Genomic DNA, 72089 nt, shown 5'->3' on the forward strand with positions numbered 1-72089 from the left:
AGGTCGGATGTAAAAGACTGAGAACGAGGCTTTCAAATGAATTATAATCTAGTTTAGGTTTAGGGCTGATTAACAGACTAGAGTTAAAAATGGCTGCAACTCCCCCTCCTCGGCCGCTGCCTCAAGGAATGTGGGTATTATTATGACTGGGAGGAGTGGACTCATTTAGACTAACATATTCATCTTGACACAGCCAGGTTTCAGTGAGACTGAGTAAATCAATATGATTATCTGATATTAATTCATTTACTAACACTGCTTTAGATGATAGAGACCTGATATTTAACAGTCCGCATTTAATTCTCCTGTTTTGTCTTTCATTCACAGAAGAGGTTTTAATTTTTATGAGGTTGTTATGCACAACTCCTCTTTGTTTAATTTTAGATTTAAATAATTTAGGTGGTCGGGGGACAGACACCGTTTGTATAAAACTATGAAAACTATGGCTGGGTAACTGCACTAGACGCTCAGAGAGGCGTATAGGACTGCGTCTCTGAGTCCTGATCTCAATTCTGGGTTGTCAGGGATTTAAATTACTAATAAAATTTGCCAGGTTCCTAGAAATGAGAGCAGCTCCATCCAAAGTGGGATGAATGCTATCTCTCCTAATAAGACCAGGTTTTCCCCAGAAAGTTTGCCAAATATTAACGAAACCCACATCATTTGCTGGACACCACCTGGACAGCCAGCGATTAAATGATGACATGTGGCTAAACATATCATCAGTGGTCAGTTTTGGGAGGGTTCCAGAGAAAACTATGGAGTCCGACATCATTTTTGCGTATTCACACACCAAGGCAATATTAATTTTAGTGACCTCCGATTGGCGTAACCGGGTGTCATTGTTGCCGACATGAATAACAATCTTACTGAATCTACGCTTAGCTTTAGCCAGCAGTTTTAAATTTGATTCAATGTCGCCTGCTCTGGCCCCAGGGATACATTTGACTATGGCTGCTGGTGTTGCTAACTTCACGTTCCTCAGAATAGAGCTGCCAATAACCAGAGTTTTATCCTCAGCGGGTGTGTCCCTGAGTGGGGAAAAGTGGTTGGAAACGTGAACAGGCTGGTGGTGAGCGATAACCCAATTTTTAAAAGCTTCTCTGGCTTGCTGGTGGAGTTCATCCACATACTCATTCCAGCCTGGCCTGAAGCTGTACTTCTTTGCTTTTCTCTGAATGAGTGGTTTACTAACCTCATTCAGACCCTGCACAATTCTGCCATATAGTACACATAGCTCTTCTTTGTGATTTGGCATACCACAGTTGAAATTATCACACATTATAGCATCATATGGAATTTCAATGTTACCTATGGTCTTCTCAGTCAAGTCATGATAATGTAGCAGGTCGTTCTCTGAGAGTTTAGCCCACTCAATTTTCCCACCATGATTAACCTGATTATCATCCGTGGTCATTGTAGGTAGGTTTTCTACATTGAGCATAATGGAGACAGGCATGTGGTCCATTGTTGCAAACCCATACAAAATCTCAACTTTATCCACACATTCATGGGCATCAGCTGTGCTTACACAATGATCTAGCCAGGATGTTGTATTCCAAGCCTCACTGACATATGTATAGCTATCTGTTGGCAAATGGATCTTACTTGTTAACAAGAGCTTATTATCATGACAAAATTCAACTAGGTATGGGCCAAACACAGACTTCCTATCAGAGATATCTGCATTCAAATCACCCATTACATAAATACGGGTACATTCATTTTCCTCAATAAAAGAGCCAATAAAAGCAAGCTTTTGAAGATATCCGTCCTCGTTACTGGAACATTCATAAGGTGTGTAAACATTCAAAATGATAAGAACATTACCATTATAAGAAACTTTTATTGCAACACACCAGTCTACTCTCAATCTAATCACACTGATCAGAGGGTCATATTTTTTATGCCACATAATGGCCACACCTCCAGGTATTCTGCCTTGAACCAACCCCAAGCTCAAATTTGTGGTTGACTCCCCCACCCCATGGAAGTTACTATGAACAGAGTTAAGCTTGTCCAGGTCCTGTTTAGCAAGAAAAGTTTCTTGTAGACAAAGAATGTCAGTTTCCTCAAGGAGTTTGTCAACAACAAGTCGCCGTGCCTTATCCGCTGCATTGTGTCCTAGACGCAGGCCGCGTGTGTTATATGACACAATTCTCATGAGAAGTAGACCAATCTTATGCATGTCACCCAAGTAAGCAGCGATGGATGAAATGATTACTGCATGTCATTTACCCAAGCTTTCTCTTTACATCATGTTTCTCTCCACTCTCCTTTCTGCTTACATGTATAACTCCTTGTATGTTCACACAGTTGATCCTGGGTTCCAACTCCAATGTAGTTACTCAGTCTTGTTAATCATTAATGATATGGTGCAGATTTTAAGTTTAATACTATTATGGCCAGGACAGTCTGACAGACTGACAAACAGACATTGCAGGTCTCTCTCACTCTGTGAGTTTTGCTAATATTTGATGACTTCCCATCCTACAACATAAGTGAAACAAACATGATGTCAGGACATTTTTTACCCTTGAAGAGGGCGGCACATGTAGGCCTATTTTAGATTTAGTAAAATGCCACAGATTAGCCTATGTTTTTGGAACTTCACCTGGTTGAACAATATGGTAAATAGGCCTACTATCATTTTGATTTCATTTGATTTGGAAACATAAAACATTACATAACATTTTTACAGACTAGTGGTTGTTCAGGTGGGGTTAAGGAAGATAAACACAAAAAGCAATGTTGTAGGAATTGAGCAGAGAGAAAACAATGACATAGAGTACTGGGCCTATCCTATTTGTACCTAGCTAATGCATCTGGGTCTCGTTTCAATTTGGTTTTTCCGTAATTTGGTTTTGAAAGAGAAAACGGGAAAACGGAAGCACTTCCGTTATTTCGTTTTGTGTCTCAAAACGGAATAACGGGAAAACGGCCGTATTTCCGTAAATCCGTTTTATTTTGAAAACAAAATATCAAACTATCAAAAGGTACACGGACCCTCACTACCACATAATACCACTTCATGCAAATGAAGCTATTATTCATGTTTGAATAAAAAAGCCTGCATGTGCACATGTTGCTATAGTTATGTGACTTTTGAGGTCACGTGAATATATTTAGAATGGTTTGATAATTTGCCACTTAGACCATGGGGAGGAGACCAGCTGAGTAAACTGATGTGTGGATGAGAAACTTGCAACTGAAGAAGTTACCCCCACCCCCCGGCCTAGACACTGGGGAAGGTAGGGAATCTTGAGGTGACCGGATGAGGGAACTTCTGGGTTGAAGATCCAGATTAAGACAGTCTGTATCTTGATGGAGGTGGTGCAGGGGGGGAGGTGGGCTGGGAGTTTTGCTGAAATGACAGCTAGATGACAGCAGAGAGAGAAATTTGACAGCTAATGACAGGTTGGTAGAGAACAGGGAGAGGCTGGCAGACTGTGACTTGTTGAAATATGTGAAGAAGGGTGGAGCAAGAGGATAGTGGGAAAACAGAGAAGTGGCTTTGAGGTATACTTAAGGTAAACATTAAAATACCTATTGAAACTTTGAAATACGCATCAATAGGTAAAATTTCAATTTTTGTTTTGATGTTCAAATGGAGTCTCTATGTGAAAGTATACCACAAATGTTATTAGCATGTAGGCTAGCTGAAAACCTGATTTCAAGAAATGTGTGACTTGGAAAGAGTATGCATTGCTTGGAGCTTTCAGGGACAGAGTGGGGAATGTCTTGCACTACGGCAGATGAGGGTTACGGTGGGTGGTGAGGGTCACGGTGGCTGATTTGGGGCGGAATAGGTTAGAACCCGCAGATTGCCGCTCGCGGCTATATTTATTATTATTATTTTTTGTTGTCTGCCGCTTGAGCTCAAATTCCCGTGAGCTGGAATGAGCCAGAAACCTGAAACTTGGCCCAATGATTGGAAATGATGTGCATCAACTTTTATTAAAATATGAGCCCAGTCGGCCACATGGTGGCGCTGTAATTAAGGCTTAAAAATGACTTTTTTGGGAGGCCACGCCCCTCACACCATAAGTCTGATTGACTTGAAATTTGACACACAGGTCCAGCTCAATGTGCTCTACAAAAAAGCCTCTGGGACCATTAAGCTCCGCCGACTAGATTTTTTGCTAATTTGCATAATTTGAAAAACAGTAAAATGACATAAACTTTTATAATTTTGACTCCATCAACACCAAATTTGGTACACGGCTTTGGGGGATGACAAGACACATTTCTCTTACAACTAAGTCAGATTGGTCAAAAAACATGGTCGCCACGGACCAATGAATCTTTGCTGTGGGCGCAGCTTAGAATTGATTGGCCATAACTCCCACACCCTTTGACCTATCATCACCAAACTTGGTGGGTAGGTCCACAATGAGACTTGGAAGCTGCCTACCAAAGCATTTTGAGCTCAGCCTATAGCGGGCGCTATAAATGCCACACATCTGTATCTCAAAGACCATTGGATGGAATTTCACCAAATTTGGTATGCATGCTCTAGGGGTGGCTATTAACTCATATCTTGAGTGCCATGTTGATAGGTGAAAGTGGGCGTGGCCTATTCGTCATTAACCGTCATAATTTGCGTTTTATTAATTTATGACCAGCTGGAAGGACCTAGGGACATGAAACGTGGTACATGGACTATAAATGACATCCAAATACTGCTCAAAAAATTTGGTCCCAATCGGCCCTATGGGGGCACTATAACATAGAGTGTAAAGCTTGAAAGGCTCTGCCCGCCGCACCACAAGTGCTATTGACTTGAAATTTTACACACACATCCTCCTGATAGTCCTCTACAAAAAAGCCTCTTGCACCATGAATGCCACCCTTACAGAATTTTTGCTAATTTTAATAATGTTAAAAACAGTAAAATGAATAAGCTTTTGAAATATTTGTGCTATCAACACCAAACTTGGTATGAAGCATCGGGGGACCGAGACACTCATTTCTATTATAAATGAGCAAGATCGGACGAAAAACACGGCTGCTGTCAAGCAAAGTGTCCTTGGAAAGGGCGGGGCTTAGCGAATATCGGCTGTAAAATGTTAACCGTTTTTCCGATCGTCACAAAACTGGGTAAATATCATCAGAAGGGGACCAAGAACACACCCAAAAAAAGATTTTGAGATTGGCACATAGGGGGCGCCACCGCCATTCCCAGATATTCCCGTTTTTTTCCCAAACCGTTTTCCCATTGAAAATGAATTACGGAATCTTCAAAAATCACAAAATTTCAAACGGTAACTACGGATTCATACTTTCAGCTGGAAACTCCATTCAAACTGGAAAATATTCAGCAATTCCTTGACTTTTTACATATGATTCAACTTTTCAATCCCATTCAAACTTTCCAAAATATTCAGTGTTTTCTGAAACTTGGTTATAATGGAAGTCAATGAGAAAATCATTCAAACTCACTCATCTTCACCCACACTTCACGAACTCATACATTCACGTAGAAACTCCATTCCAACTCTGAAATGTTGACATTGCCATGGACTTTCAGTGACTTATTCATATTTTCCATATCTCTTTTAGTTTTTCTACACCAGCTGTTTAAAAATCATGAAATTTTCAGCCCTTCTCAGAATTTATAATGGGTGTGTATTGCGTGGAATGTTGAGAGTTCGAGTGGGTGATGTCATCGCTAGAGTGCACAGCACCTCTGAAATCATCAAGAAATTTTCTCTTAAACTCGCTGGTGCGGCCACATCGTTCACTCTGCATACACAAATTGTACACCAAATTGTAGGAAAAGCCGTTCCGGTCGCAGAGGTGCGACCACTGAAGAAAATGGATTTAGGGTTTTGGCTGCAGGTGGTCTAAAAGGACAACAAGTCCAACCAACTGCCCCATTCACTCCCATGTTAAGTGAGAGCCCAAATTTCTGGAAGAAAGCAGACCATTCCACTTATGTCCATCATGGCTCTGGCCTCATTTTTCACACCACAGAAATGAAATTTACACCTTTGTGATCCGCATCCTGTCCTCTCGCTCACGGTGTGCTTTTTGTAGCTGTAGCACTTACGGTTTTTCATTAAACAGTTGGAGTTTGAGAGGAACTTTTGGCTCAGTTTCTGCCTTTTCTTGGTGTATTTAAATTTGACTGTGCCATTGCCAACCGGTGATTGGCTGAATCAACTCCAGCCATTCGGCCAATCGTCTGTGTGTCACAGCACAGTCAAATCTGAATATTTCAGCAACCTGACTTCTTTGCAGTTAAAGCCTCATCATACAGAGGTAATTACATATGTGTCAGTCTGCCTGTCTGGGTCTGTCTGTCTCTGTCTTTCTGTGTCCATCTTGGACATTTTAGACTGCAGTCTTTTTTAGCTGTTAAGTTAAGCTGTTTTTTCTATCTGTAAGTGGACATACACACAGACAGACAAACAGACTCACACATACACAAACGCGGCGACAGCACGTGAACATACACACATTCAGGCATGCACACACACACAGACACACAGTGATACATTTACTGCTATTAATAATTAGCATATTGCTATGGGGATACTAGTTGGCAGCGAGCATCAGGCACACTCAAACTTTCATGTGAAATTTTCTAGTTCATTCATTCACTCATTCATTCATTCTTGAAAATGAAAATTTCATTCATGAAAATTTCAAATGCTCTGCAGAGATCAGATGAAGGCCACAGGATTTGTTTAAAGCCAATTTCCCAATTGCGTAACTTATATCATCAGGCCTTATGACCACATTATCATGAGATACATCGCCAACAGTAAAAACATCACTTTTAACACAGTTAAAAAGCTCCATGTAATGTCTTCTCCATAATTCCATAATATTTACACTGCCACTTACCCCCTCCATACTGGAGGACAAAGGTATTTTACTATGATTCATAATCTTGACTTTATTCCAAAAATCATTAACATCATTTTGTTGCATCTTCCGAGCCAATGCATTTGCTCTCAGAGTCAGTTCATTCCTCTTAATATAATGTACTGCATATTTGAACCTAGCAACAGCTTTCTTTTTAATTTCACTCTCAGGTCCATGCTTTGATTTACCAGCGATAACCCAGTTTTTAAAAGCTTCTCTTGCTTGCTGGTGGAGTTCATCCACATACTCATTCCAGTTTTGAAAACAAAATATCAAACTATCAAAAGGTACACGGACCCTCACTACCACATAATACCACTTCATGCAAATGAAGCTATTATGTCATGTTTGAATAAAAAAGCCTGCATGTGCACATGTTGCTATAGTTATGTGACTTTTGAGGTCACGTGAATATATTTAGAATGGTTTGATAATTTGCCACTTAGACCATGGGGAGGAGACCAGCTGAGTAAACTGATGTGTGGATGAGAAACTTGCAACTGAAGAAGTTACCCCCACCCCCCGGCCTAGACACTGGGGAAGGTAGGGAATCTTGAGGTGACCGGATGAGGGAACTTCTGGGTTGAAGATCCAGATTAAGACAGTCTGTATCTTGATGGAGGTGGTGCAGGGGTGGAGGTGGGCTGGGAGTTTTGCTGAAATGACAGCTGGATGACAGCAGAGAGAGAAATTTGACAGCTAATGACGGATTGGTAGAGAACAGGGAGAGGCTGGCAGACTGTGACTTATTGAAATATGTGAAGAAGGGTGGAGCAAAAGGATAGTGGGAAAACAGAGAAGTGGCTTTGAGGTATACTTAAGGTAAACATTAAAATACCTATTGAAACTTTGAAATACGCATCAATAGGTAAAATTTCAATTTATGTTTTGATGTTCAAATGGAGTCTCTATGTGAAAGTATACCACAAATGTTATTAGCATGTAGGCTAGCTGAAAACCCGATTTCAAGAAATGTGTGACTTGGAAATAGTATGTATTGCTTGGAGCTTTCAGGGACAGAGTGGGGAACGTCTTGCACTACGGCAGATGAGGGTCACGGTGGGTGGTGAGGGTCACGGTGGCTGGTTTGGGGCGGAACAGGTTAGAACCCGCAGATTGCCGCTCGCGGCTATATTTATTATTGGGTTCTAACCCCGAAGGGGTAGAACCCTTCTAAGATTGTACCGGTTTATTATTATTATTATTATTATTATTATTATTATTATTATTAGGGTTCTAACCCCGAAGGGGTAGAACCCTTCTAAGATTGTACCGGTTTATTATTATTATTATTATTAGGGTTCTAACCCCGAAGGGGTAGAACCCTTCTAAGATTGTACCGGTTTATTATTATTATTATTATTATTATTATTAGGGTTCTAACCCCGAAGGGGTAGAACCCTTCTAAGATTGCAGCGGTTTATTATTATTATTATTATTATTATTATTTTTTTTTTTTTTTTTTTTTGTTGTCTGCCGCTTGAGCTCAAATTCCCATGAGCTGGAATAAGCCAGAAACCTGAAACTTGGCCCAATGATTGGAAATGATGTGCATCAACTTTTATTAAAATATGAGCCCAGTCGGCCACATGGTGGCGCTGTAATTAAGGCTTAAAAATGACTTATTTGGGAGGCCACGCCCCTCACACCATAAGTCTGATTGACTTGAAATTTGACACACAGGTCCAGCTCAATGTGCTCTACAAAAAAGCCTCTGGGACCACTAAGCTCCGTCTAACTAGATTTTTTGCTAATTTGCATAATTTGAAAAACAGTAAAATGACATAAACTTTTATAATTTTGACTCCATCAACACCAAATTTGGTACACGGCTTTGGGGGATGACAAGACACATTTCTATTATAAATGAGCCAGATTGGTCAAAAAACATGGCCGCCACGGACCAATGAATCTTTGCTGTGGGCGGAGCTTAGAATTGATTGGCCATAACTCCCACACCCTTTGACCTATCATCACCAAACTTGGTGGGTAAGTCCACAATGAGACTTGGAAGCTGCCTACCAAAGCATTTTGAGCTCAGCCTATAGGGGGCGCTATAAATGCCACACATCTGTATCTCAAAGACCATTGGATGGAATTTCACCAAATTTGGTATGCATGCTCTAGGGGTGGCTATTAACTCATATCTTGAGTGCCATGTTGATAGGTGAAAGTGGGCGTGGCCTATTCGTCATTAACCGTCATAATTTGCGTTTTATCAATTTATGACCAGCTGGAAGGACCTACGGACATGAAACGTGGTACATGGACTATAAATGACATCCAAATACTGCTCAAAAAATTTGGTCCCAATCGGCCTTATGGGGGCGCTATAACATAGAGTGTAAACTTGAAAGGCTCTGCCCGCCGCACCACAAGTGCTATTGACTTGAAATTTTACACACACATCCTCCTGATAGTCCTCAAAAAAAGCCTCTTGCACCATGAATGCCACCCTTACAGAATTTTTGCTAATTTTATTGTTAAAAACAGTAAAATGAATAAGCTTTTGAAATATTTGTGCTATCAACACCAAACTTGGTATGAAGCATCGGGGGACCGAGACACTCATTTCTATTATAAATGAGCAAGATCGGACGAAAAACACGGCTGCTGTCAAGCAAAGTGTCCTTGGAAAGGGCGGGGCTTAGCGAATATCGGCTGTAAAATGTTAACCGTTTTTCCGATCGTCACAAAACTGGGTAAATATCATCAGAAGGGGACCAAGAACACACCCAAAAAAAGATTTTGAGATTGGCACATAGGGGGCGCCACCGCCAAACCGTTTTCTCCATTGAAAATGAATTACGGAATCTTCAAAAATCACAAAATTTCAAACGGTAACTACCGATTCATACTTTCAGCTAGAAACTCCATTCAAACTGGAAAATATTCAGCAATTCCTTGACTTTTTACATATGATTCAACTTTTCAATCCCATTCAAACTTTCCAAAATATTCAGCGTTTTCTGAAACTTGGTTATAATGGAAGTCAATGAGAAAATCCTTCAAACTCACTCATCTTCACCCACACTTCACGAACTCATACATTCACGTAGAAACTCCATTCCAACTCTGAAATGTTGACATTGCCATGGACTTTCAGTGACTTATTCATATTTTCCATATCTCTTTTAGTTTTTCTACACCAGCTGTTTAAAAATCATGAAATTTTCAGCCCTTCTCAGAATTTATAATGGGTGTGTATTGCGTGGAATGTTGAGAGTTAGAGTGGGTGATGTCATCGCTAGAGTGCACAGCACCTCTGAAATCATCAAGAAATTTTCTCTTAAACTCGCTAGTGCGGCCACATCGTTCACTCTACATACACAAATTGTACACCAAATTGTAGGAAAAGCCGTTCCGGTCGCAGAGGTGCGACCGCTGAAGAAAATGGATTTAGGGTTTTGGCTGCAGGTGGTCTAAAAGGACAACAAGTCCAACCAACTGCCCCATTCACTTTCAGGATATTAGGTTGTGTCTAAGTACAGCAGGTTTCACAACAGGTTGGCAGAGGATAGAAATAGGCATCATGGCAGGGTGTACAATTTCTCCATTAGCATTTACTATGGCAATGGAAGTAATCATCAGGGCTTCTAAGTGGGTAGTAGGTGGGGAGAGACGGCAGAATGGGTTGCATCTTCCACCAGTTAGGGCTTACATGGATGACATGACACTGGTGACCACAACAATGCCATGTACAAAGAGGCTACTAGAGAAGGTAAATAAGAACCTCAAGTGGGCCAGCATGAAAATCAAGCCTAGTAAATCTAGAAGCATCTCGATATGTAGAGGGAAGTTAAGTGATAGGAAGTTTGTCATAGATGATGAGGACATCCCAACAATTAGGGAAAAGTCAGTAAAGAGCTTAGGTAGGTGGTACAATGTAGAGTTGAATGATAAGGAACAGGTGGTGAAATTTAGAAAAGATGTGGCTGAAGGATTGGATAGAATAGATAAATCAGAACTTCCAGGAAAGTTGAAGTTGTGGTGTTTGCAATTTGGGCTATATCCTAGGTTAATGTGGCCATTGTCAGTTTATGAAATTCCAATATCTGTTGTGGAGAGAATGGAAAGGTCGGTTAGCTCCTACATTAGGAAGTGGTTGGGCGCTCCTAGGTGCCTAAGTAGTGTTGCATTGTATGGAAAAGGGATACTTCAGCTGCCAGTATCTAGTTTAACAGAGGAATTTAAATGTACCAAGGTCAGGACAGAGCTCTTGTTATCTGGGAGTAAGGACGTGGTAGTTAGGAGTGTGGTTCCAAATCCAACCAAGGGGAGGAAGTGGAACCCAAGATCGGCAGTTCAGGAGGCAGAGGCAGCTCTTAGACATGCAGAGATTGTAGGTAATGTTCAGTTTGGCCGGGCAGGCCTGGGGCTTGGCTCAGGTAAACCGGTATGGAATACAGCAGGCCTCAAAGATAAAAGAAAGCTGGTCGTAGAACAGATACGCAGACAGGAAAAGATAGTAAGGGGTGCAAAGGTAGTGGCCCAGGCTAATCAGGGACAGTGGTTGAATTGGGAAAGTGTAGAGAAGAGGAAGCTTAGTTGGAGGGACCTGTGGAGTATGGAGGAGAATCGTATTAGATTCCTGGTAGGGGCTACATACGATGTGTTACCAACCCCCCAGAACCTAAAACTGTGGGTAAATGAGGACCCATCATGCCCATTGTGTTCACGTACCGCAACTTTAAAGCATATTTTGTCAGGCTGTAAAGTTAGCTTGTCACAAGGCCGATATACATGGCGACATAATCAGGTGTTGAAATGTTTAGCTGCAGGCATCGAAGGGAAACGAAGACAGGTGAATTCAGAAGGTGTTAAGGATAGGGGCTTAGTAATTCAGTTTGTCCGTGAGGGAGAGAAATACAGAAGGGATAAGTTAGTGAGGAGGCAAGGGTGTGGCCGCCTAGAAGGTGCTTGTGATTGGGAAATGCAAGTAGATTTAGGGGGAAAGCTTGTTGTTCCTCAGGAAATAGTCTGTACCAGGCAGAGGCCTGACTTAGTGTTGTGGTCAGTGAGTCAACAGATAGTTTATTTCATTGAGCTGACGGTTCCTTGGGAAGACTCAGTGGAAGAAGCCTATGAAAGAAAAAAGCTCAGATATGCAGACTTAGGAGCAGAAGCTGAGCAGCGAGGATGGAAGACTAGGATTTGTCCAGTGGAAGTGGGGTGTAGGGGATTCATAGCAAGATCAACTGTCTCACTCCTGGGGGAACTCGGAGTGCGGGGACAGAATTTGAGGAAGACAGTGAGGGAAATGTCAGATGAAGCAATTAAATGCAGCCAGTTTATCTATTACAGAAGAAATAATGTCAGCTGGGGGCCAGCAGGGGGAACTACTAAGCAGGGCACATAACTCCTTGAGATCAGGTGGAGAGATCCACTTCCTGTCAGGAGAAATCCAGGAAGAGGAAGTATTTAAGTGTGGGAGTGGCCTATTGGAATCCATTTTGTTTGAGGCCGTGCGGCAAGGTGAGTGTGCTTGCTGATCCTGTAAGTCCAGTTAGCTCCTTTAACTTTAGCTTATATTGTAGTTATGCTATGTAGTGTGTGAAATAGAGTATGGTGAATGTGACAGGAAAGCTAGTATCAGCATTGCTTCTGCCTGGAGCTCGCATGGAGCCTGGGTTTGGTTGAAGATGGCAGTGCTGTTTGGGCTGAGAAAGCCATGTGTAAGTAAGAAGGAAATCCAGGAAGAGGAAGGTTATTTAAGTGTGGGAGTGGCCTATTTGAATCCATTTTGTTTGAGACCATGCTGCAAAGTGAGTGTGTTTGCTGATCCTGTGAGTTCATTTATCTCCTTTAACTTTAGTTTACATTGTAGTTATGCTATGTAGCGTGTGAAATAGAGTATGGTGAATGTGCTAGTAAAGGTAGTATCAGCATTGCTTCTGCCTGGAGCTCACATAAACGGAGCCTGGGCTTGGTTGAAGTTGGCAGTGCTGTTTGGGCTGAGATCACTGTCCAGCCTCCTGGAGGTGTCATTGTTGTGAGGGCTCGTCCTGGGGAGGTAGACTGTACAGCCTAACCCGGCGGGGGAGTGTGATAGCCTAACAAGGCTTCCTTCCCTGGGTCTACCTCCTCTGTGGTAGTATAGGTAAGATAAAGGAGGTTGTTCGGTTAGTGTGGGGAGCAGTGAGACCTGGCATTAGGGGAGTGTCTCTGGGACGCCAGAGATCACTGTCTAGCCTCCTGGAGGTGTCGTGGGACTAACTAGACGAAACACCGGTGAAAGGAGGTTCCCACCCGATGACCCCAAAGACATGTTAGTTATCACTGCTCACGGGTCTGTATAGTTAAGCCTTGCCATAATAGCTTATCGTAGGGCTTAGGAGGATTATTCACTGAGTGCTGATCCCTTTTTTTTTTTTTTTTATTAGAGCACAAACTTCTTGTGTTTATTTGAATTCCATGTTAAGTGAGAGCCCAAATTTCTGGAAGAAAGCAGACCATTCCACTTATGTCCATCATGGCTCTGGCCTCATTTTTCACACCACAGAAATGAAATTTACGCCTTTGTGATCCGCATCCTGTCCTCTTGCTCATGGTGTGCTTTTTGTAGCTGTAGCACTTACGGTTTTTCATTAAACAGTTGGAGTTTGAGAGGAACTTTTGGCTCAGTTTCTGCCTTTTCTTGGTGTATTTAAATTTGACTGTGCCATTGCCAACCGGTGATTGGCTGAATCAACTCCAGCCGTTCGGCCAATCATCTGTGTGTCACAGCACAGTCAAATTTGAATATTTCAGCAACCTGACTTCTTTGCAGTTAAAGCCTCATCATACAGAGGTAATTACATATGTGTCAGTCTGCCTGTCTGGGTCTGTCTGTCTCTGTCTTTCTGTGTCCATCTTGGACATTTTAGACTGCAGTCTTTTTTAGCTGTTAAGTTAAGCTGTTTTTTCTATCTGTAAGTGGACATACACACAGACAGACAAACAGACTCACACATACACAAACGCGGCGACAGCACGTGAACATACACACATTCAGGCATGCACACACACACAGACACACAGTGATACATTTACTGCTATTAATAATTAGCGTATTGGTATGGGCATACTAGTTGGCAGCGAGCATCAGGCACACTCAAAATTTCATGTGAAATTTTCTGGTTCATTCATTCACTCATTCATTCATTCTTGAAAATGAAAATTTCATTCATGAAAATTTCAAATGCTCTGCAGAGATCAGATGAAGGCCACAGGATTTGTTTAAAGCCAATTTCCCAATTGCATATTTGAACCTAGCAAGAGCTTTCTTTTTAATTTCACTCTCAGGTCCATGCCTTGATTTACCAGCGATAACCCAATTTTTAAAAGCTTCTCTGGCTTGCTGGTGGAGTTCATCCACATACTCATTCCAGCCTGGCCTGAAGCTGTACTTCTTTGCTTTTCTCTGAATGAGTGGTTTACTAGCCTCATTCAGACCCTGCACAATTCTGTCATATAGTACACATAGCTCTTCTTTGTGATTTGGCATACCACAGTTGAAATTATCACACATTATAGCATCATATGGAATTTCAGTGTTACCTATGGTCTTCTCAGTCAAGTCATGATAATGTAGCAGGTCGTTCTCTGAGAGTTTAGCCCACTCAATTTTCCCACCATGATTAACCTGATTATCATCCGTGGTCATTGTAGGTAGGTTTTCTACATTGAGCATAATGGAGACAGGCATGTGGTCCATTGTTGCAAACCCATACAAAATCTCAACTTTATCCACACATTCATGGGCATCAGCTGTGCCTACACAATGATCTAGCCAGGATGTTGTATTCCAAGCCTCACTGACATACAGTACAGGCCAAAAGTTTGGACACACCTTCTCACTCAATGCGTTTTCTTTATTTTCATGACTATTTACATTGTAGATTCTCACTGAAGGCATCAAAACTATGAATGAACACATGTGGAGTTATGTACTTAACAAAAAAAGGTGAAATAACTGAAAACATGTTTTATATTCTAGTTTCTTCAAAATAGCCACCCTTTGCTCTGATTACTGCTTTGCACACTCTTGGCATTCTCTCCATGAGCTTCAAGAGGTAGTCACCTGAAATGGTTTTCCAACAGTCTTGAAGGAGTTCCCAGAGGTGTTTAGCACTTGCTGGCCCCTTTGCCTTCACTCTGCGGTCCAGCTCACCCCAAACCATCTCGATTGGGTTCAGGTCCGGTGACTGTGGAGGCCAGGTCATCTGCCGCAGCACTCCATCACTCTCCTTCTTGGTCAAATAGCCCTTACACAGCCTGGAGGTGTGTTTGGGGTCATTGTCCTGTTGAAAAATAAATGATCGTCCAACTAAACACAAACCGGATGGGATGGCATGTCGCTGCAGGATGCTGTGGTAGCCATGCTGGTTCAGTGTGCCTTCAATTTTGAATAAATCCCCAACAGTGTCACCAGCAAAACACCCCCACACCATCACACCTCCTCCTCCATGCTTCACAGTGGGAACCAGGCATGTGGAATCCATCCGTTCACCTTTTCTGCGTCTCACAAAGACACGGCGGCTGGAACCAAAGATCTCAAATTTGGACTCATCAGACCAAAGCACAGATTTCCACTGGTCTAATGTCCATTCCTTGTGTTTCTTGGCCCAAACAAATCTCTTCTGCTTGTTGCCTCTCCTTAGCAGTGGTTTCCTAGCAGCTATTTGACCATGAAGGCCTGATTCACGCAGTCTCCTCTTAACAGTTGTTCTAGAGATGGGTCTGCTGCTAGAACTCTGTGTGGCATTCATCTGGTCTCTGATCTGAGCTGCTGTTAACTTGCGATTTCTGAGGCTGGTGACTCGGATGAACTTATCCTCAGAAGCAGAGGTGACTCTTGGTCTTCCTTTCCTGGGTCGGTCCTCATGTGTGCCAGTTTCGTTGTAGCGCTTGATGGTTTTTGCGACTCCACTTGGGGACACATTTAAAGTTTTTGCAATTTTCCGGACTGACTGACCTCCATTTCTTAAAGTAATGATGGCCACTGGTTTTTCTTTAGTTAGCTGATTGGTTCTTGCCATAATATGAATTTTAACAGTTGTCCAATAGGGCTGTCGGCTGTGTATTAACCTGACTTCTGCACAACACAACTGATGGTCCCAACCCCATTGATAAAGCAAGAAATTCCACTAATTAACCCTGATAAGGCACACCTGTGAAGTGGAAACCATTTCAGGTGACTACCTCTTGAAGCTCATGGAGAGAATGCCAAGAGTGTGCAAAGCAGTAATCAGAGCAAAGGTGGCTATTTTGAAGAAACTAGAATATAAAACATGTTTTCAGTTATTTCACCTTTTTTTGTTAAGTACATAGCTCCACATGTGTTCATTCATAGTTTTGATGCCTTCAGTGAGAATCTACAATGTAAATAGTCATGAAAATAAAGAAAACGCATTGAATGAGAAGGTGTGTCCAAACTTTTGGCCTGTACTGTATGTATAGCTATCTGTTGGCAAATGGATCTTACTTGTTAACAAGAGCTTATTATCATGACAAAATTCAACTAGGTATCGGCCAAACACGGACTTCCTATCAGAGATATCTGCATTCAAATCGCCCATTACATAAATACGGGTACATTCATTTTTCTCAATAAAAGAGCCAATAAAAGCAAGCTTTTGAAGATATCCGTCCTCGTTACTGGAACATTCATAAGGTGTGTAAACATTCAAAATGATAAGAACATTACCATTATAAGAAACTTTTATTGCAACACACCAGTCTACTCTCAATCTAATCACACTGATCAGAGGGTCATATTTTTTATGCCACATAATGGCCACACCTCCAGGTATTCTGCCTTGAACCAACCCCAAGCTCAAATCTGTGGTTGACTCCCCCACCCCATGGAAGTTACTATGAACAGAGTTAAGCTTGTCCAGGTCCTGTTTAGCAAGAAAAGTTTCTTGTAGACAAAGAATTTCAGTTTCCTCAAGGAGTTTGTCAACAACAAGTCGCCGTGCCTTATCCGCTGCATTGTGTCCTAGACGCAGGCCGCGTGTGTTATATGACACAATTCTCATGAGAAGTAGACAAATCTTATGCATGTCACCCAAGTAAGCAGCGATGGACGAAATGATTACTGCATGTCATTTACCCAAGCTTTCTCTTTACATCATGTTTCTCTCCACTCTCCTTTCTGCTTACATGTATAACTCCTTGTATGTTCACATAGTTGATTCTGGGTTCCAACTCCAATGTAGTTACTCAGTCTTGTTAATCATTAATGATATGGTGCAGATTTTAAGTTTAATACTATTATGGCCAGGACAGTCTGACAGACTGACAAACAGACATTGCAGGTCTCTCTCACTCTGTGAGTTTTGCTAATATTTGATGACTTCCCATCCTACAACATAAGTGAAACAAACATGATGTCAGGACATTTTTTACCCTTGAAGAGGGCGGCACATGTAGGCCTATTTTAGATTTAGTAAAATGCCACAGATTAGCCTATGTTTTTGGAACTTCACCTGGTTGAACAATATGGTAAATAGGCCTACTATCATTTTGATTTCATTTGATTTGGAAACATAAAACATTACATAACATTTTTATAGACTAGTGGTTGTTCAGGTGGGGTTAAGGAAGATAAACACAAAAAGCAATGTTGTAGGAATTGAGCAGAGAGAAAACAATGACATAGAGTACTGGGCCTATCCTATTTGTGCCTAGCTAATGCATCTGGGTCTCGTTTCAATTTGGTTTTTCCGTAATTTGGTTTTGAAAGAGAAAACGGGAAAACGGAAGCACTTCCGTTATTTCGTTTTGTGTCTCAAAACGGAATAACGGGAAAACGGCCGTATTTCCGTAAATCCGTTTTATTTTGAAAACAAAATATCAAACTATCAAAAGGTACACGGACCCTCACTACCACATAATACCACTTCATGCAAATGAAGCTATTATGTCATGTTTGAATAAAAAAAGGCTGCATGTGCACATGTTGCTATAGTTATGTGACTTTTGAGGTCACGTGAATATATTTAGAATGGTTTGATAATTTGCCACTTAGACCATGGGGAGGAGACCAGCTGAGTAAACTGATCTGTGGATGAGAAACTTGCAACTGAAGAAGTTACCCCCACCCCCGGCCTAGACACTGGGGAAGGTAGGGAATCTTGAGGTGACCGGATGAGGGAACTTCTGGGTTGAAGATCCAGATTAAGACAGTCTGTATCTTGATGGAGGTGGTGCAGGGGTGGAGGTGGGCTGGGAGTTTTGCTGAAATGACAGCTGGATGACAGCAGAGAGAGAAATTTGACAGCTAATGACTTGGTTGGATTGGTAGAGAACAGGGAGAGGCTGGCAGACTGTGACTTGTTGAAATATGTGAAGAAGGGTGGAGCAAGAGGATAGTGGGAAAACAGAGAAGTGGCTTTGAGGTATACTTACGTAAAGAGATGATCTTCCTGTCTGAACTTTCACTTACCTTCATTTAGGTAAAATCATAATAGTACACTCACATCTGTGTCTTTAGCCTTACAGAATATTTTATAGCCTCTCCCATACACATCCATTATTATCTCCAGATTTCTCCCAAAATTATCATGATCATGGAACTGTGATTGCTTAAATGGAGTCTCTATGTGAAAGTATACCACAAATGTTATTAGCATGTAGGCTAGCTGAAAACCCGATTTCAAGAAATGTGTGACTTGGAAAGAGTATGTATTGCTTGGAGCTTTCAGGGACAGAGTCTTGCACTACGGCAGATGAGGGTCACGGTGGGTGGTGAGGGTCACGGTGGCTGGTTTGGGGCGGAACAGGTTAGAACCTGCAGATTGCCGCTCGCGGCTATATTTATTATTATTTTTTATTGTCTGCCGCTTGAGCTCAAATTCCCGTGAGCTGGAATAAGCCAGAAACCTGAAACTTGGCCCAATGATTGGAAATGATGTGCATCAACTTTTATTAAAATATGAGCCCAGTCGACCACATGGTGGCGCTGTAATTAAGGCTTAAAAATGACTTTTTTGGGAGGCCACGCCCCTCACACCATAAGTCTGATTGACTTGAAATTTGACACACAGGTCCAGCTCAATGTGCTCTACAAAAAAGCCTCTGGGACCATTAAGCTCCGCCTGACTAGATTTTTTGCTAATTTGCATAATTTGAAAAACAGTAAAATGACATAAACTTTTACAATTTTGACTCCATCAACACCAAATTTGGTACACGGCTTTGGGGGATGACAAGACACATTTCTATTATAAATGAGCCAGATTGGTCAAAAAACATGGCCGCCACGGACCAATGAATATTTGCTGTGGGCGCAGCTTAGAATTGATTGGCCATAACTCCCACACCCTTTGACCTATCATCACCAAACTTGGTGGGTAGGTCCACAATGAGACTTGGAAGCTGCCTACCAAAGCATTTTGAGCTCAGCCTATAGGGGGCGCTATAAATGCCACACATCTGTATCTCAAAGACCATTGGATGGAATTTCACCAAATTTGGTATGCATGCTCTAGGGGTGGCTATTAACTCATATCTTGAGTGCCATGTTGATAGGTGAAAGTGGGCGTGGCCTATTCGTCATTAACCGTCATAATTTGCGTTTTATTAATTTATGACCAGCTGGAAGGACCTAGGGACATGAAACGTGGTACATGGACTATAAATGACATCCAAATACTGCTCAAAAAATTTGGTCCCAATCGGCCTTATGGGGGCACTATAACATAGAGTGTAAAGCTTGAAAGGCTCTGCCCGCCGCACCACAAGTGCTATTGACTTGAAATTTTACACACACATCCTCCTGATAGTCCTCAAAAAAAGCCTCTTGCACCATGAATGCCGCTCTTACAGAATTTTTGCTAATTTTAATAATGTTAAAAACAGTAAAATGAATAAGCTTTTGAAATATTTGTGCTATCAACACCAAACTTGGTATGAGGCATCGGGGGACTGAGACACTCATTTCTATTATAAATGAGCAAGATCGGACGAAAAACACGGCTGCCGTCAAGCAAAGTGTCCTTGGAAAGGGCGGGGCTTAGCGAATATCGGCTGTAAAATGTTAACCGTTTTTCCGATCGTCACAAAACTGGGTAAATATCATCAGAAGGGGACCAAGAACACACCCAAAAAAAGATTTTGAGATTGGCACATAGGGGGCGCCACTGTTTTCTCCATTGAAAATGAATTACGGAATCTTCAAAAATCACAAAATTTCAAACGGTAACTACAGATTAATACTTTCAGCTAGAAACTCCATTCAAACTGGAAAATATTCAGCAATTCCTTGACTTTTTACATATGATTCAACTTTTCAATCCCATTCAAACTTTCCAAATTATTCAGCGTTTTCTGAAACTTGGTTATAATGGAAGTCAATGAGAAAATCCTTCAAACTCACTCATCTTCACCCACACTTCACGAACTCATACATTCACGTAGAAACTCCATTTCAACTCTGAAATGTTGACATTGCCATGGACTTTCAGTGACTGATTCATATTTTCCATATCTCTTTTAGTTTTTCTACACCAGCTGTTTAAAAATCATGAAATTTTCAGCCCTTCTCAGAATTTATAATGGGTGTGTATTGCGTGGAATGTTGAGAGTTAGAGTGGGTGATGTCATCGCTAGAGTGCACAGCACCTCTGAAATCATCAAGAAATTTTCTCTTAAACTCTCTGGTGCGGCCACATCGTTCACTCTACATACACAAATTGTACACCAAATTGTAGGAAAAGCCGTTCCGGTCGCAGAGGTGCGACCGCTGAAGAAAATGGATTTAGGGTTTTGGCTGCAGGTGGTCTAAAAGGACAACAAGTCCAACCAACTGCCCCATTCACTCCCATGTTAAGTGAGAGCCCAAATTTCTGGAAGAAAGCAGACCATTCCACTTATGTCCATCATGGCTCTGGCCTCATTTTTCACACCACAGAAATGAATTTTACACCTTTGTGATCCGCATCCTGTCCTCTCGCTCACGGTGTGCTTTTTGTAGCTGTAGCACTTACGGTTTTTCATTAAACAGTTGGAGTTTGAGAGGAACTTTTGGCTCAGTTTCTGCCTTTTCTTGGTGTATTTAAATTTGACTGTGCCATTGCCAACTGGTGATTGGCTGAATCAACTCCAGCCGTTCGGCCAATCGTCTGTGTGTCACAGCACAGTCAAATTTGAATATTTCAGCAACCTGACTTCTTTGCAGTTAAAGCCTCATCATACAGAGGTAATTACATATGTGTCAGTCTGCCTGTCTGGGTCTGTCTGTCTCTGTCTTTCTGTGTCCATCTTGGACATTTTAGACTGCAGTTTTTTTTAGCTGTTAAGTTAAGCTGTTTTTTCTATCTGTAAGTGGACATACACACAGACAGACAAACAGACTCACACATACACAAACGCGGCGACAGCACGTGAACATACACACATTCAGGCATGCACACACACACAGACACACAGTGATACATTTACTGCTATTAATAATTAGCGTATTGGTATGGGGATACTAGTTGGCAGCGAGCATCAGGCACACTCAAAATTTCATGTGAGATTTTCTAGTTCATTCATTCACTCATTCATTCATTCTCGAAAATGAAAATTTCATTCATGAAAATTTCAAATGCTCTGCAGAGATCAGATGAAGGCCACAGGATTTGTTTAAAGCCAATTTCCCAATTGCATATTTGAACCTAGCAAGAGCTTTCTTTTTAATTTCACTCTCAGGTCCATGCCTTGATTTACCAGCGATAACCCAATTTTTAAAAGCTTCTCTGGCTTGCTGGTGGAGTTCATCCACATACTCATTCCAGCCTGGCCTGAAGCTGTACTTCTTTGCTTTTCTCTGAATGAGTGGTTTACTAGCCTCATTCAGACCCTGCACAATTCTGTCATATAGTACACATAGCTCTTCTTTGTGATTTGGCATACCACAGTTGAAATTATCACACATTATAGCATCATATGGAATTTCAGTGTTACCTATGGTCTTCTCAGTCAAGTCATGATAATGTAGCAGGTCGTTCTCTGAGAGTTTAGCCCACTCAATTTTCCCACCATGATTAACCTGATTATCATCCGTGGTCATTGTAGGTAGGTTTTCTACATTGAGCATAATGGAGACAGGCATGTGGTCCATTGTTGCAAACCCATACAAAATCTCAACTTTATCCACACATTCATGGGCATCAGCTGTGCTTACACAATGATCTAGCCAGGATGTTGTATTCCAAGCCTCACTGACATATGTATAGCTATCTGTTGGCAAATGGATCTTACTTGTTAACAAGAGCTTATTATCATGACAAAATTCAACTAGGTATCGGCCAAACACGGACTTCCTATCAGAGATATCTGCATTCAAATCACCCATTACATAAATACGGGTACATTCATTTTCCTCAATAAAAGAGCCAATAAAAGCAAGCTTCTGAAGATATTGGTCCTCGTTACTGGAACATTCATAAGGTGTGTAAACATTCAAAATGATAAGAACATTACCATTATAAGAAACTTTTATTGCAACACACCAGTCTACTCTCAATCTAATCACACTGATCAGAGGGTCATATTTTTTATGCCACATAATGGCCACACCTCCAGGTATTCTGCCTTGAACCAACCCCAAGCTCAAATCTGTGGTTGACTCCCCCACCCCATGGAAGTTACTATGAACAGAGTTAAGCTTGTCCAGGTCCTGTTTAGCAAGAAAAGTTTCTTGTAGACAAAGAATGTCAGTTTCCTCAAGGAGTTTGTCAACAACAAGTCGCCGTGCCTTATCCGCTGCATTGTGTCCTAGACGCAGGCCGCGTGTGTTATATGACACAATTCTCATGAAAAGTAGACAAATCTTATGCATGTCACCCAAGTAAGCAGCGATGGACGAAATGATTACTGCATGTCATTTACCCAAGCTTTCTCTTTACATCATGTTTCTCTCCACTCTCCTTTCTGCTTACATGTATAACTCCTTGTATGTTCACACAGTTGATCCTGGGTTCCAACTCCAATGTAGTTACTCAGTCTTGTTAATCATTAATGATATGGTGCAGATTTTAAGTTTAATACTATTATGGCCAGGACAGTCTGACAGACTGACAAACAGACATTGCAGGTCTCTCTCACTCTGTGAGTTTTGCTAATATTTGATGACTTCCCATCCTACAACATAAGTGAAACAAACATGATGTCAGGACATTTTTTACCCTTGAAGAGGGCGGCACATGTAGGCCTATTTTAGATTTAGTAAAATGCCACAGATTAGCCTATGTTTTTGGAACTTCACCTGGTTGAACAATATGGTAAATAGGCCTACTATCATTTTGATTTCATTTGATTTGGAAACATAAAACATTACATAACATTTTTACAGACTAGTGGTTGTTCAGGTGGGGTTAAGGAAGATAAACACAAAAAGCAATGTTGTAGGAATTGAGCAGAGAGAAAACAATGACATAGAGTACTGGGCCTATCCTATTTGTACCTAGCTAATGCATCTGGGTCTCGTTTCAATTTGGTTTTTCCGTAATTTGGTTTTGAAAGAGAAAACGGGAAAACGGAAGCACTTCCGTTATTTCGTTTTGTGTCTCAAAACGGAATAACGGGAAAACGGCCGTATTTCCGTAAATCCGTTTTATTTTGAAAACAAAATATCAAACTATCAAAAGGTACACGGACCCTCACTACCACATAATACCACTTCATGCAAATGAAGCTATTATGTCATGTTTGAATAAAAAAAGGCTGCATGTGCACATGTTGCTATAGTTATGTGACTTTTGAGGTCACGTGAATATATTTAGAATGGTTTGATAATTTGCCACTTAGACCATGGGGAGGAGACCAGCTGAGTAAACTGATCTGTGGATGAGAAACTTGCAACTGAAGAAGTTACCCCCACCCCCGGCCTAGACACTGGGGAAGGTAGGGAATCTTGAGGTGACCGGATGAGGGAACTTCTGGGTTGAAGATCCAGATTAAGACAGTCTGTATCTTGATGGAGGTGGTGCAGGGGTGGAGGTGGGCTGGGAGTTTTGCTGAAATGACAGCTGGATGACAGCAGAGAGAGAAATTTGACAGCTAATGACTTGGTTGGATTGGTAGAGAACAGGGAGAGGCTGGCAGACTGTGACTTGTTGAAATATGTGAAGAAGGGTGGAGCAAGAGGATAGTGGGAAAACAGAGAAGTGGCTTTGAGGTATACTTAAGGTAAACATTAAAATACCTATTGAAACTTTGAAATATGCATCAATAGGTAAAATTTCAATTCATGTTTTGATGTTCAAATGGAGTCTCTATGTGAAAGTATACCACAAATGTTATTAGCATGTAGGCTAGCTGAAAACCCGATTTCAAAAATGTGTGACTTGGAAAGAGTATGTATTGCTTGGAGCTTTCAGGGACAGAGTGGGGAACGTCTTGCACTACGGCAGATGAGGGTCACGGTGGGTGGTGAGGGTCACGGTGGCTGGTTTGGGGCGGAACAGGTTAGAACCCGCAGATTGCCGCTCGCGGCTATATTTATTAGTATTTATTCTATTCATCTTGGTTACTTACCAGACTGAACAGCAACCTTCTTGGCCTCCTCTTTTTGTGACATTAAGTCCTTCAATGAATTGTCAATCCATGGGGCGCCTTTGGCTTTAACTGTGAACTTCTTTAAAGGGGCGCGCCTGTTAACATTTTTCATAAAATAATCCATAAATAAATGCAGAGTCCTCAACTTCTGGCACCTCCATAGTGCCAGTGGGTTTAACTGCAAACAATGACGTAAGAAACATTACTGCTGACCAATAGCATCAACTAATAATAGCTATAATATTTTGCTGACCAGATCGATTCTTCCAGATGTGTTTTGGTACAATGTACCCATTATGGTCCCTTGTCCTCCAGGAAACATTGGAGCCTCCAGTCCCCTTCTGTTTCCTTTTCTTTGATGGCTAAAAGTAAAAAAATAAAATGATATATTTGCCTTTTCTGGGGCACACACATCCTTTTCAGGTGTGTACAAAAGTATTTTCAGAGAAATTTAGTAAGTGCAATAATAGAGAAAAAAAAATGAAAATATAACTTTTTTTGCTTCCAACTCATCTGCCAACGCTTTCCCCGCCTCCAGCCTCTGTCTGAAGGTCCCAGATGCCATTTGGAGACAGAACAAAGGAAGGAGAAAGGAAAGACGGATGGAAAAAGTTAAAGTAGAAAGACAAAGAGGAAAAGAGAGAAACACAATCAGACAAAGCAAAAGCTGTGAGAAAAAAGGAAACGAATAAAAGAAGGAATAAGAAACTGGTTCTTAAAAGAATTGTTGGATTCTATAGTAATAGACGGTTTGATGTTCAAAACACCTGAATAACAATAACAACATCAACAAAATGGATGAACTAGGATTAGTTGTGCAACCATGTCTTCTATTTGTTGCCACTGAAATGAACATTTAGCTAAATGCAAAGTGAATTATCACAAAAAGGTCTAAGGGGAATAAGTTGTGTGTACAAAAGCTAGAAGAAAAGTATCATCAAACAACCTAGACTCTGTATCAACAGGTTAGGAGCTGTCAAAGACTGGTCCTTGACCACTGATGGGGATCATGCATGTTGGCTATTAAATCAGCAATAACAAGGAACATGAACCTGATTCTGTGAACTGTAAATCTAGCCAGTGCTGCACCTGCAATGTTCTTTCATATTTTCACAATTTAAGTCAGCCAAAAAACTGTCAAAATACAGTTTGGGATACAGTAGGACAACACTGTTTCCTGCGGACAGAAATGCCTATACAGCTCACAGAATCTGCTTGGTCACAGAATTTAGTTTAACCCCATTGGCTAAAAGTAATTTCTCTTTATCATTTATTTAATCTATGTAACCTTCTTCTGCTAATAACGGGGCAGTGAAACAGTCACGTTAGTGTTTTATAGGACAAACTATTTCTGTTTTGAGCAAGGCACCTTCACCTTCTTTTGCGTGTGCAGTTATTTCAGATTCAGGGTCATTAAGGGTTTACATGTATAGATGTAAACTAACTAGCTAGGACATTAGCATGTGAGCTAACATTATCGTCTTATTGGTAAAATCATATGTCTTTAATATCATTCACAACTGATCTGTAACTAAAACCTCAAACTAAACAAACTCAGCTACATATGAATTGCAAGTAATCGATTACTTTAATATAAAACATAAGCAAATAAAATTATACAAACTTGTTGGACTTACCAATGCTACAATGTTCAATCACAAAATGATTTCAATTAAACTCCTCCCCCTCTTAGTACATCGTTTTTTGATTGGTGACGAAGGTCAAAGTTCATATGGTGACGGGTCACCTGAGACACAGGAGTGTCGATATTTACTTGACCACTAGAGGTCGCTTAGGTTTAAAATGTAACAGGCGGTCATAATACGCCGCTTGTACACACGACCTATGTGGTTGTTTTTTCAAGGACAGTCTCCCCTTTTCTTAATCTTAGCTGCCTGAATCTGGTGCAAGATCATGCTAGTATGCTCTAAACACCCTTCAAAACCTGGTATTCCTGCCTTCTGCACCACAGTATCTATTAAGCTAGGGCTGGGTGGTATACCGGTTCGTATCGAAAAACGGTATTTATTTTCGTTATGATATGAATTTTTCATATACTGCAGTACTGGTGAACAGCCCAAACAACGTCCGGAACGTACACAGCGGGAAAGTGTTTTAGCGGGGACCCATTTCACCGCTGCACAACACAGGTGTGCTACAGCAGGCAAGAGCAAGAGCATAGAGAAAAGTTTAGAGGCAAGAATGGCTGCCGGAGAGAGTCATGACAGCGAAGCAACTGTACACGATGACCCAGAAAAACTCACACCAAAAAGAGCAGTGTTTCCCCTATAAGCAACTAGCAGTGGCGCACCGCCATTTACAATTCTCCTCTGCTCTCTGTATCACTCACTGTGGAGTTTTGCCCCGATGCGCACACACACACACAGACACATGCGCACACACACACAGGTGAGCACACTAGAGCACGTCCGCGTTTTCCTGACCGAAGCCGACCCGTTCCGAGTCCGAGACAATTATAACCGAGCATGGCACTAATGGAGTGGAGCCTGTGTTGCGTTCAGGCGTTGTCACGTAAATAACAAATTCCGGCACTTGAATAGGCCATAGCCTTGGGATAATTTGTTTCTCCCAAACTATTCTTAGCTGTTTCCACAAAAATTTAAGGATATCAGGTGCACTTTTATAAACCCGGTAGGAGACTCCATTAGGCCCTGGGGCTGAAGGAGCCTTTGCACGCCTGACCACCTCATGAACTTCCTTCCACCTAGGTGGCCTAACATCCAACTCATGCTCTATCTCTCCTAATGGAGGGATATCCAGTGGAAGACCTACTATCCTATTCTTCTCTAAATCTGAATATGTATTTCTCAAATATTCTTCAACCTCTAGCCTTGCTGCTTTAAGCTGCCCTCCCTTTTCATGGCTAAACAATTCTTTAACAAACTTAAAAGGGTCCCTGAAAAAAGCTGTCCTTACATATTTCTTCCTCTTCTTTTTCCTGAGATGCTCTGCCCTTCTAAGAGCTGCTAGTCTGCTTCTCAACTCCTCTTGCAAAACATTAATTGCCTCCCTTTCTTCTTCTGTAGCTGTTTTCCACTGCTTTCTTAACTGTCTCCTTTCCTTAACTAACTTCTCTATTTCTCTTTGCTGCCTAGACTTACCTGACTGTAACCTCACACCCCTCTTTTTCTCATGCACCCCAAACCTCTCTGCACCATATGAGTAAATTATATCTCCCATCTTTTCTAACTTTTCTATCACATTTCCTTTAAGCCTCCTTAAGATTACTGACAAATCTCTATTAACTATCTCCAATTCTTTATTGTCATTTGCCCTTGGCCATTTAACTCTAACCTTTTGCTCCATGGTTCTCTCTCTGACTGGCCTGCAAACCTCAGTATGACCTGCATCCCCTCTTACAACCTTCTCCTCCTCAGTGACAGTGTTACTGATATCCTGTGAACTGTGGTTTTCTACCTGTCGCTGGACTTCATCCAACTGACTCGACTGACTTCTTAGGAAATACTGATCAATGCGGCTACTCTGCCCTTTCTTTGCCAAACACTTCTTCTTTCCCTGATGAGTTCTGAGGCCTTTTATTGATGTTACATTCTGCCTGCCACAAGGACAAACCTGAAACATCTTGTTCTCAATTGTGCTACTTTTGTCCTCTACAGATGCGCTCGCCTTGCCCTGAGTGCTGCTAACCCTAGCCCTGGTGAATAGGTCCATGCCCCAATCCTTCACTGAGTCACAGATCCAATGCATAGCCGTGTCCGTTCCAATGTCTGTTACTGTGTAATCCACCTGTGAGTCATTTTCCACCCCTGCTCTCGCTGACTCTTGAGGTATTATCCCTATGTTGGCTATAGCTCATTTTGGTTGTAGCAAGGCTACTAGGCCTAACCACTGCTGCCAAGGGTTGCTAGCCCATGCCGGCACCTTTGGGGTCTTTTCCCTCCTGTCAGCTGTGTTTCTAAGTGGTCACATGGTCTTCCTCTTGTTGTCAGCTGCCCCATTCACAGCAGTCACTAGATGGGCTAGTTCTGAGTTCAAATAAAGACAGGAAATTATAGTGTAAAAGCGCTTTGAGTGGTTGGAAGACTAGAAAAGCAATGTACAAGTGTGACGCCAAGTGTGTGCCTTTTTACCACTCACATGCTGATGTGACCAGTTTCTCCATTTACTTTTTTAAGGGGTAAAACTATTTGGTAATTATCAAGATACTTAAAGTAATTTAATGCCGCATAAATATGTTTTTCCTGCTGTCTTATCCTGTTAATCATTGATCAGATTTATTTTGAGGGCCCATGTAAGGATTCTGACCATAGTTTAAGCTACCTGATGTACCCCTAGTAAATCTTGTATTTTGAACAAATGAATACAATGAAACATGGACTAAAATGTAAGTAGGGATTCTAAACATCATAATTATGAAGGCTTATGTACAACATATCTTCATACAAAGAAAAAGTAACAGGGAATATTGTGGTATTGATTCCAAAACTCACTCAAAAAAAGTCTTGCTCCTATTCATTTATGTATTTATTGTTTGACACATGGTTAGTCTTGCTGTCCTCTCGTGGCTATTGTAAGACAGTGTTTAAGACAGTAAGACAGTGACAGTGTTTACTGATGACACTAAACCACTTTGTCTCTGAAACAGAGCTGAACAGAGTGAGGGAGGTCATTTGTAGGATGCTATGTGTCCTTGTTAAGTGCTTTGGCACTAAAAAAAAGCAACCTGGACAGACGCTTATTGAATTCATATGGAATACCCTAACTTTGTGAGAGCAGAGCATGCATTTTTTTTTCACATGATAGGACATAGCAAGATTCAGATCTCAGATTTGTTCCATTCTTCTTGTCACAAAGTTGCTTCTATTCTGCATACCATTTAGATAATATTGCACTGGGATATCTCTAGGAATAAACATGAGCATCGATAGGGATGAGATGGGAACTTAGGTGTTAGTGTTAGTGCTGAATTCGGTGTGCTCTTGTTCAGTCCAGGGATTTGGGCGGCTTATGTGGTAATCCGATTGGTGGGCTACACATGCTGGTTTTATTCCTGATCTATTTTATACGCAATGAGAAGCCCAGTGGAAAGAGAGCCAGAGCCTGTGCTTCAGCTGACAAAACCTGACACATTACAGAAAAAGAATATAATACAGGTACAAAAGGAAAAAGTAAATGAATGAGAACAGAGAAAAACAGTCAAGAGCTGGAAAGAAAGAAAAGACATGGAGAATTGTAGGCCTGCTTGAAAAAAGACAGTGAGTAGTGTTACCAGCTTCAGACCTAAGGGAACCTGGGCTAGCAGTAGGGGTGTCATGGTGTCACAGTGTCACGGTGTCACGGTTAACTACGGTGTGAAACATCACGGTTAATAAATTGTGAACGCTACCCAACACCGCGACATAAAGTATAGTAGATTAAGCCAGCAGTACCATAGACGCGCCAATATGCGCGACCCGCATGGAACGAAAACAATGTACCACCAGCCGTGCACTCCACTTGACTTTGTGCTCTACCACTGGCCTGCTGCTAGCAAACAGTACACTATGGCAGAAGAATGACTGACGCACTGTATCTGCGACAATGGGTCTTCTATGTGTAAAGCATGCCAGAGAAAAGTTGCTATGAAAGGGTCTAACACCTCCAACTTACTACAGCACCTCCGTGATCACCACACAGCTCTATACACTGAACTGAGTGTAATTGAAAACAATTGATTGATGCTTGTGGCTAGTGAATGAAAGTAGCCTAATGTTACAAGAAACGTTAACAACTGTGTCTGGTAGTACATTGATTTGGAGGGAAACAAAAGAAAACAGTACAGTAAGAAACCAAGCATGCACAAGTTTTGCAGATTAAGGAATGCAGCCTTTCGTTCGGTCACAAACACACCTTTAAATAAAACTGTGTGCATAATCAATGTTCTCAATGCTCAAGTTTGTGTGTAGAGACCCTGCCAATACTAGGCTCGTTTGAGATGAACTGCGCCTCGCCTGAAAAGTAGATGAGAGCAGTTTCAGCAGCAGACAGTTTCACAACAGTTTCCAGCAGCCTTCAGTCTGTACAAGAAGTCACAGAAAGTTACATCCTTTCTGATACAATGTCAGTTTATTAAAATGTTATCAGACTCATACATCAGTTTGTTTTCAGTCTCCAGTTGTTTTAATTATGATAGACTGAGTTATTAAAATGCTTTATAGGTGATCTGTAATTTATGTTCATGGTCCAACCTCCATTTGACATGAATTATCGTCTAAATCAGCATCATATCAGTTTGCTGCTGCAGAGCAGACCTGTCCCCTCAACTACATAGGCTAAATAAATTGTGTCTAACTATAAGGTTCATATTTTATACAAGACAACAGCTTTCATTAAAGATCAGTCAGATATAGTCAGGGCTTCACATCTGTACAGATGTTATTTTAAGAATCCTCACAACCCACTGACCACAAGTCTCTGTGATGTTAAATACTTAAATAATTAAAACAGTCCAGTCCAATAGACTCTGTGTAGTTTATGATGAATGTATTCAGTCTCTGATGACTAAACTTCACCATCAGTCACACAACATGTTTTCTGTTAACAGAATAAACCTTCAAATCAGACAAATAAAATTTAAATCTCTGAAATTCAACAAAAATTAAAAATTAATCTAAAGCGTCATAGTGTTGAGTGGACATCTAAACCAATCAGCTGTTAGATCAGGTAAGAGCCAGGCGGTGCAGTCTGTGGAGAGCAACTACAACGCCTGGCTCTAAAAACTGTGGCCACCTCGCTCTCGCGATTTTATCGCTGTCCACTTTTGTAATACATCAGAGCAAGTCGGGATGAAGTCGGACACAAAACTAACCAGCATGCAATCTGCGCAGGCCTGGCTCATCTCAAACAAGCCTACTACACTTCAGTTTATTACCCACATTCTCACAGGGGGACGAGTAAAATAATGTTCATATATCAGTAACAACGCACCTACTTCTCCTCAAATAAAATCACGGCTATGTACCAGCAGGTACGTGCAAGTTTAGAGGAGCAGCTGGCTGAGGGTGTGTGGTTTGGTGCAACTACAGACCTATGGACCAGCAGTAGTGGTGGTCTTTCTGCTGATTGGAAGCTGAAGTTCCACTGTCTGGAAACAATGTTTTTTCCAGAGGACCACACAGCAGATCAGATTGCTGAGATGATGGATACCATGCTAGAGTACTGGAAAATAGACAAAAATAGGCTGTCTGGAATAACTATAGATAATGCTAGCAACATGAGGAAGGCATTTGAATCATATCTGTGTATATGGTTCTCTTGAATTTGGCCATTGCAAAAGAAAGATAAGTGGATATAGCTGTGAAATCATGCAGAGACTTGGTGGAAGGATATTTTAGAAGAAAACACGTGATCTTATGAGGCAGCAACGACAACTTAAGATCCCTGAACATGCAGTAATACACAATGTTGTCACCAGGTGGGGCTCCACATATGAGATGATTGCCTGGTTCTTGGAGCAGCAGCAGGCTGTCTGTGCGGTACTAGCCATAGACAGAAACACCTGGCATCTCATGCCCAAACAAAAAGACATCACTGTCTTGGAGGAAGTGAGCCAAATCCTTGGTCCGCTCCATGACTTCACTGACGTCCTGGCCTCAGAAAAACAGGTGACACTGTCTGCACTGACGCCAGTCTTGGAATATATCAGCTGTGACATACTTAAGGATAAAGAGAATGATAGCAATCTCACTAAACAAATGAAGAAAACAATGAGAGAAGACCTGCTAGAGCAGCTGAGATACACAGAGGGAATGAGGAAGGTCTTGAACATATCCAGCCTTGTGGATCCCAGGTTCAGAGGAAACTTTGTTGAGAATTTGGAAAACACAGTCAAAGGATGCACCGAAGAAGCATTGGCACTTGCTTCAGATCAAGGCTTAGAGCAGCCTCCAACAGAAGCCACACAGAACACCTCCTCCACCATCACCACCACCAAAGTGAAAAAGAAGAGCCTGTGTGGGTAGCTCCAACAAATCACTGCAAAGAAGAACAGATCGGGATCAAGAAGTGCAAGTGGTTCAGTTACAGAAAGACTTGAAGCTGAGGTGAAACAGTACTGTTGGTGTCATTCTACAACTGTTCCATCCAGTCAGTGCTGAGCTACGGCATCACGCTGTGGTACGCCAGCTGCTCTGCTGCTGAGAGGAAAGCGCTCCAGAGGGCCCAGAAACTCACTGGATGCCCTCTCCCCTCTCCCCTCTCTGGAGGACATTTACAACACCCATTGTCTCAGGAGAGCCCAAAGCATCCTCAAAGACCCTTCCCACCCTGGTCACCGTCTGTTTGAACTGTTACCCTCAGGGAGACGTTACAGGACAATTAAATCAAAAACTAATAGACTGAAAAACAGCTTCTACCCCAGAGCTGTTATCGCACTGAACTATGCACAAACCTGAAATAACTTGAACATTTAATTCTGGCAACTTCTGCAGGCTGGTGCAATAAATCCTATTGTGCAATATTTATCATGTGCAATATCTATCGTGTGTGTGTGTGTGTGTGAGTGTACAGCTTTACATAGTATAGTTGTCTACTAAATAGCATAGTTTTTTTAAAAAACTTTTTCTTTTGTATTTATTTAACTTATATTGTGCCTGTTGTTTATCTTGTTTGTTCTCATTTGCTGTTTGTCTTTAGTATCCTTTAAATAGTACTGGATGTGAGAGCTCTACCTCAATTTCATTGTACTTGTGCAATGACAATAAAGATATTCTGATTCTGATTCTGACTTGTCCCTCCCCACGATTAGTGCAGACAGTGACCCACTGGCTTGATGGAGGGCACATGTGGAGGAGATGCCAATGCTGTCAGCAGTGGCTAGAAAATACCTCTGCATACCAGCAACCAGTGTGCCGTCAGAGAGGGTGTTTAGCACCAGTGGCCATATCCTGACTCCTCAGTGGTCAAGGCTGAGCACTGAGAATGTGAGAATGCTCACATTTTTGCACTTTAATATGAACTGCTAGGAACAGGAGTGTGCCACTTTTGAAAAACTCCAGATGTAGACAGGTTCTACAGCATTTCATTCCTAATTTTCTTCTTTAATTCCAAAGATTTGCACCTTGTTTCTTTTTATTTATTTACACAGTTAAAGTGCAATTTATGTTTCAAAAGAAAGACTATGTCTATTTTCCCTCTACAATTTCAGAGATTTAGATTTCAGATTATCTCTAAATCAAATGCTATCTGTCTAAGCTATGTTTCTAAGTTCCTTCTCTGGTGAAAACAAACAAAGGTAAACATACAAAAAGGGGAAATTAACAATTTTGTGATGTAGTTCATCAAATGGAGCACTACTGGTTTTCACTGTACTTGTATACAGAGCAGAGCAGAGAGGTTACTTTTATTTTATTATGAATTCTTTATTTTTGTAGCAATAAATAGCCTCTACAGATTTAAACCTTAAAAAATGTGTTTGTGTGATTATTTACATTAGTATGTTTGAGAAATTAATAAGTGCAAAGTAATGGTGGTAATCGTGAAACCGAGATTATTTCTCTGACTATATACCACCAAAATTTCTAATCGTGACATCCCTAGCTAGCAGCACGACACACTCTGCAGAGCAATGAAGAAAGGAACACTATGGAATACTGTTGTCAGCTCATGTGCGGATTTATTTTAGCATGCCACAAAAATTATACAACAGTATGTTTTTGCCAATAACATTCCTAATCAATTTTTCACTTTTATATTCTACACAGTCACTCATGCAGGTCAAATACACAAACTTACTTAGTTCCTACCACACAATATTCTAATCTGAATGTGGCTTTACATCAGGGCCATACTGCCCATGGAAGCACTGCGAATAGCCTCGAAGCGCCTCAAAGAGAAGCCAGTTTCCTTTCGACGCCCATGTTAACCGATTGTGTCATCCACGCCGGCCGCGCTGCACAGCTCCGCGGCCAGCCCTGCAGCGATCGTTTTGGTGTCTGGTCTATTTTCTGCGTGAGCCGCGAGCGAATGTGTCAAGCCGGGCAGGAAGTCAAACAAAGGAACAACAACAGCATCCGGTCAATTTTCAGAATAAAACAAATTTCAAAATAAAACACCCTGTTTGACAAATGCGATGTATATATGTGTGTGTGTTTATATACATATACTCATTACTAAGAAGTGGACATACAAGTACAGTTGTTAGGAAAACATGGCGTATAATTTTATGAGGTTATTTACTTACTCATGATGGAAAAACAGCCCCAAATGTGACAAAGACAACAGCTGGGACCAGAAGCGCTTGTCGACCGGCATGGAGAAATGCGCGTCTGATGTGAACAGAAATGCTCCAGCTCACGCAAGAATTTCGGTGTGCTGCGCTTCGCAGGTTGCACGTTGGCACGTTGGCAGTGTGGCCCTGGCGTTACTCTCCCCTTTTACTCCATATGTGGTCAAGTGCATTTTAGATTTCCCTTTACACAATACCCTTTCATACCAAATGATCAAAATAGTTATTACTCCAGAGAAGTAAACTGTTGTACTTCAGTTACAAAACTTTAATCCTGAGGCCCAAACAAAATTATGCAGACTGAACCTTTAATATGAAATACATAAACAATAAAAACACCATAACACAGCAGTAACTTCCTAGGACTGCTTATGATTGCTTTCCAGGGCCTGGATATCACAGCTGTACATTGGAATCTCTATCACATATGTCAATTTGGGTAGGCAAACTCCTAGTTGTTAACATTAACTTGGAGTGCTGAACTAGGCTAACTCTAGCCTCACTTGACAAAATATCCCTTATTAACACTCTTCTCGCATACAACTTTGAAAACATATATCACTAACACTTCTCATGAAACTAATAACCAAACAGGTTTTAGACATGTTTGTATACCTGTAGGGCAATGACAAAGGAAAAACAGGAAAACACTGATGTCAGCACATGTGCAGATTTATTCTTGGATGCGCATGGCCAGCACCTGAACTTAAATTAAACAAAATCCTGAATTCATTCTTCACTCACAGATATATCCCAAGACTCATCGGATGCATCAGCTGGTTGTGTCGTTCATATTTGTTGCTAATGTGACTGATGTTCTGACCTGGTTTTTGTCAGACCCGGCGGGCACAGTTTTTCTTAAATTGAAATCTATCAGCTACTGATTTCTTCATGAAACTCCTTCAAATAACCACATGAACCATCTTCAGCAGTACTGGTAGCTGCATTGTCTGCCAGTGTTGGGTTGTCTGGTGTGTTGGCATGCTAGGTGCTGTAAATCCTCAGATGCAGTTGAAGAAGCATCATTAACCTGTTTGGTCATGTTTGATTAGTTTAGTTATGCAACTCTGTATTCTTTATGCAAATATGTGTCAGTATCTTCAAATCATTACAGAGCATATCCCTCACATGAAGCTGGATCTTTACCTTCCTTTGTTTAGCCAGTTTGAACTCTTGAGCTCTGGGAGGCGCTATAGAGTGCCTCTGGCAACCAAAAATGTAGGATGCCATCAATATCCTTAACTCAACAAAGTGACTGATGAGCCTTAAACCACAGACAGACACTGAGCTGACTTAATGTGTTAAGTATTTCTGTAATGCAGGGGTCTCAAACTCAAATTACCCGCTGAGCATCCACTTCATGTATTCCACAAAAAATTATTGAAAAAAATTGAGTTTCGATTGGCGATCATCTCACCAACAATGTAACTTGCTTCAAGTGCTGCATCGGACTCATCCTTGTTCTCTGGAAGAAGTTTTGTTGCGTTGACAGTCCTTTCTTTAGCTGTGCAGCTCATTGTGTCCGTTCATCTCCCTGGTACGTAGCATACTGCTCTGCATGTTTAGTTGAATAATGCCGCTTTAGATTGTACTCCTTAAACACGGCAATTTTCTCATTGCAGATGAGACAGGTGGCATTCTCCTTAAACTCGACGAAGAAATAATCAGTCTCCCACTTCTCCTGAAACACTCTGTACTCAGCGTCAATGTTTCTTTTGGCCAAAGTGTTAGCAGCGTGCCAAATGTTGATCTTTAAAGGGCCATTGTGTAAAATGGGTTGAAAACAGTTACATCAGTGGTCAAATTCTAGATTGCAGGGCTCACTTGCTCACCCCTCCCGTCGGGTAAATGACGGTGGCCTCGTAGGGACAAAAAGCCCTGCACACGAGTTTTTCAGGAGTAGGTCTATCTAGTGACGAGGTGCATATTTATTTAGAAATCTAAACCATGTTACGATATTGTAATGAATACACACTGACTGACAGCATAGCCGGTAAACAGAGCTCAGCTGTTTATTTAGCCTAGCAATATCTCCGGACTATAGTAGCTGCAATGGACGACTTTGAACGCGATTTGGAAGAGTTTCTTGTAGCGGACACAGACCCAGAGCCATACCTGTTTGAGCCGGAGCATACAGATGAGGAACTCCATGTGTTTGATTCTGAGCGGGTGAGAAAAGAGGCTGAATGCACAGAATGGGATTCGGTGCTACTGCTGCCATCGTTGGGGAGATATATCATCAGGAGGAAATGTGCCGCAGAGAGTGCATCACAAGGAGTGAAGTTGCGTCTTCTTTTCCTCACAGATGACGGTTCGGGTTCATTCTATCCTGTTGCGTGGTAAGTGTGGTCCATTCGCAAACTTTATAACTAAAAAAACTTTTCACTACTCTCTATCAACGAACTACTAACACTCTCTGCTGTTTCCTCCTCCTTCTTCCTTCCTTCCGCTGTCTTCGTTGGTTTATTTATACAAGCGAATGCATTCTCTGGCTGGCTGGATTGTCCGCTCGGTCTGCCATACATACATGGCGGCGCAAAATGGCGACCTCTGCTGTTTCCTCCTCCTTCTTCCTTCCTTCCGCTGTCTTCGTTGGTTTATTTATACACGCGAATGCGTTCTCTGGCTGGCTGGATTGTCCGCTCGGTCTGCCGTACATACATGGCGGCGCAAGATGGCGACCTCTCTAAAGTAAGGCCCTTGCTGTATACAGTACAGGCCAAAAGTTTGGACACACCTTCTCATTCAATGCGTTTTCTTTATTTTCATGACTATTTACATTGTAGATTCTCACTGAAGGCATCAAAACTATGAATGAACACATGTGGAGTTATGTACTTAACAAAAAAAGGTGAAATAACTGAAAACATGTTTTATATTCTAGTTTCTTCAAAATAGCCACCCTTTGCTCTGATTACTGCTTTGCACACTCTTGGCATTCTCTCCATGAGCTTCAAGAGGTAGTCACCTGAAATGGTTTTCCAACAGTCTTGAAGGAGTTCCCAGAGGTGTTTAGCACTTGTTGGCCCCTTTGCCTTCACTCTGCGGTCCAGCTCACCCCAAACCATCTCGATTGGGTTCAGGTCCAGTGACTGTGGAGGCCAGGTCGTCTGCCGCAGCACTCCATCACTCTCCTTCTTGGTCAAATAGCCCTTACGCAGCCTGGAGGTGTGTTTGGGGTCATTGTCCTGTTGAAAAATAAATGATCGTCCAACTAAATGCAAACCGGATGGGATGGCATGTCGCTGCAGGATGCTGTGGTAGCCATGCTGGTTCAGTGTGCCTTCAATTTTGAATAAATCCCCAACAGTGTCACCAGCAAAACACCCCCACACCATCACACCTCCTCCTCCATGCTTCACAGTGGGAACCAGGCATGTGGAATCCATCCGTTCACCTTTTCTGCGTCTCACAAAGACACGGCGGTTGGAACCAAAGATCTCAAATTTGGACTCATCAGACCAAAGCACAGATTTCCACTGGTCTAATGTCCATTCCTTGTGTTTCTTGGCCCAAACAAATCTCTTCTGCTTGTTGCCTCTCCTTAGCAGTGGTTTCCTAGCAGCTATTTGACCATGAAGGCCTGATTCACGCAGTCTCCTCTTAACAGTTGTTCTAGAGATGGGTCTGCTGCTAGAACTCTGTGTGGCATTCATCTGGTCTCTGATCTGAGCTGCTGTTAACTTGCGATTTCTGAGGCTGGTGACTTGGATGAACTTATCCTTAGAAGCAGAGGTGACTCTTGGTCTTCCTTTCCTGGGTCGGTCCTCATGTGTGCCAGTTTGGTTGTAGCGCTTGATGGTTTTTGCGACTCCACTTGGGGACACATTTAAAGTTTTTGCAATTTTCCGGACTGACTGACCTTCATTTCTTAAAGTAATGATGGCCACTGGTTTTTCTTTAGTTAGCTGATTGGTTCTTGCCATAATATGAATTTTAACAGTTGTCCAATAGGGCTGTCGGCTGTGTATTAACCTGACTTCTGCACAGCACAACTGATGGTCCCAACCCCATTGATAAAGCAAGAAATTCCACTAATTAACCCTGATAAGGCACACCTGTGAAGTGGAAACCATTTCAGGTGACTACCTCTTGAAGCTCATCGAGAGAATGCCAGGAGTGTGCAAAGCAGTAATCAGAGCAAAGGGTGGCTATTTTGAAGAAACTAGAATATAAAACATGTTTTCAGTTATTTCACCTTTTTTTGTTAAGTACATAACTCCACATGTGTTCATTCATAGTTTTGATGCCTTCAGTGAGAATCTACAATGTAAATAGTCATGAAAATAAAGAAAACGCATTGAATGAGAAGGTGTGTCCAAACTTTTGGCCTGTACTGTATATATATAAAAGCATAATTATAAGGCTACGAAAACCAAACAAATTTTATTTTATAGCGATTATACACTTGTATAAACATATTAATGGGTAGAAGATCCAGATTCAGATTGACAATAAACCATGCCAAATATTACACACTGGCCCTTTAATATATACTTTCAACATATTGTACCACAGTAGCCAGAACTATAATTATAATATTATTACTTTCATTAATGTTGTTGTAAGCTACTGTCATTACCGTCTGTCCTGCATCTCTCTCTGTCTCTGTCTCTCTCTCTGTCTCATTGTGTCATATGGATTACTGTTAATTTATTATGCTGATCCGTTCCGTACGACATCTATTGCACATCTGTCCGTCCTGGAAGAGGGATCCCTCCTCAGTTGCTCTTCCTGAGGTTTCTACCGTTTTTTTCCCCCATTAAAGGGTTTTTTTGGGGGAGTTTTTCCTTATCCACTGTGAGGGTCCTAAGGACAGAGGGATGTTGTATGCTGTAAAGCCCCGTGAGGCAAATTGTGATTTGTGATATTGGAATTTTAAATAAAATTTATTGATTGATCAAAATGCTTACATAAAGATGTGATGTATGAATAAAACCACGATAACTAATATAGAGATAAACAGTGTTTACTTGAACTTAAGTTTGAGCAACTTACCTTTTATGAAGTGTTCGACAAGTGTTTGCTCTCCCCGGGGACCGAAGTGCGTTTGATAGCGCTGATCCACAGGTTTCTCCTCTCTGGGTTGTCTTTACTCGACGGAATACGATGAAAACACATCCCCGGCTTTTCTCCGCGTCGATTTGTGCACCCGACCACACAACAACTGTCCGGCATTTTGGAGTGGCAGTGTGTTTCTGTAGCTTGTCCTAAACTAGCGGGCAGCAGGCAAAATGTGTTGTTTTGCCTTCCATGGGTCAAGTGAAAACCATTCAGCTACTTGCAAACACTGCCACCTACTGACGAGGGGGGGGCGGTGCAGTGCGTTGCGTTGGGGATGGGGCGTGCTTTGTGTGAATCACGAGCTATTTGTTTGTGGATCTGTGTGGATATCAACAAGAACGTCTCAAAATTACGTCATTGAGGAAAGAGATCCGTGTGTGATCAGAGATCCACAAATGCTGAATCACACTTCACAAACAGAATTTTCAGTTTTACAATTGTTGCTTTTTTTTTTACGAATAAAAAACAGATATTTACAAATACAGATTTATTTGTAAAAACCAACACACAAGTTAAAAATACGAAATTTGTGTTTGTGGAAGGAATATTTGTATGCACAGAACAACACTGCCACCTACTGGTGAGGAGGGCGGGCCATTTGTGAATCACGAGCTAGCCTATTTGTTTGTGGATCTGTGTGGAAATTCGACAAGAACGTCTCAAAATTACATCATTGAAGAAAGCGATGCATGTGTGTGATTGGTGATCCACAAATGCTGAATCACACTTCACAAACAGTATTTTCAGTTTTACAAATGGCTTTTTTTTTTTTTTTTTTTTTTTACAAATGAAAAGAAAGAAAATGTAAAGATTAAAAAGTGTTGGACCTAAAATTGAACCTTGGGGGACCCCACAATCCATTTTATAACTTTTGGATGAACATTCATCCATTGTTGAAATTCTCTATCAGAAGGATAAGATTTAAACTTGTGAAGTCTAGCTAAAAGAATGGAGTGGTTGACTGTATCAAAGGCTGCAGTGAGATTGAGTAGTACTAGTACAGAGAGTTTTTTTCATATCCATATTTGACTTCAGGTCATTCACAACCCTGACCAGTGCCGTCTCTGTGCTGTGATTAGATCGAAGTGTGAAGATAAGTGTGGTAAATGTGTTGAACAAACTGGAATGTATATTTTCTTTAAAAGCAGAGCAAATGGCTGCATTGAAAGCTTTTATTGAAAAAAAGTCCTTCCTACGGGGTTTGGTAAAAGTTTAATTTTCCAACTGGCTCCGTTGATCGGGAAAAAGATGGGACTCAGTGAAAACCCAGTGGCTATTGTTATTTCTCCGCTAGTTGCTCTCATGGAGGAGCAGGCCAGGGAAGGGACCAAGCTGGGAACACACAGCCATGCAAGTCCACAGTGAGGAGGAAATCCGCAGACGCAAACAGATTTGTCCTTCCCTCTTTTGTCAAATACTAGAACATTGTTTGTAATAACACCTTTTACTAACATATTTTTTTGGCAAAGACGGCAACACTCTTTCCCAGACATCATCACAGCTCATCTCTGCTGCACACTGCGCTTGCTTGCTGGTCTGTTCTCTGTGGCGTTTTATATATATATATATATATATATATATATATATATATATATATATATATATATATATGTATATATATATATATATATATATATATATATATATATATTATTTTAAATCCCTAATAGGTTACATAAATCTTTCAATGGATTCTTGTTGTGGGTGACCCCCACTGCATCCTAAACAATTTTCATGCAGTTTTACTGTAGAGTTTATGAGAAATTTAAAGGTAAATTTTGCTCAAAATAAAACATGTAAGCAAAGTTTCCTAATATTAAATATTAATTAAGAAAAAACCTCAATAAGTTACATAAATCTTTCAATGGATTCTTATTGTACTTCACCCCCACTACATCCAAATCAATTTTCATGCAATTTTACTGTAGAGTTTATGAGAAATGTAATGGTAAAATCTGCTAAAAAAAAATAGTATAATCATAATTTCCTCATATTAAATATAATTTCTTTAAAAAGTCCCTAATAGGTTACATAAATCTTTCAATGGATTCTTGTTGTAGGTGACCCCCACTACATCCAGATTGATTTTCATGCAATTTTACTGTAGATTTTATGGAAAATTTAAAGGTAAAGTCTGCTCAAAATACAACATAATCTAATCAAAGTTTCCTAATATTAAATATTAATATGAAAAAAAATCCTCAATAGGTTACATAAATTTTTCAATGTATTCTTGTTGTAGGTGACCTTCACTACATCCAAAACAATTATCATGCAATTTTACTGTAGAATTTATGAGAAATTTAAAGGTAAAATCTGCTCCTGCAACTAGCAGCGGTGTACCGCCACTGCTGAAATATGACTGCCGCTGCTGATTTATTTTTATTTATATATTTTTTTTCGTCTTAGCCCTTTAGAAACTAGTGTTATATTATTTGGCGCTTCATATCCAGGTCAATTCACACACTTGTTAGTAAAGCATATGAGAGGAGAGAAGAGGGCTACTACTGGATAGTCGGACTAATGGGTAGTCGAACTATAGGGTGGTCGGACTGATGCCACGCACTCATGTATAGTGATGTCCGGTTCATTAATGAGGATTTCAGTAGCCTTTTCCTCTATTTCTGGGACAGTGGCACCTGGGAAACAATAAGTTATTGCAGAATGTGTGTGAACATTTCTGATGAAGGAGTCACCTATGACCAGTGTCGTGACCTGCCGTGGGCATTGTCTTGTGGGCTTGGAGCCGCCAGCCATCCTGGAGGTGGAGTGCCGTTGCAGGACACAGGGACATGGAGCTGCCGGTGTAGAGGCTCCATTCCCCGGGCTGGAACCCAGACCAGTTCAGGGACCGCTAGACTGTGGCTGCGGTGCAGGGAGCCGGCATTTGGTCCGATGAGAGCTGGGCCGGTTGGAGGCAGAGGAGGCGGTGGGAGATTGGAGCACTCCTGCAGCAGCGGAAACTCTGCATGTTTAGGATGACATACGTGTTGGCCAGCGGGAGGTCCTGAGGTGGAGCAGGGGGAGATGGGCGCTTTGCTTTAATTTATATTGCAGCGGTGCCTGGATAGTGTGATGTGTGTGGTTGTGCTGCTGCCGTGGTCCTGCCCTGATGCCTCCTGCTGATGTTATCATATGATACTTCTACTGTTATTATACACATATGATTATTGTCACATATGTAGCTATACTATCAGATATTAATATATACTTTCAACATATTGTACCACCGTAATTATTATAATTTTATTACTTTAATTAATGTTGTAAGCTACTGTCATCTGTCCTGCATCTCTCTCTGTCTCTAACTCTTTTTCTGTCTCATTGTGTCATGCGGATTACTGTTAATTTATCATGTTGATCTGTTCTGTACAACATCTATTGCACGTCTGTCTCTCCTGGAAGAGGGATCCCTCCTCAGTTGCTCTTCCTGAGGTTTCTAACATTTTTTTTCCCTGTTAAAGGTTTTTTTTGGGGGGGGGGGTTATTCCTTATCTGCTGCAAGGGTCCTAAGGACAGAGGGCTGTAAAGCCCTGTGAGGCAACTTGTGATTTGTGATATTGGGCTTTATAAATAAAATTTATTGATTGATTTGCACCCTGTTTGCCCTTGTGGGCAATAGTCCAGTGCTCCTGCTGACATGGGGTTGAGCTCACCAGAGCCTTATCACTCCCGCCGACAGGTGACTGAGCCACGGCTAGAGCGGGATAACAGTCCACCAGTGAGACCACTGAGATCAAGTTCAAGCTGAGCGAGGAGTTCGAGGAGACGACTGCAGACGGCCGAAAAACCAAGACTATCATCACTTTTGACATTGGATATATAGATCTTACCGCTAGTAAGACAGTAGGAAAGACAGGAAGCTGCACAAAATTATGCAGCGACACGACATGACACGCCTCTTTGAGGCGGTTCTACCAGTAGCGGTATCTACGAACTCAGAGGACTACTAGTTTCGAAAGACTGACGAAAGCAAAGATGGCTGCGCCCTTTATTTACCATAAATGGCTCTGCTCTTTACTATCATTTTTACCGTTTAGCAAATTTAAGTCTTCATTTTAAGTACTCATACACATTATAATGCCTTGTGGGAATGCTTTATGATGTGTTGTTGTACGTGGAATGTCGTGTATGTGTTGTTTATCCGTTGGTGTTGGTGAAAGCAGTGTTGCCAATAAAAAAGGCTCCACTACTGCAATAGCGACAACTGCTTTCTTGGAGGCATTCATCTTTGTTTGACATATCGCCAATTTAAACAGGAAGTTACGACATTTTACGATATCATCTTGAGTCTGACCGCTTGAGTCTCACGTAAATGGATCACAGTATTAGCCCCCAGGAGCAGGCCCGGACTGCACATAGGGAGAACTGGGACTATTCCCGAAGCGCTGGCCTGCCCGTCATTTTTTTCCCAACAGGCAGGCCAGGCCAATGCAATTTTAAGAGGGTTCAGAGGGCATGGAGGTTTCCGAGGACCTGACGTGAAAAGCCCGGAAATCCCCCTACTTCCGGAAAAAGTGCGTTCATCACCTCACATCGGACCTTGGATGTAAACAAACACAGCTCTACAAGGCTATCTTTGCTGTAGCCCAATGGAGCTGGGCTGATGTTGTTAGCCTTTTTGGCTAAATGAAGAGGTCAAAGACGTTTTGCTAGTGTATGGTGTTGGCAATGTTACTAATTCTACGTATAATTATACACGGAATGTTCAAATTACATGTAGCAGTGGAGAATTTGCTTAAAGACATCTTTGTGATGCATTTTTTTTTTATGATTATTTTTGTGGGCTTTTTGCCTTTAATGACAGGACAGTGAGTGAAATGGTTAGACAGAGAGAGAGAGAGTGGGGACTGACATGCAGCAGAGAGCTGGATTCAAACCCGTGGCTGCTGCAGCGAGGCAATGCCTCTGTACATGGGACGCTGGCACTATCCACTATGCTACCGACGCCCCGAGATGCATTTTTAACCTTTTTAAGCTAAGAAAAATTATTTGACTCACCAGTAGCGAACGGGGCTGTCATTGCTGAAATGTCATGCCACGTCAACTCGGGGTCCTCGGGTTGCTACACTTCCGATAAATAAAGGTATACACAGTCATCAATCTTTATAGTACGTATCAAAAACAGAATCAGTTAAGACCATTAATAGTAATGAAATATTGCTTCAGTTCTTGCAGAAAATGTTCAAAGCTGGGTTTGGAGTCTGTCCATTTCTTCTTGTGAATGTGAAATTCCTTGAGAAAGAAGTAGCTGTACAAAAAATAGTCTTTTTCTTTCTCATTGTCTTCAAAACAAATAAAAATATTATATTCTATACAGGGATAAAACATGTGACAGATCCTCTATTCCACAGAAAATACAAGAATATTCAATATCAATTTTAAATCTCTCCAAAGTTTTCTTTGCTGGATATTTTATGCTTTATTTTAAAAGAGACCTCTTTAACTTTATTATTCAGACAAAATTTATCTCCCACTAGCTAAATGTTCTTTCCAATCACTTTATCCATAAAGTGAGGGCCAAAAGAATTTTGCTGAGGGCACAGTTGCAGTAAGCATTAGTTAACCATTTTACTTTGAAACAATTATTTAATGTTTCAAAACTTAGTACCTCAAGACCACTATCTGTTCTTGTATATATGTTACATAAAATATTTTCTTAAATAATGACATCTGTTCCTCCAAATACAATTGAATAAAGTTTTATCTAATTTTTTTGTATATTGCAGCAGGCATTTCAAGTGATAAGGACACATAGACAGCTCGAGATATCCCCTCAGCTTTAGACAGTAAAACTCTACCATTCAGTGAGAGATCTCTCATCAACCACATATTGAACTTTTTTGTTATTTGTTCCACTATAGGGTCGAAGTTTAAGTTACCATTCATTTCTGATTGATCACATTCCTTTAGTGGTAATAACACAGATTTGTTCAAATTCATTTTTAAACGTGAAACAGCAGAGAACTCCTCAGTACAACTAACAGCTTTAATCACCTCATACCTATTAGACAAAAAAAACGGTGGTATCATCGGCCAGTTGGGCTAATTTAAATTCTCTATCTAAGGCTGTTATACCTTGAAATAATCCTTTCTTAATATGCACAGCCATAATTTGAGTTACAAGAAGGAATAAAAAAGGACTCAGGGGACATCCTTGTCTTATTCCCTGAAGGATGTCAAATCTAGGGGTAGTACTGTAGGCTAGCTTAAAGCAACACTAGGTAGTTTGGACTTATTACTACTCCCAGCTGGTTGAGAAGCGCAATTGCAGTGTCGTAAATACTGTTGCTGTATGAACATCCCTGGGGAAAATCAATACATGTGAATTTGTTGACGGAGCCGGCGAATATCGAAGCCTCTTTTGGAAACATGTCAGGTAAAGTAGCATATGTTACATTATATTTACAAAATATCATTACATTGTTTTGTTTACTGTTACAGAAAACAACAATGACACAAAGAATAGTGGTATTTTGCGTTTTGCTCACATGGGCCGCGTGGTTCAACATTGTTTACAAAGGATGCGTATATTGGAATAAAAAAACATTCATGTACTCATATAGCCATAATGTCCATAACAACCGTTCAGACGTGAAGTGCTGGAGAATTTGTTTATTTTGGGAAATGTTGACACTGACATGAAGTAGATGCACCGGAGCATTATTTTATTGATTCAAATATGATCAATTTTATTGTTATTATTATTATCATATTTCTTGATTGATACGGGGAAATGGCGAAACTGACATGAAGTAAACACGCTGTAGTATTAGTTTATTGATCTGGGGAAATGTAAACAGACATGAAGTAGACGTGCTGGAGCATTCGTTTTGGATCAGGGTAAATACCAATATGAAATACAAATCAGACATGGCACATAACGTTGTAGCCATCGTTCAAAGCTTTCATTATTTTGGCAGCTATCGAGGTTACTTATTACTTTCCATGCAGCCACAACAAATTATGTTATTACAACTTTTTCTAATCTTACTTTGTGATGGATAACAAAACACAATGTATTAGTGAGATAGTATGACATTTGGACTTCTACCAAAGCATTGTATGTTTTTCATTTTAGGAATCCACATCCACGTCTGCCTCTGCCCTTTCTGATCTTGGTCCCTCAGAAGGTCGCAAAGGAGGAAGGGGAAGTGCAGCAAGAAGGGGAAGGAGCAGAAGAGCCAGGAGGGAGGACACTGACCCTGAGAGCAGGAGGCGGCTTCAGAATCTGCAAGAGCGTCGTAACCAAGAAATGCAGGAAAAGCTCCAGGCTTTGGCAGGCCCACAGAAAGACCAGCTCCTTCAAACAATTATGATCAGGATGCCTGGACTTATGTTTGAGGGTGCGCCAGCTGCTATAGCTGAATAGTTGCAGTAAACATTGTATATAGTTATTTATTATTGTAAATAGTTTGTTTTATCATGTGACTTGATTTGCCTTTTACCCACTTTTGATTACTTGTTTATAAATGTTCAAATTTGATTACCTGTTTATTTATAAATGTTCAAAATAAATATAGTCATTTTCAAAAAGTGTACCAGCTTTTATTTACACACCTCAATAACTATTTACAGATCTACACACACTCACACACACTCAGATGTCACTTTGGGGAACACCCTCCCCACACTGTACTTTTTTTTTTCTTCGAGTCCTTTGCAGTCTCAAATGTCGTTTTGCCAGTATCTAGCGCAGGTCACAGCTGATGGGATCGGTTCAGCCAGGTCTTGGGGCCTGCACTGGGGGGCACTGTCACATTCCAGTAGATGGGACATGGTCTGTACTGCTCCACAGCTGCATTTGTCTTCTGTGTGATATTTCCATTCTTTGCACCTCCCCTGCTCCGCGTGTAGTCTGTTGATTGTCTTCCAGGTTGGCCATGCCGTGCCCGCTGGCGAGGCATTCAGTCGGTGTGATTCCTCTCTCCGTCCATTCTTGGGCTCGGGTGATGAGTCTGAACCATTCATCTTCCCAGATGTTGGTCCTTGTGGATTCCTTGGATGTCTGGAGAGGTGTGACTGTTTGCAGGAAGCTAGATCTGGATTTCAATCTGGGTGGGGGTGCTGTGTGTCTTCCTCCTGTGCTCTCCGCTCATCTTGAGCGATGATGGATTGCCTGATGTGAGGGGGTGCAATGCCAGCTAGGGCATAGAGGCATGGGACAGGGGTTGACTTTATGCATCCTGTGATGATCCGGCAAGTGTCATTAAGGGCTGTGTCGACCAGTTTGGTGGGGTGGGATCAACTCCAGCATGAGCAGGCATATTCTGCTGTGGAAAAGCAAAGGGCTAAGGCGGTTGTGCAGACAGTAGATGGGTCAGCGCCCCACTTTGAGTTCACCAGTTCACACAGAATGTTGTTGCTGTACATGAGTCCTGACAAGCTCTGCAGTGGGCGGTGGTTGTGCAGCCAGAAGTCCCAAGCGCCTGGGATCATCAGGTCTGAGGGACTTCCTCCTTGGAAGACCAGCTCCACTTCCAAGCCTCTTGGCAACAATGGCTCTCTGAAGGTCAACGATGTAGGAATAATTCTTCTTCTCCTTCAGCGTATAGACACTCCAGCATTTCGATTTTTTATTGTAGTATCGTCTGGAAAAGAAAAACAGCACCATCTTTTACAATTTTACTGTTGGGCAACAACAGTGTGATTTCTATAGGAAAGTGTACAACTGTACTGTACATCTTGTGTCCATCTCTGTTGCGTGCAGGAAGGCGTTGATGGTGGCAGTTGTAGTCGATTGCCGCCAGCAGGGTCCGTCAATACTGAACATAAACACAGAGCCACACAGATTGAAAGGATGTCAATAATAAAAAAAAACACATGATTTATCATAACTATGGCTGGCAGGCTGCTAAAACTGCAACTTCTGAGTCTTTTTCCAGTTGCTGTATTCCTTCAACTAAAAAGTTTTCCCTGGGTCAAAACAGAACATTGGTCACAATCAAAGCTCACCCTCTTCTAAAAGTGATTGATAAACGCTAGTGCTGGAACACATACCTATCACAGTCTGACTCCTCCGAGAGACTTGACACTGGAGGCTGGGGAAGACGTGTGTGTCCCTTGCTAGGCGTAGATGTTACTTGGTGTGTTTGATAACTAAAAAAATAAATAAATCAGAGTGTTTGTAGTAACCAATGTCGAGTCTGACACAAGTCTGAACCGGTCAGAGCACCTAGGCAAGATGGCAGCGGTATTGACGCAGCCCACAAGCTAGGGTGCGGCATCTATGTATATATATCTATGGATGGTCCACCGTCTTTGGTCCTACCCACTCAGGGAAGTTACACAGTGCAGTTGCAGCCGGAGCGACCCCGCTCAGGCTGCAGGGACAGCACCATTCATCCTATTAACCATTTCTCTACTACTTATATGAGTTTAGAAACATTATTTTAAGGGCGCTGTTACACCCACTATACAATGTTTTAACCGCCTTCAAAAAATGGCTTCCAAAGCTAAAACATTTAATAGTTGTAAAAATAAATTGGTGAATTATCGTATCAAATGCTTTGTAAAAATCAACAAATAAAATAAAACTATCATCCAATATATATTCATTATAATCAGTCATATCTAGTATTAATCGTACATTAGTATATATTTCTTCCAGGCATAAAACCAGATTCTTCTTTGTCAATAATACCATCCAATCCTGATTTTAATCTTTTAGCAAAGACCAAGGCAAATATCTTTGCATCGTTATATAACAGGCTAATTGGTCTCCAATTCTCAATACTCAATTTATCTTTTTTTGGTTTAGGGATCAGTTTAATAAGACCTTGACAAAGATTTGGCGGAAGTTCTTCTTTTTCTATGGCTTCTTCAAATACAGCAACTAAATGGGGCTAATGTCTCACTAAAATCTTTATAAAATTCACATATTAATCCATCATTCCCGGGAGATTTGTTATCTTTTAGAGAGCCAATACATTTTTGAACCTCTGTTAAGCTAACCCTTAGGTCACACACAGTTTTAAAGCCGTCATCAATACCTTTAATGTTCTTTTCAATAGAGCTGTCTTTAAGAAATAAATCAATGTTACCTTCATTTTCAATGTCAGCATCATATAATTTCTGGTAGAAATCAGCTACGTCCTGGGAAATATATTTTTCATCTTCACATACCTGGTTATTAATTTTAAGTTTACAGAGAGAGAGAAGATAACTCAAAGCTCCTTTTTCCAATTTAAAAAAAAGTAATGGACCTGCATTTGTATAGCGCCTTTCTAGTCATCTAGTGACCACTCAAAGCGCTTTTTACAGTAAGAGTCACGTTCACCCATTCATACACTGGTGGCCGAGGCTACCATACAAGGTGCCACCTGCTACTCAGTTTTAACACACTCACACCAATGGAACAGCCATCGGGAGCAATTTGGGGTTCAGTATCTTGCTCAAGGATACTTCGACATGCAGCCTGGAGGAGCCCGGGATCGAACCACTGATCTTTCGATTGGTGGATGACCCGCTCTACCTCTGAGCCACAGCCGCCCAGTTTTTGTATTGTATTTGGTGCACTTTTCCCCTTGTTCTAGCCACTTCCTTCGAGACCTGACAAAGGCCCCCCTAGCCTTTTCTTCATACATTTTGTCCAATTTGAGTTATAAAGCTGACAATTCTTTCAGTTCTTCTCCAAACCGGCTTAATTTCTCTGATAGTATTATTATTTTTTTAATTATCTGATATTCTCTTTCTCTATTTGCTTTAGCAATTTTTCCCAGATGCAATGGCTAACTTTCCAATGTCATATTTCATTAATTCCCAATATTTTCCAAAATTGTTTAGTGAATTTGCTTGCCTCCAATATTTTTCAATTATTTTTTGGACTTCATTTTTAAAATGCTTTTTTTGTAATAATGTTTTATTCAATTTCCAGTAATCTCTATTAGAGTAATATCTAATTGCTGCCATATTGACCTTAATTGTGACAGCCTGATGATCTATAAAAACTGTAGGTTCTATTAGCACAGACTCCACCTTATCATCTATGTCTGAGGAGATCAACTAGAAGTCTATCCGAGATTGTTGATATCTGTCCTTATTACTCCATACATTTTTTGGTTTGGATTTCTATGCCTCCAGATATCAATAAGATCCATCCTACCACAAATATTCCCTAAATCATTCATTACTCTGTCCTTAGGAGGCCATCTGTCCAAGTTTTCATCCATCACTGTATTGAAGTCTCCTCCCCATAATACTTTTGCTGTAGGAAATGTTAGTAACAACTGGTTAATTTTGTTTTCTAATGTTGAGAATATAACTGCATTCTTTTGTTTATTGTTGGAGGCATATATATTTATAATGATACACTGAGAATGGATCTTCAAGAAGGATTATCCATTATATCAACACGTGTGGTTCTGGACATGAGCAGCTGCATATTTAACAGCCACACATCACCGACAGTCCACTGAACAACGCAACGGGTTGTGAATGAAATAAACTTAATTACAACATGACAGTCTTGCACTTAATATCATTAACGTTACTCTTTGTAGTCACGTAGGCATGTGAATTACAGTGTTTCATTGCAAAGAATGCATGTAACCAGTACACTTGGGCTGTTTCTCCGCCATCTCGTTCAAATGAGCCAGATTTAAGGGGCAGGTATTTATACGTCAGGGCCTCAAGCTGAAAAAGACTTCCTGTTAGGAACCTCTCATGTTACCTTACTCATCGCAGATCCCTCCTAACTCCTAATGCTAACTCCTTACTGGCAGGAATAAGAGACATGAGACAGCCTTAAAGATGGCAGACCTCGAACGACTTCCGGTTCAAGTAAGGAGTTAGGAGTTAGCAGTATAAAATTGAGGCTGCGGTCGGAAAGTCTTTTTTGCTTAGGAAGGTTCCTAGCTGAGTGAAATGACCCGGAAGTATTTTAGTGGCCGCCATGATAAGAGCTGTTCAAATTCTCTAAACACTAAGAAAAGGAGGTTCAATGCTTCCTTTCAGATCTCCTTTAGCATAGGATACACCGGACCTTCCTAAGCGATAGGAAAGGAGATAATTTAATCCCACAATGCTTTGCGGGAGCAATATTTAAAGCGACCGACCGTTCACGGAGACAAGCGAATAAACCCGAAGAAGTAGGAGAAGAGGAAGAACGAAAGAAGCCACGAAAGGTAAAGAAAAAGAACAACTGGCTTTCAACATGACTGAAAAGTCACGGAGATCACCATGTATCTCATACCATAACTTGATAATATGCGTAACATTATATGTTCCAAACTCTCAACAATATGTTAAACCCATGCGAACTATAAACGTCATGCTACTATTGTAACATTACCCAATTCAAGTTAATATTGTGGTGTAAGATATGCTCAGTGTGCATTAATCATGTCACTATTTGAGCGTTGTTGAATTGCCAGCTTTTAGCAATATTAATATATAATATTATAATTAATTTTTCTTCAGTCATAGATGCTGACATCTCTGCACTCATACGGGCACGTGTGCGGCTGGAGCACCTCTTCAGTGGGAGGCAGCCCTTTTTTGATTATGCAAAAGAATTTCAACCAAACACTTTAGAATAAAGCCTCCCACATCTCTACCCTATTGTGACTGTTGTATTGAGGGGCACATTTCAGTTTCAGTGGCATGTAGGGGAGAGAAAAGCACTGGACTGGACTGCTGGTGATAAGTTAAATGGTGAATACCTGATAGGCCTATGTGAAATGGAATAATGCTGTGAGTATTGGATTCATACAGAGTGTCCCTGTGACATTGAAGTGAGTGTCGTAGTGACTATTATGCCTATATTGGAGTGCATATTTGTTTTGCCTCAGCCAACATGTACTACTCTGTGTGTGTGTGTGTGTGTGTGTGTGCGCACGCATGCATGCATATGTATGTATGTGTGTGCATGCACGTGCGCGTGTTGGCTGGGTGGCCTGGTTAAATGTGTGACTCCCGGCCTGAAAAATTCTCCCAGTCCAGCCCTGCCCAGGAGAGACCACCGGTCTTCAGGCTGAGGTGAGACAGCCACACGCTCCGGAACTTCTGCGATGATGGAGCCGGTTCAGGGAAGAGCAGGGGCGTTGTCTGTTTTTGGAATGGAGCAGCCATGGGAGTGAGATGGACAGGTTGCGTTTCCGTTTGCACAGCCACAGGAGCCCAGGACGGCTAGGTGTTTAGCCTGAGCCGTGGCGACAAAGGAAAACTCCAAAATAAGCTTGTCTTTCTCCTTGAGCTCGGCTTCCAGACGAGGGATGCTTGTCTTCAGCTTTGTTATGGTAAGCTAAGCTGACATGAATGACATTCGAGGTCCACACTCAGCCATCATACATGCAGGGTGTTAAAGTCCATAGTCTGTGGAGATAGATTTGTTTCATAATAATGTGTGTGAACAGATCGACAATCTGTGTGTAAATGTGTAATCTGTAAATATAAAACACCTTCCACAAATACAAAAAAAGATTTGTAAACTCACAAAAATATTTTGCAAGTATAAAACGGATATGCAAATACACAAACACATTCCACAAATAAAAAAAAATATCTGTGAATACATTAAATTCATTTGCAAATAAATGAAAAGCATTTGTGAATATCTTCCTAACATTTACAACTTTCGAACAGGCATTTGTGAACTCAGTTTTTATTTGTGAATCGAAAAAACATTTGTGGATCTCGTGTGTGGATTTGCTTTTTACACACACAGAGTTTAAAAACAAACTTTCTGCCGGTCCGAACAAAAAAGCACTCGTATCACTCGGCCTTTTTCGGATAGCACATGATCACCCAGCTGATGACGTCATTTTAAAGTAAGAAATGTCCCCTCCCCTACCAGCACTAATGTTACCTGCATACAATGAGTCACATCAGCAGAGAGGGAGCAGTACAGGAAGACAGCAGGACTGACTTACAGTGACTAATAAAAACTAAACTTCACTCAGTATTGTGATGTCAGGAATATTATTTATATAGTGACTTTGCTGCTGTAAAAATGTTGCTGCTCTAGAAACATTTAGTTATATTCAAACTATTCAGTTATCCTGTTGTGAATTTATTCTTTTTGAATTAATATATTTTCTAAAAAGCAGTTATTAAGAAATGAAAAAGAACCGCTAAGAGTACTGAGAAAGTACCAAATTGATAAGGAGTATCGATAAAAGTAGTAGTATCGATAGAATCTTAATGTTCCTAATCTTGACTTTTCATTTGGTGCAATATCAATTTAAGATACTCAGTTTTCCTTTGTGTTTTAGAGTGCATCACAGCAGGGCCCTCGTGCCCAGCACTTTTCCACTACAGCCAGATTCCAGGATGTAGGATGGCAAATGGACCCTCCACAAATTGTCTGAGTGGGCACAAGTCTGTCGCATCTCAAAAGATGGTGGTGATCAGCACACACCTGTACAGCAGTCCAAGAAGCAAAAGGTATGTAACACAGAAATTATTCAGTGTTTTTGTGTTTGAGATACAGTACCTGGAAGTATTTTACAGTAGCCTACTGAAATGATGTTTATTAAAAGCTTCAGAATATATATTTCTGCATCACATTATCACATGCCTTTGACTTTGTTATGGTGTTCAGGAAAAAAAATCTAATTATATATGTATGTATATATATATATATGTGTGTGTATGTGTGTATATATACATAACCCTAACCCCCAGTCATGGCGCATTGCTAGTTAGATGACGTAAAAAGCAAATGCACCAGTGACCAACAAAAACCTGGTCTAAAGTCAACGGCGCAGTATTTCGCTGTTAGTAATATGCGTCTCTAGGCGGGTGCACAACGGGCGTGCACTCTGCTCAGACACACACGGAGCAGCCACACATACGCAGAAGATAACAAATAAAAATATGATTATAATGTGAAAGGTTATTATTGTGCACATTAAAATATTTATCAGAAACACGTCTTAAAGGGCCAGTGTGTAATATTTGGCATGGTTTATTGTCAATCTGAATCTGAATCTGAATCTTCTACCCATTAATATGTTTATACAAGTGTATAATTGCTATAAAATAAAATTTGTTTGGTTTTCCTAGCCTTATAATTATGCTTTTATATATATATATATATATACATATATATATATAGCAAGGGCCTTGCTTTAGAGAGGTCGCCATCTTGCGCCGCCATGTATGTACGGCAGACCGAGTGGACAATCCAGCCAGCCAGAGAACGTGTTTCGTGTGTATAAATAAACCAACGAAGACAGCGGAAGGAAGGAAGAAGGAGGAGGAAACAGCAGAGAATGTTAGTAGTTCGTCGATAGAGAGTAGTGAAAAGTTTTTTTAGTTATAAAGTTTGCGAATGGACCACACTTACCACGCAACAGGAGAGAATGAACCCGAACTGTCATCTGCGAGGAAAAGAAGATGCAACTTCACTCCTTGTGATGCACTCTCTGCGGCGCATTTCCTCCTGGTGATATATCTCCCCAACGATGGTAGCAGTAGCACCGAATCCCATTCTGTGCATTCAGCCTCTCTTCTCACCCGCTCAGCATCAAACACATGGAGTTCCTCATCTGTATGCTCCAGCTCAAACAGGTATGGCTCTGGGTCTGTGTCCGCTACAAGAAACTCTTCAAAATCGCTTTCAGAGTCATCCATTGCAGCTACTATAGTCCGGAGATATTGCTAGGCTAAATAAACAGCTGAGCTCTGTTTACAGGCTACGCTGTCAGTCAGTGTGCGGGCTGGAGATTGGTGGAGCAGAGAGGGGAGGGGGTCCCCACTTAGAATGGTAAACGAGTATGTGTGTAAAGTTATGAAGTGTGTCTGTTACGCTAGAAGAGTCAGAGTTTGGGACGGAGTCTTTTACCCCCTAGAGTGTTACCGGAGTTTTTGGAGTGCTCAAATAAACGGGCCTTTTTCCCGAACGCTCCTCTGGTCTCCTGCTCATGAGGGATTCATTACAATATTGTAACATGGCTTAGATTTCTAAATAAACATACACCTCGTTGCTAGATAGACCTACTCCTGAAAAACTCGTGTGCAAGGCTTTTTGTCCCTACGAGGCCACCGTCATTTACCCGACGGAAGGGGTGAGCGAGTAAGCCCTGCAATCTAGAATCTGGCCACTGATGTCACTGTTTTCAAACCATTTTACACACTGGCCCTTTAATGGTCAGTCATCAGAATGATCTAATCACAGTAATAATGACCATCATAATTTTTTTAGTTTTTTTTTTTAATTTGCAAACATTTAACAAGACATACAAAGGAGTAAAGTGCAATACGAACAATACAAACAAAAAATAAGAAAAATTAAAAAAAAACAGATGACAATAACAAGAGACAAAAAACAAAACAGAAGCAACAACAAAAAAACAAAACAATAACAATAGTAAAACAAAAAAAGGTAAACAGAACAAGTAATAAAACACAAATGAGACAGGAGTAGGGAGCATCAGTGTTCAGTGTTCAGAATGTATGAAAAGGAATACTGTTGCTTGAGTGTGTGGATGAGTAAAATGTATGAGGTTTAAGGGCAAAACCTTATGTAGAATAAAAAATAATAAAGAAAAACTAACAGGCAATTGAAAAAGAAGGAAAATAAGATAAAATAATAAATAAAATAAAAAAATAACAAAAATGTTAATGCTTTTAAGACATCACTTGTCAGGTTGGGGGCATGGGCTAACAGGCAGCAAGTGTAGGGCTCTGAGAAGAAGAGGGGTCCAGGTTGCTTCAAAATAATGAGTTTGGTCTTGGAGAGCGGCTGAGAGCTTTTCCATAGATATGTATTCTGTAAGGATATTTAACCAGTGTGATATGCTGAGTTTGTGTCTTGTTTTCCAGTTCCTGAGTATGGTCTTTTTGGCAGTGGGTATGGCTATAAATATTGGTCTGGAATTATTGGGTGCTGGGTTAATTACTGTGAGGTCTCCAAGTAAAGGTGGATACAAGGTGGATAATGGAAGGCTGCATCCCAAGAGATCTGACATTTTTTCAATGACCCCCTCCCAGAAAGTTTGTACTTGGGGGCAGAGCCACATGGCATGATAGTAATTGTCTACAGTGTTTAGTGTACATGGTGAGCAAATGTCTGTGTCTATGAGTCCCATTTTATGTATTTTATGTGTGGTGAGGTGAGTTCTGTGGATGACTTTATACTGTATTAGATGTATATTTGTATTTTTTGACATTGTGAAAGTGTTCCGGCAAATTTGTGACCAGTAATCGGCATTGGGACTGACCAGTAGGTCATTTTCCCATTTTTGTGTGGGAAGTGATATGGTTGTGTCTTGGTTTAGTAATAGTCTATATAATTTGGTTAGTAGTTTCTTTGTGTTTTTAATCTCTAATAATTCTTCTGTCAGTACTGGAGGTTGTAGGTTATTATTAGTTATATTGATTTTGGCTTTGAGAACTGATTTTAATTGAAAATACTGAAGATACTGGTCAGTCCCAATGCCATAGGTGTGAATGAGATTTTCAAATGAGATTAGTTTATTATTATGGAAGATGTGGTGTAGGTGTGTGATTCCTTTTTTTTCCCCCAGGTGACGAAATCTAGGGGTGAATTTTTCTGTGTGAAGTTCGGGTTATTCCAAATAGGGGTGTATTTGCAGGGGGTTAATGTGGATTTGAAGAGCTTGTTGATTTTCCACCAAGCTGTCAGAGTTGTTGAGATTACTGTATTGTTGAATGTGCTGTGAAGTTTTAAACTTGTGTTGAGAAATGGGAGGTCAGATATTACGATGGGTTTCCATTGTGCTTGTTCTAGTTCTGTCCATGAGTGAGGCTGTGTTGTGTGATTAATCCATTTATAAATATACTGTAACTGGTTGGCGAGAAAATAACAATGAAAAGTGGGTGCCTCTAGACCGCCTGCTATTTTACTTTTTTTGTAATGTTGTGAGTTTGATCCTTCATTTTTTATTTTTCCAATAGAATTTGTGTGTTATAGAGTCCAGTGATTGAAACCAGTTGGTAGTAGGTTGGATTGGGATCACTGTAAAAAGATAATTGATTTTGGGTAATAGTGACATTTTGACTGCAGCTATTCTACCGGTGAGAGAAAGTGGCAAGTTCATCCAACGGTTGAGATCGTCTTCAATGGTTTTGAGTAGTGGGTGGGTGAAATTTAATTTGAACAACTCTGACAGCTTGGGGGAAATGTTTATACCTAAGTATTTAATGTTGCCAACAGGTAAGGGAGGGGGTGCTTGTGAGGATGCAGCCATCCAGTCCCCCCCATTCAATGGCAGGATGGTAGATTTGGTCCAATTTATTGAGTAATCTGATATTTTTGAGAACTGATTAATGAGCTTTATGACTTCTTGCAGTGAATTGGATGTGGACTGGAGGTACAATAAAATGTCATCTGCATATAAGCTAATCTTGTGATGGTAATTGGAAACACGGATGCCTTGGATATTGTGATTCTGGCGTATTGCAACTGCTAAAGGTTCAATGAATATGGCAAATAGTGATGGAGAGAGTGGGCATCCCTGTGTTGTTCCTCTATGTAGAGTGAATGGTTTTGATATTATTCCATTGGTGATGACAGTGGCCATGGGTGAAGAGTATAGTGTTTTAATCCAGTGTACAAACGATTCTCCAAAACCAAATTTTTGTAGTGTTGAAAAATGAAATGTATGATTAACTCTGTCGAAAGCTTTTTCAGCATCAAGGGAGGTGATAATGGTTTTGAGGTTGTTGGATCCAGAAATGGTTATCAGGTTAAAAAGTCTGCGCATGTTATCTGAGGAATGTTGTCCTTTAATGAAACCGGTTTGATCAGGATGTATTATATGAGGGATTACTTTTTCGATGCGGATGGTCAGGGCTTTGCTTATTATTTTAACGTCTGTGTTGATAAGTGATAGAGGCCGGTAATTGGAGCATTGAGTCGGGTCTTTGCCTGGCTTTGGCAGTAATGAGAGGAGAGCAGTATTCATGTGTTGGGGAATTTTGGAGGTATGTTTGATTTCTTGGCACATTTTAATGAATAGTGGTGAAATAGTGTTCCAGAAATGTTTGAAGAATTAAGCAGGGAGGCCAGACCAGGGGCCTCATGTACAAAGACTTGTGTGGATTTCCTACTGAAACATGGCGTATGCTTAAATCCAGAAAACGTCGTACACACAAAAATATCCAGATGTATGAATCTGTGCGTACACATGAATCCAAGCACATTTCCTTTGTACACCCCAATCAACGTGAAATTGAGAGCACATGTTGGAGTATCCGGCCCCTCCCTGTCCATGCCTTCATTTAAATATGCAAATCATATTTAAATGAACCCTGCACCTGAGATTCCCCTCTCTGCATGAGCAGAAAACTAAAACAAAATAATGAGTAAGACGGGAAAAAAGAAAAACTTCACTTGGAGATGCTACTCACTGAAGTGGAGACGCTACTCACTGAAGTGGAGGCGCACAAAAATGTACTTTATGGCACACTGTCCTCCGGCATCAATACTAAACGTAAGAAGAGTGAGTGGGAGAGTGTGTGTGAGGCTGTCTGTGGGGACAGAAAAGCATACATACACAGAATTAAAAAAGAAGTGGTCCGACATTAAGGTGGACGTGAAGCGGAGGACGGCTGCCCACCGCCAAAGTGTGGCCAAAACAGGTTGGGGGACAGGAGAGGAAAAGAGAGTCGCCTGGGGTCAATTGAAAGCAGATAAATAATTATGTGAACTGGATTTACAGTTTCCATTTGTTAATTTTATACACCACTTACATGGATCACACACTATTGTTGTAAATTAGTGCAGAAGTGCGCCGGGGAAAAGGTGTGGCTGATTAAGAAATGTCACACTTTGCGCACAGGTTTATTGACATGAGTATTTTACACACAGAGACAATCAGGGGCTTGTTAGAAAGCTCTGAAGCTGTAGTTTAAAAAACAACAAGTCACTAACTTTAACCAGAGACTAGTACTGATGCTGTGAAGACAGGATAATATTTGGGGGCGCACATGCTCAGTGCGCATCAGGGGGATTAATATTAGGACAATTAAACAAATAAATTTTTTACTCACCAAGAAGCCACTCATCGCGCACAGTGCCAGCTAGTAGTCTGTTCCCAACCATGCTGTTACTCAGAATGTATGAATCGTGCGTTGAACCAGGCCACCTCGCCACAATGTTGGTTCATTGCATTTGCGCATCACATATGATCTGTAGGCCTACACTGATTGAATGAAAATGCTTCCTGTTGACATAAACACATTCATCTTGTGATGGTGCTTTTATACTGTAGCCATATGTGTGCAGTCGATAGCTCCGATAACGTAAAACCGGCTGTGGTCGCTGCAAATTGCGCTTCAATGTTGGCCTGTTCAGCTGCATTGTATGGGAATTTGATATACCTGGCTGACATGCGGATAATTCCATCCAACATAGCTGGCATGGCTTGGCTCAGGGTCGACTGGCACAGTCCCGATTGGTCGGCCAGCTCCCTCTGGAATGCCCATGTTGCTAGAAACCCCAGTGTGGTCAGCACCTGTATGGATACAGGCAGCTCATGGCTCCTCGCCATGTCGCGCTGCCGGCTGCGCACAGTTCCAGGAGGATTGCCCTCGGGAACCTAAAGCAGCTGATGAACCAGTTGTCATCATGTGCCAGTGCCATCTGTCTCTGAACACACGCTCTCTTCGTATTGCGCCATTTACAAATCTTCTAATACTGCTAAAGCAGCCGTTGTTGTTAACGGTATTTTCGGCACCACTTTGCGCATGCTTTTATATCCACTCATCTAATTGCAGACACATGGGTGTGTTAATTGTTCATCAGTGTTAATTGTTCATGTTTCTCTGATATACACATCACTCTGAGGACTAATTGTTTTCACATTTCTTTATTATAACAGTTTCCCAGCATCACCTCTAAGTGTTGCCAAAGGATCAACAGCTGTAGAAACGTGCGTATGCCAGCCAAGAAGTTGGCGTGAGGCACCATGGTCATTTCACTCTTGATACATCTGAACTTTGCCGTGGAAAAGAACGCACGCCACGTTTTTGTGCGTACGCACCTGTACATGAGGCCCCAGGTGCTTTATTGTTTGGCATTTGGTTGAGTGCCTTAAAGTATTCATCTTGTGTAAATGGTTTGTCCAGGATATTTGCTTGATCAATTGTTATTTTGGGAAGGTTGAGAATGTCTAAAAATGAATCAATTTCTGATACGTCTGGTTCATGATCACAGGTGTATAGTTTACTGTAAAGTGATTGAAAAGTGTTGTTGATGTCTTGGCCTGAGAACATTGGCCTCCCTGCTGAATCCCTATTATGGATTTTTCTTTGTTACGTTTTAGTTGGTTTGCCAGGTATTTCCCATTTTTATTGTTATATTCAAATTTATCATGTCTTAATCTTTCTATTATAAATTGAGTTTTTTTGTTAAGTATTTTGTCTAGTTGGAATTTAACTTGTCTTAGTTCATTGTGAATAACTTCTGATGGGTTATTTGCATATGAGTCGTTCAGCTGTTTGAGTTTTCTCTCTAGTTCATTTTCGATCTCCATGTCTTTTTTCTTCTTGTATGATGAGTATGATATTATTTTTCCTCTCATTACTGCTTTTGCCGTTTACCACAGAGTTGTTGGTGAGGTGTCTGGAGAATCGTTTATATCAATCAGGGATGCCCACTCTCTTTTGAAGTAAATGTCGAAATCTGGATCTTTAAGGAGAGAGGTATTGAAGCGCCATCTTGAGCAGAAAGGTTTGATAGGATGATTGGTGTTCAGGGAGAAAGATACAGGGGCATGGCCACTTATTACAATGGGATGGATATTTGTATCAGAGATCATGGATATGATAGAGTTGCTAACAAGAAATAAATCTGTGCGTGAGAAGGATTTATGAATGTGTGAGTGATAGGAATATTCCCTGGATGTTTGGTTGTGTAGTCGCCAAATGTCTCCAAGACCAAACTCATTCATGTGTTGTTTTATTATTTCAGATGAGGTCCATGGTTTGAAGGTGCTTAGGGTGTACAATCTGTCAAGTGTGTGGTCTATAACTGTATTAAAATCTCCTCCGATTATTAAAGGTAAATCAGGCATGTCATTGAACGAGGAGAAGAATGTCTGAAAAAAAGGGGGATCATCATTGTTTGGGCCATAGACATTTGCAATTATGTAATTTTCACAGAAGAGAGAGGCATGGATAATAATGTAGCGTCCCTCTGGATCTATTATTGTTGAATTTATAATGAGTGGAATAGTTTTGATAATTAGAATTGAGACCCCTCTTTTTCTAGAGTTGTATGTGGCTGAATAAACTTGGTTGTATTGTGAGGATTTTAGTTTGTGTTGTTCAGATGGGCAGAGGTGGGTCTCTTGTAATAGACAAATATCTGCTTGCAGTTTGGCTAAGTGGTTAAGGACCTTGGTCCGTTTTGCCTGAGAGCCTATGCCCCGAATATTCCAGCTAACAAACTTAATTTTATTTATTTCTTTTTCCTAATTAAGTGAAAAAGATGATCAACACTTGAGTGATACTGATACTGATTTAAGTTGTATTTCATTATTGTTATCTTAAGTGACACCAAAATAGACAAAAATAAATTTGATGTATGTACACAGACAGACAGACAGACAGACAGACAGAGGTTGGAGAGAGCACTTTTTTTGTTCATGTGAGTTCATGTTTATGTAGCAAGTACACAGGCTAAATTATGATGATATGGTATGATTATTATATTAGTATTAAGCTAGCTTTTGGGCCTAGGTCTACAGAAGACAGGTTCGATTCTTAGAGGTAGTGGTACAATAAAACACAACAAACAGCACTTCAGATGCGGTTGGTACCATATATTAATGCGTGACAATACATACAGTGACCCCAAGTCCAATATGTCAACTGTCCATGGGCTAGAAGCCTCAAAATGCGAGTGGTATGTGTGTGTGGATGTAAGAGAAGGTGAGGGGGGAACAAGGCTGCCAGAGCCTCCTACCAGACCAAGAGAGCTCTTAACTGGGACTGCTCGGCTCCAAGCCAGTGTCTTAGCTCGCCATCGATTCGATTCTGCGTCCGTACAAGCACCTGGCCTGTATAATGTAAACAGGACCATATTTCAATAAAACATTTCACTAACTAGTTATATTCAGTGTACACCATAATTAATACATAATTCAATACTTCATGAGCAACAATAGAATAACCATCTCTCAATAAAGTGCATTTGGTTTAAACACCTTGACATCAATCCACTTCATAAATAAGCATGACAAATCTTCCCAAATTAGTGTCACTCATTTCTTAAATAACATGTCAACATTCACAAAATTATTCACAAATCAAAGTAAACATTCTATAATTGTGCTGTAGTGGCACATCAATCTCATGACACTCATTACTATGGATTCAAAAGCCAACATTAGCATTTAGAAGCTAGGTGTGCCGTAGCCAGTCCATATAAATGCATTGACATGTGCTAATGCTAATGCTAACGCTAACGCTAACAACAAACAGGCAGACTCACCAATTCCAGAATATATCCGACGCACCACATGACCAACTTATCCCTCCCCGGTGCTGGTTGATGTCTAAAAGGGTTGAATGATGTAACGGCGGCATTTAGAATGATATAACCAAGAGTTTATGAGTGAAAATAGTATTTGTTTGTAGCGACCGACCTGTAGCAGCTGCTCCGCATGCTTCCCCTCACCTTCTGAATGAGAGACGGAGCAGACAGCTTGTAACAGGCGCTACGAGCGACGCAATTGGACAGCCACGGCCTCCCAGGTACGTACGTGACAACGCAACACTACGTGACCGGAACTTACGCACTCATATGGCGGACTTTGTTATATTAATAATGAACATAACATAACATAAAATAACCATTAAATAACGGACGTCCTCCTTGGATTAAATAGATTTTCATCCCGGTTACACTCTCCCCGCCTTAAACCATGCACGTCCCGTTGCATACTAAAACACTAAACAACCTCAATAGACGGCACGACAGGATCTGAAGGGGGTGAGACACCTAAGATGTCGGACAAGCTGTGTAATAACGTCTGAACTACAAATACTAAAGGTTTACCAAGCACGGTATACTGGAGTCGGTCAGGAGCTATTCGTTGACGGGTTGAACGTCTAAGAGTAGAGTCATGGTCAACTAAGTCAGTGGCAACTGGTGGCTCCACGTCAGTGGCAACTGGTTGGCACGGCTCTTCAGATGGAACTTCGCCCAATGGACTCATGCCAGGGATAATTTCAGGTACAGGTACAGGTAAGTCTGCTGGTAGGATTTCAGGTAAGTTCTCATTTTGTGATTCAACAGCAAGACCTTCCTCCACACTTGATTCCTCTTCAGATACCACTGCTGAGACCACAGGGCTGACCGAAGGAGGGGTTGGAGGACTGCTTTGATCAGCTGCACTTGATAAAAAAGGAACAGGAACTGGAATGTCTCTCTTCATGGTGAACTGGACTGCAGGTACGGTTAGATTTAGTGGAACAACAGCGTCAACGTCACCATCACAAGCAGGATAGTCTAAGGAACTGTCAGCATCTTGATCGCGATGATCAACATTTTGACTGTAACGAGTACATGTCCTTGTGGCAGGAACTTTTTCACATGATGTTTCATGGTCTTCCTCAAACGGAAGGAACCCACAGGGAAGGAGGAGGTCTCTATGGAGCCCGCGAACAGGTCCATCTTTGTTCTCAGGCTTCACTTTGTAGACTGGAAGCTCACCAGCTCTGCTGACCACCACAAAGATGTCCTGTTCCCACTTGTCAGACAGCTTGTGTTTTCCCCTGAGACGCACATTCCTCACAAGCACTCGATCACCCACTTCCAATGCTGCTGGTATGATTCTCTGGTCGAAACGTGTTTTGTTTCGTCCTGCTGATTTAAGAGCGTTCTCTGAGGCTATTTTGAAACTTTCTTCCAAGCGTGACTTCAACCCTTGAACGTACTGTGAATGACTCTTGTGCTTTGTTCCCTGCAGGGGTAGACCAAAAACCATGTCGACAGGAAGACGGGGTGTTCGGCCAAACATTAATTCATAGGGCGCATAACCAGTGACGTCATTCTTGGTACAGTTATATGCATGAACTAGTGGTTTCACATAGTCCTTCCATTTTGACTTTTGCTTCTCTTCAAGTGTACCAAGCATGTTCAAAAGCGTCCGGTTAAATCGCTCCACAGGATTGCCTCTGGGATGATACGGTGTGGTTCGACTCTTTTGGATTCCTGCAACTTCACACAACTCTTTGATCAATTTGGACTCAAAATCTGTTCCCTGATCAGTGTGGATACGCTCTGGGATACCATAATAGACAATAAAATTGTCCCATAAACACTTTGCCACAGTTTTTGCTTTCTGGTTCGGCGTTGGAAGGGCCACAGCAAACTTGGTAAAGTGATCTGTAAGAACAAGAATGTCTCTGGCATTACTTGAGTCAGGCTCAAGGCTCAGGAAATCCATGCAGAATAACTCGAGGGGACGGGAGGTGGTGATATTGACAAGTGGTGCGCTCCTCTCAGGAAGGGTTTTCCTTCGCACACAGCGGCCACAGGTCCTGATCTTTTGTTCTACGTCCGCAGCCATCCTAGGCCAATAGAACCGTGCACGGACGAGGTCAAGGGTGCGATCGATTCCAAGGTGGCCCATATCATCATGAAGACTCTTGAGTAAAAAAGGGCGGAGTTCATCAGGGAGAACAAGTTGGTATGACAAGGTTGCATTGTTGTACCGCTTGTGGTACAGGACACCATCTATGAGCTCCAATCTTGTCCATTCTCGCAACAAGAGAGGGAGTTCGGGCAGTTCCACCCTAGCTGTTGGTGGGACCTTTTCTCCGGTCTCCATCTGATGAATCAGTTCTCGAATGCTTGGGTCTGCTCTCTGTTTTCCTTTCAGGCTGGAGTGACACAGCACTGGAACAACAGGTAAGTGATCTTCAGAGATATAACTTTCTGGAACAGCATCGGCTTTGAGGGAAAGCGACTCAATCAGGGTCATGCAACACTGACCAGAGTCAACTGGCTGAGAGGTTTTAACCAGCTGACTCTGGCAGATTGCGTCAACAATGTCAGGAGCAATGACATCAGCGTCTGCAAGATGGTGGGACACAAACTGGTGAATAAGCTCGTGATCTTTGGGTGACTGTGACTCTTCGGCGGGGTTTGTGTGAGGTCGCCAAGAGAGCACGTCTGCATCATAGTTGTGCTTTCCGGCTCGATAGAGCAGCTTAAAGGAGAATGTGGAAAGAGCGGCCAATCAACGGTGACCAGTAGCATCCAACTTGGCGGTGGTCAGGACATAGGTCAGGGGGTTGCTGTCTGTCACTACCGTGAACTCAGCTCCATACAGATAGTCTTGAAACTTTTCGGTGACACTCCATTTAAGTGCTAGAAATTCTAGCTTGTGGGCTGGATATCTGCTCTCGCTCTGAGAAAGACCACGGCTGGCAAAAGCTATCACCCGTAGCTTCCCGTCCTGTTCTTGATACAATGCAGCACCTAAACCAGCTGTACTTGCATCGGTATGTAAGATGTAAGGAAGAGCAGGATCAGCAAACCCGAGGACTGGTGCAGATGAAAGTTTTTCAATGAGGGTCTCGAAGGCTTGCTGGCAACCTTGACTCCATCGCTCGCCAAAAGGCTGGTTTGAGCTGCAGTGTGATCTGGTGGATACCTGGGACTTGGTCTTTCGAACTGGGGTGTAACCCCGAGTTAGATCATTGAGAGGCTTGGCGATAACAGCATAGTCTTTAATAAAGCGACGGTAGTACCCTGCGAACCCCAGGAAAGACCTCAGCTGTTTTAAGCTTGTGGGAGTTGGCCAGGATTTGATGGTGGCAATTTTTTCAGGATCCGTTTCAACGCCGCTCTCTGACACGATGTGCCCCAGGTAACGGACTGAAGTCTGGAAGAATTTACATTTTTCTGGGGAAAGCTTTAACCCATACTCCTTCAGCCAGTTCAGTACTCGCAGGAGTCTCCTCTCATGCTCCTCCAGAGTGTTTGAGAATATGATCAGATCGTCAAGAAACACCAGCACTTCTTTGAGGTGGAGGTCCCCAATGCATCGCTCCATCAACCGCTGAAATGTGCTTGGTGCGTTAGTGACCCCTTGAGGCATCCTATTAAACTCCCAGAAGCCTAAAGGGGTAACAAAAGCAGTCTTGGGTTTGTCTGCCTCATCCATTTCGATCTGATAGTATCCTGACTTCAAGTCGAGTACAGAAAACCATCTTGAACCGGTAAGGGCAGTAAAAGACTCTTCCAAGTTCGGCAGGGCATAGGCATCCTTTATAGTCTGGAGATTGAGCTTGCGATAGTCAATGCACAACCTTACATCACCATTTTTCTTTTTGACGACCACAATAGGGGATGAAAATGGAGATGTTGACTCCCTGATCACACCAGCATCCAAAAGCTCGCGAAGATGTCTGCGTACAGCTTCAGTGTCTTGTGGATGAATAGGGCGGGCACGTTGTTTGAATGGGGTCTCATCATGAAGAGTGATATGGTGTTTAACTTGGTTGGTGCATCCAAAGTCAAGGTCATGGCGGGAGAATACCTCAGATATTGCATTAAGCTTCTCAGTGACTCGCTCCTTCCACTCTGGTGTTATGGGAGAGTTGTCAAAATTCAGATTCAAGTTGGAAGACTGTTGTTTGGCTGGAAGATTGGTCACCTGATGCTGAGACAGGATGCAGTGGTAGGTCTCAAACTCTGCAATCACACTTAAGGGTGGAATATAAGCGTCTTGCTCTGACTCGTTGGTTACAATCACTGGAACTTTATAAGGAGCATGAGCTGGGAGTGAGATTAAACAGCTGCTGACGCACAACCCGCCAGGCAGGGCTGACATAGGATGGTGAAGTAGGACGGACTGGCTGGCTGCTGGAGAGGAGGTTCTAGCTGTGCCCTCGATGACCAAAGTGCGGCCGGCCGGAACTCGTACTGGGACTTTGCTTAAGAGTCTCACTACTCCAATGTTACCAGTGTCTCGCTGCTGATGCGTCAGCTGCAGTGTCTTTAATACGGCTCTGTAACCTTGAGTACTTGGCTGAAATGCTGAAGATTCATTACACATGTATTGCTCATACAAAGGCTCAAGCGTATTCATGCCAATCAGCACAGCTGATGACGAGTCAGGGCTGGAATCAGGAACCACAAGTGCCAGAGTGGAAACCTCAATGTCTCGGCCCAGAAAGTCTTTGGGGAACGTCACTGACAAATCAATATAGCCCAGGTATGGGACAGATTGGCCTGCAGCCCCCTCGATTTCCAGCAGATCATGCAGTGAATGGATTGGTTGATCGTGAAGATGGCAGTTGAAAAATGATGCGGGTACAGTAGTCACCTGTGACCCAGTGTCCAACAGACACCGACAGTTGTGACCCGTTATTGTAACTTCTGTTGTACAGCGAGATCCCACCAGTCCTCTGGGCAATTTGGCTATTGCCCTAGGTCTGGGATGCTGCAACTCTGCACACTGAACAGTTTTCTTCGACATGGCGGGACAGGATGGGTCCAGCGCAGTTCCTGTTTGTCCCTCAACAGGAACTGAGTCTAGTTTAACTGTTCAGAACTTGAAGATTGTCTTTGCCATCTTAGTTTCTTGTCATTGAATTGTTTTCTCTTTGCACTAACCAGAGCAGAGTTAGGTGGATTGTCGCATTGAGGCTTGATATGCCCATCCTCACCACAACGGAAACAGAAACCTGGCTTTGGATTCGCAGCAGTGCCAGCAGTCTTTGGTTTACTATGGGGCTTCGTAGCATGACTGGGTCTGGGAGCACATGAACCATGTTGGCCTTGAGACTGGATTGCGGTCAGGGCAGATAGCTGTTGTTGAATGGCTGCCATTTGCTGAGTGAGTTGCTTAGTGAGTGTGGTCAACGTTGCACACATCCCCTTCTCCTCTTCCTCATATGCAAATTGAGCCTGGGAAGTGACTTTTTGTCTTGTGGTCCCTAGGTGCTGTTTCATTCTCTGGATCTTTGCGGCTTCTTGATCCTCTTCAGTTCTGAGCAGCAACAGAAGCTCGGCAAATGATGGTGGGCTGGACTTTTTCTGTTTGAGCTGGAGTTCTGAAATGAGGGTATTATCCCAGCAGCCTCTACAAAATTGATTCAGCAGATGTTTATTTACTTCACTTTCAGGAACTCCGCCTCTCCTCACAGCGAGATTTAGCGCCACCTGTAACTGCTGCAGGTAGGTAGATGGTTTTTCTCCTGCATCCTGAAGAGTGTCCATAAATTTAGCGTACAACTCCTCCCCATCTTGCACTGTACCGTAGGCTGAGTCCAGCTGCTTGATGTAGATGTCAGCTGATAGATCAGGACTCAGATGTTTCACGATGTCTGCAGCAGGGGGCAGTAAGCTGTCCAGGATGAGACGTGTCCACTGAATTTCAGAGATGGCTGGGTCCTTCACAATCAAGTCAGCACCGGAGCGCCAAGTGTCATAGTCAACCTCATGTTGTGGACGTGGCACTCGTCCAGAGAAAACACGAAGTCTGTGGGATGAACGTGTGTGCATAACAGTGTCCTCACTTTTCACAATATGCTCCACCACATACCTCTGGACCTCAGGTGGATTTAGATCAGTGGTGGCAATGTTAATAGAAGAAGTTCGCTCCTTTGGTCTTACAGCGGGCGTGGGCCTGGCATTGATTAGTGGTGATGAGGTGGCGGCCATTTTGTGTGGGTCTGGGGTTGTCTGCTCCTCAGTTGTCTCCTCCATTTTAGCAGGATCAACAGGATGACACTCTGCAATGGACTCGCTGATCTGGGCCATCATTTCCTGCAGCACCTCAGCATAATCCTTTCCAGAAAGTTTAGCCACTTGTTTAAGGTCAGCTAAATATGTCTTAGTCTTTGAGCCTCCTACCTTTGAAGAGTAAATTTTTGATAAATTTTTAATATAACACTGATTCCCTGCCCTCATTGTAAAAGTACATGGCAGCAGTGGATCTAATAAAGGTAAAGCAGACCCTGACACGTACTCTACCACCCACATCCCATGGAACTCAGACTCAGGAGAGTCGACAAAAACCGCCCTGTTAAGTGGTCCATAACGTTCTAAAAACTGCCCCACTTCTTCGTTGTCATCTTTACTAACCCCATCTATTAGCACAGCATTTGGTATTTTAATGGAAAGCATATCGAAAACCTCCATTTTGAATTATAATGGTGAGTCTGAATGTTGTTGAGAAAGAAAGACAAACTGTGTGTAAAATACTGTACCAAAACCTCCTGGCTAGCTCGCCACTTTATGTAGCAAGTACACAGGCTAAATTATGATGATATGGTATGATTATTATATTAGTATTAAGCTAGCTTTTGGGCCTAGGTCTACAGAAGACAGGTTCGATTCTTAGAGGTAGTGGTACAATAAAACACAACAAACAGCACTTCAGATGCGGTTGGTACCATATATTAATGCGTGACAATACATACAGTGACCCCAATATTTACAGTCTGCAGAGTACATGAATTAAATAGAAAAGTGCACTTGACACGTCTGATGCATCAACAACATTCAAATCAAAACCAGTCTCAGTGGTAGCCAATATGGCAGCAGTTCCACACACAAGGTTGTGTATCGCAAAGGCACAGAGTTCATAGAGGATGAGGCGCTCAAAAACAGTCCAGCATGTGCGCCGCAAAGGTAGAGTCCAATATGTCAACTGTCCATGGGCTAGAAGCCTCAAAATGCGAGTGGTATGTGTGTGTGGATGTAAGAGAAGGTGAGGGGGGAAGAAGGCTGCCAGAGCCTCCTATCAGACCAAGAGAGCTCTTAACTGGGACTGCTCGGCTCCAAGCCAGTGTCTTAGCTCGCCATCGATTCGATTCTGCGTCCGTACAAGCACTTGGCCTGTATAATGTAAACAGGACCATATTTCAATAAAACATTTCACTAACTAGTTATATTCAGTGTACACCATAATTAATACATAATTCAATACTTCATGAGCAACAATAGAATAACCATCTCTCAATAAAGTGCATTTGGTTTAAACACCTTAACATCAATCCACTTCATAAATAAGCATGACAAATCTTCCCAAATTAGTGTCACTCATTTCTTAAATAACATGTCAACATTCACAAAATTATTCACAAATCAAAGTAAACATTCTATAATTGTGCTGTAGTGGCACATCAATCTCATGACACTCATTACTATGGATTCAAAAGCCAGCATTAGCATTTAGAAGCTAGGTGTGCCGTAGCCAGTCCATATAAATGCATTGACATGTGCTAATGCTAATGCTAACGCTAACGCTAACAACAAACAGGCAGACTCACCAATTCCAGAATATATCCGACGCACCATATGACCAACTTATCCCTCCCCGGCGCTGGTTGATGTCTAAAAGGGTTGAATGATGTAACGGCGGCATTTAGAATGATATAACCAAGAGTTTATGAGTGAAAATAGTATTTGTTTGTAGCGACCGACCTGTAGCAGCTGCTCCGCATGCTTCCCCTCACCTTCTGAATGAGAGACGGAGCAGACAGCTTGTAACAGGCGCTACGAGCGACGCAATTGGACAGCCGCGGCCTCCCAGGTACGTACGTGACGACGCAACACTACGTGACCGGAACTTACGCACTCATATGGCGGACTTTGTGTTATATTAATAATGAACATAACATAACATAAAATAACCATTAAATAACGGACGTCCTCCTTGGATTAAATAGATTTTCATCCCCGTTACATTTAGCGGAGGTGGTCGTTGTTCAGCCAGGTGGTCACGTTTCGATCAAGGTACAGTTTCCCATCTATGTACAGTTTATCCACAGATATGATGGCGCGTTTTCCTTCCTGAATGAGACGTTTCTGGTTTGGGTACAGCAGTTTTCGTCTGTCCTGTATTTCCCTCGGGAATTGGTCGTTAAGACCAAAGCGGGTGCCTTTCAGTTCTTTGCCCAGAGTTTTAACAAATTCTTTGTCCTTGAAATGTTCAAATTTAGCCACGATGGGTCTCGATCTGGTGCTGTCTGTCTTGATATTGCTGATCCGGTGAACGGGATGGAAAGTGATCCGTTTGGTTTTTTCAGGCGGCAGTTTGAGATGAGTTTGCATGAAGTCCATAAGTGTCTTTTCAGGATTTTCCTGTGTGTTTTCTGGTATGCCTGAAAACACCAGGTTGTCGCGCATGCTGCGGGCTTGGAGATCCAGTATTGTTTCTTTAATTTCTTTGTTTTCTTTGGTGACTTGTGAGAGCTGAGTTTCGAGGGTTTTGACAGAGGTTTTGAGAGTTTTATTAGATTTTATGAGAGTCGTCATTTGTTCCTGACTGAATTCCAGGCTTTGTCTCAGACCCTGGAATTCTTTGTGTAGCAGTTCAATGAGGTTAATGCGTGCATCGAGTGAGGAGAGTGTGGTGTTTATGTTTGCAAGGAGGGGACCAACCTGGTTGCTGTCGGGGGGGATATCCTCTGTGTCTGTGGAGGAGTTCCTGTGGCGCTT

General features: G+C 41.6%; 1 protein-coding gene across 1 annotated transcript; it reads right to left on the reverse strand.

The window, feature by feature from the left end:
* Positions 1–520: 520 nt before the first annotated feature.
* LOC144459460 (uncharacterized) lies at positions 521–28095 on the reverse strand. The gene is made up of 2 exons (XM_078163650.1): positions 27997–28095; positions 521–1111 (listed from the first exon to the last, which is right to left on the reverse strand). Exons 1-2 carry the CDS (start codon positions 28093–28095, stop codon positions 521–523), a joined length of 690 nt encoding a protein of 229 aa, XP_078019776.1.
* Positions 28096–72089: the final 43994 nt, after the last annotated feature.

The sequence above is a fragment of the Epinephelus lanceolatus genome, chromosome 21 (genome assembly GCF_041903045.1).
Source record: "Epinephelus lanceolatus isolate andai-2023 chromosome 21, ASM4190304v1, whole genome shotgun sequence".
In the NCBI taxonomy this organism is placed as follows: Eukaryota; Metazoa; Chordata; class Actinopteri; order Perciformes; family Serranidae; genus Epinephelus; species Epinephelus lanceolatus.

Bases quoted from the DNA above. Each gene is read 5' to 3' on its own strand.
- LOC144459460 (XM_078163650.1), bottom strand. From the start codon at position 28,095: ATGGACCTATTCACCAGGGCTAGGGTTAGCAGCACTCAGGGCAAGGCG. The intron at 1,112-27,996 runs GTTTGTCCTTGT...GAACTCCACCAG, and splicing joins TTGAGAACAAGATGTTTCAG to CAAGCCAGAGAAGCTTTTAA.